This window comes from Euphorbia lathyris, chromosome 10 (genome assembly GCF_963576675.1).
Source record: "Euphorbia lathyris chromosome 10, ddEupLath1.1, whole genome shotgun sequence".
Taxonomy (NCBI): Eukaryota; Viridiplantae; Streptophyta; class Magnoliopsida; order Malpighiales; family Euphorbiaceae; genus Euphorbia; species Euphorbia lathyris.
In genome coordinates this window covers 17,723,507-17,795,595 of record NC_088919.1, presented here as the reverse complement: position 1 = coordinate 17,795,595, position 72,089 = coordinate 17,723,507, and the positions used below count along the sequence as shown (strand labels likewise).

The following is a 72,089-nucleotide window of genomic DNA, read 5'->3' as shown; positions in this document are numbered from 1 at the left end:
ATTCTTGCTCTTCGTTTAGAGAGTTCTGGGAGAAGTTTGGATTATTGTTTCCATCAGAAACTGGTACGACGGCAGTCTGCTGCTGGTTCTTATGGCTTAACCGGAACAATAGAGTATGGTCAAAACAAGTCATGACACCTACCATACTCTTCTCCACTGCCATGCAATTTATCTCAAGTTGGAAAGCTGCCCAGAGCCAGGGAAGTGGTGCGGTGGTGATGACTGCTGAAGTAACTCAGAAATGGTGCAAACCCCCGCCAGGTATGTTAAAACTTAATATTGATGGGGCCATATTTTCTGCATCGAGTACTGCTGGTTATGGATTCATCCTGCGGGATAGTGATGGCGGGTTTCAAGCTGCAGGTAACGGTACTGTTTACTGTTGTCTTGACCCTTTTCTTGTTGAGGCGATCTCGTGTCGCGAGGCGTTGAGCTGGCTGAAGGATTCTGGTAGGCAGAACGTGTTAGTAGAATCGGATTCACAATTGCTAGTGTATGCTATTCAGCGAGAAACTAGTGGCAATTCGGCTCTGGATCTAGTTATTGAAGACTGCAAAATTCTTATTAAGGATATAGGTAATGTGTCAATCTCATTTATTCGTAGGTCAGCGAATTCCGCTGCTCACTCTTTAGCCCGTGAAGCTACATCTGCTCTTGAGAGGAAGGTCTGGATCTCAGTACCTCCTTCTTGTGTCTGTACTGCTCTTGCTGCTGATTATTAATAAAATGACCTTTGTTATAAAAAAAAATTAACTTTTATCTATTTCTAAAATAAAAAATAGGATATATTTGGTAAAACATCAAGTACTCGACCATTATGAAACAAAAAAAATCTCTAAAAAGACAAATATTACGAAACAGAGTAATATTAATATATGTCCATCGCATTAAATAAATGCACAACAACAACTAATGTGTATAAACATAATTAATTTAACATTAGGTTATTATTTAATATTTAGTTAATGTTTTGAAATTATTAATGAGCATTGAAAACCAAAGTAATTAATATTGGAAAAATGATTAGCCATTATTTTATTTTTTTTGTTACAATGGAGGGGCTAACCCCGAGAAAACACCAAAAACAGACCGATCCAAAAAAACGGGTCATTCGGGAAAGCTCAGATCCATAAAAATCAGAAAAAAGAATTTCCTAGATGCCTGCAGGAGGCGCATCACACTCGTGAAGACTTAAGCTGAAATTCCCTGCGTAGTTTGCTATCCAATCAGCTGCCCTGTTCCCTTTCCGTAGGATATGAAGTCACACCTCCCAATCGCTGTCATATAGATCACGACGCGTCATAATAAGCCAAGAAAAACGATGTCGTTGAACCACCTCATGACTAACAAGCCGAATTACTACCAAAGAGTCCATTTCGAATATTACCTTGCGGTAATGCCTAACACATGCGTACTTGAGGCTAAAATACAAACCTCATAGTTCTGTCAGTACTGCAGTGCAAAAACCAAGATTCACCGCCACACCTCCTAATCGCTGACCATGTTCATCACGTAGGATCTCTCCAGCCGAAGTGAGCCCTGGGTTGCCCTTGAAAATGAAAAAAAAAGATTAGCCATTAATTAAACAATAAAGAAAATAAAAATGAAAAAAGATTTTAAAATTCCATTGAAATTTTAAACACCCTTTTTGGACAGAAAAAAAATAATTTTTTGAAATGACTTATAAAATAGAATAAATGGAATATTAATTATGCATGTGTGATTATTAAAAACAAGTGTAATTAGAATTATTTATTTTGTAAATCTACTAGTGTAAATAAGGTTTATCTCATCGTTCATAAGATACACCAATTAAATTATAGTCTGTTATTTTATAATACGTTATAAGTAGGGATATCAACAGATGCGGGTAGTGTCAATCTCAAACTCTTACCCATGAATAGTGTCAATCGTGGCCGTATTTGTGGATATGGTCATGAATATAACTATGATGGTTATAATAATAAAAATGTAAATTCTCACTAGAAGTGCAAATATCAAAGGCCTAATATAAAAATATCTTAGTCCTAAAGATCTAATGTTCTTTGGAAAATTAAAAACAAAGATATATATGTTCTTTGGAAAATTAAAAAATATATATGATTACCAGAAGTTGGTTATATTACTAAAAGCTGGTTATGACATGGTGTAATTAAGATTACAAGATTTTGAATCGGTAACAAAATATAATTCAACTTTTTTTAAGATTACATCTCAATTGAAATTAGGTGGAGATTATGTTACCAATGAAATTATATTTGAGAAAATTTTCTCTACTTTTCATGTATTTAATATACTCCCGCACCAAGAACATGGAGAGAAAAACTTCGAAAAGCATTTAATTAATTCCTTGTATACTTGTAGAAGAATAAAATAATGAGCTTTTAATAAAACATCACGAATCTCGTCCTACTAGTTCGACTACATTTCCAGAAATGAATGCAACATCATATAATAATGAAAACAATAGCTATGGACGTGATCACGGTTGGGGCGTAATCGTGGTCGTGTTCGTGGATATGATCGTGGATATAACTATGGTGGTTATAATAATAAAGATGCAAATTCTCACTAGAAGTGAAAACATCGAAGGACTAAAATAAAAAATATCTTAGCCCTAAGGATCTATATGTTCTTTGGAAAATTAAAAAAAATAAATATGACTACCAAAAATTGGTTCTATTACTAAAAGCTCGTTATGACATGATGCAATTAAGATTGCAAGATTTTGAATCGGTATAGAATATAATTCAACTTTATTTTAAGATTACATCTCAATTAAAATTAGGTGGAGGTTATGTTTTTTTATAGAAAATGCTTATAATTTCATTAGATCAATATACAACAAGTACAACAAGAAAACAACACTAAGGAACCAAACCTTACAAGATCTACAAAGAGAATAAAATGACTACATAGAGCAAAAAGGGCCATAAAGACATAAAAAAATACAAAACAACAATGAAACATATATTTCTCGTAAATCGGAATCTGCAGAAAAGTAGATGCAATCCAAAGTTCACCATTTAGGCCACTCCGAAATTATATTTGAGAAAATTTTCTCTACTTTTCATGCATCTAATATACTCTTGCACTAAGAATATAGAGAGAAAGACTTCAAAAAGTATTCTGAATTAATTTCTTGTATGCTTGTAGAAGAATAAACTAATGAACTTTTAATGAAAGATCGTGAGTTTCGTCCTACTAGTTCGACTACATTCCTAGAAATGAATGCAACATCATACAATAATGAAAATAATAGATATGGACATGATCATTATTGGGACGTAATTGTGGTCGTGTTCGTGGATATAACTATGGTGGTTATAATAATGAAAATGCAAATTCTCACTAGAAGTGAAAAAATCAAATTGATAAAAAGAATAATTAGAGTGAGAGTTCAAAAGGAACTAAAACTTCATAATATCATTATGGTATTACGGGTTATTATGTACATATAAAACATCTGGTTTTACTTTACCAAGTATCAATGAAGAAGAAAGATACAAATGTTAAAACTAATTGTGTCTTTAATATTAATGAACCAGTTGATATATCTCATTTGGACATGGCTCTTAGTAAGACGAGAAAGATACAATCTTTAGATGGGCAAAAGGTAAAGAGAATGAGAAAAAAGAAGACTGATGTTGTGTTAGGTCAAATGAGAACGAAGTTGGATAAAAGAAGAAGTTGCAAGACAATAAGAGGAGAGTTGTCATATCTGTAGGTGAAACAAAGGTGTAGAGGGAGAAAGAAGGTTAATTTAGAGAGAGAAAGGAAGAGTGAATGTGCGGAAAGAGGTGGTGTCTTTTGGGTCGCATTTATTTCACGAAACAACAAGACTGCCTCTCTTTTTTCCTTTACTCTCTTATTCTGGAGTTCTTATATTAAGTACCATATCTTTCATGTCACTCGAAGGATCCACAATTCACATTTGGATACGTGTATTGTGGCTCCACATAATAATTAAAATAGTTAGACCTCTTATAATATGTGTGGGTCCATGTTACACGTATAAAAATATGTATGAGATGTCTTCCATTTGACATGAAAAATTGGATGCTTCCAATAACCTGCCCTTATTCTGAGGTGCCTATGATGCACTTGTTCCCTTCTTTTTTTTTTACTAATTAAGTAAATAAATTGCATGATGTTATAAAAATGTCATTAATAAGCGTTAAAACCAAAGTATTAATATTGGAAGAACCATTAGCCATTAATGAAGTAATAAAGAGAAGAGTAAGAATGGAAAAAATACTTTAAAATTCCATTGAACTTCTAAATGATCCTTATTTTGGAAAAAAAAAACTAACTTCTTAAAATGACTTGATGAAGTAAATGAAAAACCAACTTAAGAAATAGGACGTCGACTCCAAGCATCGACCTCAGGTGTCCATCGGGCCTGGACTGATAGCCCGGCCATGACGCGAAGGCACTAATCTCTACCCACGGGGGAAACCTATAAATACCCACAACGCAACCACGCAAGGATAAATTTTTCTCTCTCTAAGCACTTAGACTTTCTTTCTCTAGATTATCATCACTAATTAACTTGATCGTCAGAGTGCCTCTAGGGGACCGCTCCCAGCACATGCACATAATCATATCGACTCCTCAACATGACTTATAAAGTGGAATAGATGAAGTACTAATTATGCACATGTGAATGCAACTGGAACCATTTATTTTATAAGTCTACTAGTATAAATACGACTTATCTCATCCTTTATAAGATACACTGGATTAAAGACATTTTATACTTTTATTATTTTCTCTCAATCCAAGTTCTTCATTATATTGTATTCCCTCCGTTCTTTTTTATAAGTTGTTTAAGGGTTTTCATCAAGATCAACGCACCATTAATTATACTATTAAAATGACTAATTTACCCTTAATATATCTCTCCTAAATTTCTATTTTTTATGCAAAAATTCTATCTCTTCTTAAATTTTATAGTTTAATTAGGATTATTTGCATTAATACTAAACTTTTCTCTCTTATCATAAACATATCTACACATGTATATAAGTGTGATTCTAATCAAATTATAGTCTATTATTTTATAACACGTTATCAACACGAGTTTGCTCGTTCGATTAAGTTCAGCACAAATTTGTTCATCCAAATTAATCTCAAGTAAGTTCTAAATTAATTTTTATTGTTACATATTATAATTTTATTTCTAATACAATTACTTGTATTATATTATAATTTGGTTGAAGATAGTTCAACAAACAAAAAGTGATTACAATAAAAAAATATACAAATTGAGAGAGGGAAGAGAAAGCTTAAACACTGAAATGTGAATGCTTAAACTCGATTCTAAATATATATTTATCGGGTAAGTGGAGTGGGAGAAGAATGGAAAGCAATGAGTACAATAAAAGGGGCATTCAAAGTGCTCAAAATTGTCCAAAATGGCTAGAAATAAGGCATTGTTTGATAAGCCACTTAATAACTTAAATTAAAATATTAAGCACTTATTTAATTTAAGTGCGTTTGATAATAATTATTTCTCCATCACTTAAATTAATAAATTAAGTTAAAAAGCACTTATTTTGGTAAGTTAAAATATTTAACTTAACATTTTAAGTTAAACATTATCAACTAATATTTTTACAATAATTATATCACTCAATATTTTCAGCACTTATAATATTCCGCGCTTAAAATTCAGTACTTATTTTTTTAGCACTTAATTTTCAGTTTTATCAAACATCACCTAAGTCTAAAACTCGTTGAGCTCCCTTTGCTAGCTCCCTGAGCTAGTGCAAACATGTAAAACAATCTATTCTGGTGTGCGAGCTCCACTCTCAGTTTATTTTTTTTATTTTTTAGTTATTTTTATATTTTTATAAATTAAATTATTTGAGTTTCAAGAATAAGAAAACTTTATAAAAAAAACAAGGTTAGTGGCATTCAAATTCATGACCTCTTGAATTAATTTTTTTTTTTATCTCAAATCATCTAATCTATTTTAAAATATTGAAATAATACTACATAAGATGTATATACACTAATATTAGATAGGTTACAAAGGGCGGAATCACCGCTATTTAAGGGTGGAGCTGATGGTCGGGGGACTTCGCCCCTGCAGTTAGAACTGAAACCCTATTCTAATTTCCTAAGAAATACATATTCGATACGAATCCTACTTGTTATGCATAGGACAAGAGAGAATACAAAACATTTAGAAACAATAATAGATTTAGAATTCATGTGTGTATATTGTGATTTGTGAGTGTTAAATTGATATCTTGAATATTTTTAAGTAAAAAAATTAAAGTTTTATTTATAATTTTCATTTTCAACAATTTTTTTTGATGACGAGTGGATGCTAAAGCCTTCCAAAACCTCCTCGAATTAAGGTTAATCTAAATCGTTTTCCTTATCAAGTAGCAAGCGAGAAATCTACTATTTTATTTGCATAAAAAAAAAAAGTCTACTATTTTATAAAAAAAGAAAAGTGAAAGATGCTTAAATTGATAATCTCCAGGAATTAATGGTTTTTAATATTTGTATATCCTTAATTTGGAAGCCAAGAAAAGCGTAGAATTAGAGAAAATAGGAATGCAATTAGTATTTAATGGAGGCACTTTACTTGCGTTTACATTTGTTCAACAATTCGTTAAGAATTAAGTTGCTTCCAAAGATAAATTACTCATCTCCTTTTTTATATCTTTTCTTTTTCTAATGATTAAATCTATCAAAAATAAATATTTACAAACAAAACGTTTTATAGACAAATATTTCTTTTTCTAATGATTATTGATATAGTTGTATTTGAATAGTGTTCTTGAACCTTTTTATTTGGTCTGAGATAAGAATAGCAGGGGTTGAGTTCCGGCGAACCTGCTTCGATACTTAGGATCTGTTTGGTTCAGCTGTTAGCGAATAGCTGTTGCTGTTAGCTATTTGCAGTTGCAGTAAACTGTTTGATGTTTCTGTTAGCTGTTTGTTATTAGCTGATTAATTATTAGTGTTTGGTAAAATTATATTATATTATACTGTTGTTGTTCGTATTTAAAATGTCTAATATGGACATATTTTTAATTAATCAACAAATAAATTATAAAAGGGATAAGGTGCAAAAATGTTCCTAACGTTTACAACCATGAGCAATTTTACTCTTAACGTCTAAAATTGTGCAATTTTACCCCTAACGTTGGCAGTCAATATCAATTTTTCCCACAACATTAACAAGTTTAGTCAATTTCAGGCATTATTATAAAACACATGTATTTTATTTCTTATTCTACACCAATTGCATATCAGTTAGTTCTAAAACAATATTTCATATTAGTAATAAAATTGAAAATTCATATTTATAAATTTGTAGAAATATTTAATTTTTTTTGTCCAACTCATACAAAAGACAATATATTTTTTTTTAAAAAAATTCACGTCTAATCATATGTTTCTGATTTGTTACTAATGATGATAAAATGACGCAAATGTGAAGTGTAGATAACAAGATTCAAGACCGAGAAGACAGTTTGGTGAATTATTTTTCAAATTGAACCAACTTGTCAATTTTAGGGGTGAAATTGCTATTGGCTTCCAAAGTTAGGGGGCATAAATTGCATAATTTTAGACGTTAAAGGTAAAATTGCTCCTACATATAAGTATTATGGGTATTTTTGCATCTTATCTCATTATAAAATAAAAAATGTATTACACAAATTAATAATCTAAATAAAAAATTTATTAAACACAACGAAACTTTATTATTCCAGTAATTATTTTATAGAAATATAAATAGTGTTAAAGAAGATACATATAAGAAAGATAATTCTGTCTATAACAAATAACTACAAACAACTGTTCATGAAAAGCTTCAAAATGTTGCAGTTTTTAGCAAAACTGATAAACGCTGCGGTTACATAATCCTAACCAAACGTTATATTTCCTGCGATTTGGAGTGGAACGCTAAATGCTCATCCAAAAAGCTGAAACAAACACCCCCGTAAATTAGTAAAGGTGGAAGGAAAGTTGAAGATAATCAAAGTATTAATACTTGCTATATTTACGTATCTCATATGGATCATATACATTTTCTATTTACAATGGCCACCATGGATAATCTTCGTCATTCTAGGAAAATACGTCATCGGATACATGTCAGCCTTCAGTTGGTTTTGCTAAACTCAGATTGTGAAGTCGTCGGGTGGTGCAACCTATCATATAGCAAGCGTATTGTTAGGTGTTCTGGTTTCATTGGGCATGCGGCCTTCGGCCCTCTGAAGTGTCAAGGCAGCGGGCTCTATCCTTTCCGCAACCGTCTATCTCGATCTAATGGTCACTCCTTCCTAACCGTATGATTATTGGAACGGACGGTGAAAATTCTTTTACATGACTAAAAAATACCGTTTTCATCTTTAGAAAATATTTATTTCTCCACTTCAAAGTGCTACTATAAATCTTCCAAATCACGTGTAAAAGATGTTTTTGCCTAATATTTCTTAAGATTATATTATTTTATAAACCATTTAGCAGTTTAGTTATGACTCAGAATAGAGAGTCGATTTAGAATTAAATCTCTGTTTAGGGAAAAATTGAGAGATTATTACGGGGTGTATATGGTTGAAAAATAAATTCAAACAAGGGTACCACTGCACAAGTCAGACTTGCGCAGTGGCGCGGCATTGTGAATAGTAACCATTCCGGCGCCATGCACGTCGGAATGGTCACTGTTCACCTGCCCATATCAGAAAGAAGAATAGTTGGAAATTTTTTTTTTTTCTTTTTGAGAAAATTGTAATTATAGTGTTTATTTTTGCTTTTTAGAAATGTTTTTAATCTTTTACTGCAAACATCGATCATATTATAGGAATAAAACAAATAAGGCATATTATATGGCTAGATTTATAACAGTTTCTTTTTACCTTTTCCTAAAAAATTGCATTTATTAATTTAATAAAATTATAATTTTCATTTCTATAAAACTCATTTCTTATTTAACATTATTTTAATCTGTTGATAATATTTTAGGATTATGCCTATTTTAATATTGACCTATTTTAATATTGATTCGTGTGGATTTAATACGGGTGTACAAACTATGGTTATTTTGTTTTTGACAAAGTAACTATTACTTTGTTTTTTTCACTTTTCCACCATTGAATTAATTTTCTATTTCATCATTCAATGGTGAAAAAAACAAAGTAATGGTTACTTTGTCAAAAACAAAGTAACTATATCGTCTACCATTTTTGGGTTGTAAAATGCATGTTAAACTCAATTTCTAGAAAACGAAGTGATTGGACGAAGGGTTCATAGATTGAAAAATAAAAACCTTTTTAGATTCCTAGTTCCAGTATAAAAGGCTTTACTACAAAAATAATTAAATCAACACAAGGATTTGGAAACTTTTTCCTTTTTATTGATTTTATAAATATTGTTTTGATTACAAATTGTGAAACGAAAAAGAAAACGATAATTACAACTGAAAAACTACGTTAATTTCGTAGAGAAATTACATTTAATAATAGCAATTAGTCGAAATTGAATTGAGTATGAATGAAATTATTGACAAAGTTGAAATTGAAAATAACAAACTTGGAGCTGGAAATGAATTAACAATTCGTTAGCGTTTGGAACTGGAGTTGAATTCATATTTGCGAATGACAATTGTTGTGGATGATCAAACATGAATTTGAGCGAATATATTCTGATGGTTTTAACAAAAACGAGCTATAACTTGCCACGAAGATGTCGAATAAAATTGGAATGAAGAATAGAGCAATTCAAATGTGAAAATTCGAGAAAAGCAAAAATGGAGAATTGATGTGAAACAAAGATTATAATATTCTAATAGCCTTGAAAATGGAATTGAAAAAACTCGTCTCAGCTCTAATTCAGATTTGATGGCAGCCACTCCTCAAATCAATCTTGGAAACTGTTGGTCCCTTATAACGTAACAAGTTAGTTCCAAGGGGGGGATAGGAACTACTTTAAATTTTAATACGTTAAGGCTGACTTCTTTTTTTTTTTTGAAAAAGGATTACACAGCGCGCTGAGTAAATTAAGACACTAGCTTAGTCAACTGGTGATTAAGTCAGCTTCTTTCTTTGAGTCAGGAGATAGCACTTAAGTCTATTCCTGAACTCAGATACTCAATTCAACACAACTCAGCGCGACCTCTTTACTTGGTCAGTTTTGTTTAAGCAAGCAATATATATATATTAGGGAGTTTAAGGTTAGAAAGATGTTACTCAGGAGATTTATCCAGGTTCGGCCTCCAAGCCTACGTCCTGTCCCCGGAACACGTACCGAGCTTTCGAATTCTCTACTGAGCTCTTTAACGGTAGAGCATCAAACCTTTTACAACTTAGAAGCTGAGTATAACAAGAGTACCTTCCTCTATACCTCTACTCACTCCTAATCTCTCGCTGAGTACTATAACCGAGTACTCAGCCTCTCCTTTCTAATCTCTAGAAATGATAAAGATTTGTCCTAAACAACAATTGCTAAGACACCTTAGATGATTGAATAATCACTCTAGACTTTTACACGAAAGATATAGAATTTGGTGTAAGTATTTGCTTTACTTTTTCTCACAGAACTTTGAGTAGAATTTTGGTCAGCGTAATGGCTTGATAATGTTCTGTGTTTTTAATGAAGCAACTGAAGGGCACTATTTATAGAGACGTCTGAGGCATCAGTCATTTCTAATTTTGAAATAACCGTTGGAGGGAAACGGCTTCCTGTCGTTGTCACTCAGTCTTGCTCAGAGCTCTCGGCCAATCAGATTTGAGTATCTTCTGTCCTCGGTCAGCTTTTAGTAAGTTCGGCAGAATGTCTCTCCATTTATGGTAATGTCAACTAGACAGCGTCCTGTGTCTTCTGAACTTTACCCAAAGTGGAAACACTTTGTCTGGAAGTTGTTCTTGCTCAGCTGCTGTCTTGTACTCTTTGTCGATTCAACTCAGCAGCTTCATTCCGAAGTTGTTCAATGAAGGTCTTCTAGATCCTTCTTCCGCTGAGCTGCGTTTTGTACATAACGACAGCGTTTTGCACACGCGGGCCGAGTTGTCTTGATCAGTTTGACTTGGGCTTTGACTTCCGTATTGGGCTTTAAGCCTTTTAGTCTTTATGTCTTATAAACAATTTAACTCGACATTGAACAAACATATTAGTGTAATAAATCAAAGCATTTAAACTTAGTGTGTTTAGAATATATTTAATTTTACTTAAATAATTTTGTCAAATCAAAATCATGTGGAAAGGTGTTTCAACAGAAACGACCTTAGAACCACTGAGTTGGTCTAACATATCATTAAGCCTTGGTATGGGAAATTTGTACCGAATGATGATCTTGTCAATGACCCTACTATCCATACACATCCGACACGAACCTCTCAACCTCCGATAGCCAATCAAGAAACCCTTCTATATCTAGCTCACCTCCAAATGACGACAAGGCAATTGTTAGTTTAAACGCATAATCTCTATCAAAATTATCGGCATATCTGCCTCTCACATTCACATTCCTCCCATACGGATCTTCCCTAATATGATTCATAGGCCTGTGGCCACCAATACCCACATCATTAATAATACCCATGTTTCTAGGAATTCTATGAGGTTCAAAATCATCAAACGCATCCCCATCGCTATCACTATCGGCATTGTGAAAATAACGGGATTGGGACGTCTTACCTCGTGTGCCCTAGAGCCTATATGTGGTTGAACAATAGGTCGCCTTTGAGGTGGAGATTGTGGTGGGCTCGGTTGATGTTGGGCTTGAGGTTGAATGTATCTTCTTGTCTCCAATTAAGGCCTCTAGCGGGTTATGGACGGTTATTTCACATTTCTATCTTGAGCTCCTCAAGAGACGCATTCATCATCCTCATGCTTTTATCATGCCTTTCATTTTGCACTGTGAGGGCTTCTCTAAACCCTATCATACAACTCCCCATATCTTCAAACTTCTTTTCCACGGATTCAAATCTATTGTCAATGGACTCCATGTTTCTTATGATAGACGAGGTTGGACCATTTCTGAGAAGAAGTATCCGGAAGGAAAACGACTCGGCTCTAATACCAACTGATACAAATCGAAATCGGTCTTGAAGGTTTTAATTATAAACATACAAAGATGTTCTTCTCAAACCTATGCTTGAAGGAGTGAATCCTAAATGAACAAGATATAGATCCAATGGAGGCTAAAATTGATTGATATGATAAAAAGTTGTGTTTCATTACAAATAAAGAGGCTTATATAACTTCTCTTAGGATAAGTAAAAATATTAAAATACCCACACCAGGGTTACAAGTCAACAAAAGATAATATGGGTAGGATGGGGGATAGGTAGTAAATATGGTAAAAAGTAAAATAAGTTTAATGCCAAAACAGTAAATAGGTTAGAGGCAAAATAGTAATTCAAGAGATGTCAGCCCTTGTCTCCTCTATTTCAGCTTGGCGATTAAGGCAACCCACACGCCGAGTAAGGGTGCCACACAGTGTGTGGATGCCTTGCTGCCCATGATGGTGATTTCGTGCAAATTCCACGCGTCGCGTTGCTAGTGACTCGCCGAGTGAAATCTCCCACATGCCAAGTGGGATGTGACTCGGTGCGTCGCTGCATTTCTGAACTTGACTCATGTTGGATTGACCTCACACAACGTGTGGCTTGAAGCACACGTCGTGTGAGGAAGTTTTGGCTCCTCCCATTGGACCCGTGTTGAAAATGTCCGCATCATTCGACAAAAGAAAAAAATTAAATTTTCTATCATGCTTATTTAAACTCTTTGCCTAATCTTTTCTTAACACCACTTTGATTGTAGAAGGAACACAAATGGGTTCCCATAGTGGTGATGAATCCGACTACTATAGAATTAAAACACATGTTGAACTCGTGATATTTTGTCAACTAACCTCACAAATGATAAAGTTATGAAATTTTTACCCGATTGGACCGGATGATACAACCACAACTTATCATGCATACAAGAAAGAGGTTGTTGACCGGTTTGAGACGCTCTAATATTTAAATTAGTACTCATCTAAGGAAATAGTTCTCAATAGTAAATAGCAATATATTGTGTAATATCAATTGTATCTTGAAGACTTTGTAACCTTTATATAGGGAATAAATAACCGTATTAAAAAGATGAAACATATTTATGTTTTCTAAATGAGAAATTTTAATATACTCCTAGTGTAATACACTTATTCAATCAATAATACTACTTATACATGTTTATTTTTAACACCAAACATCTTTCTTGAATTAATGTCCATCTCTCTTTTGATTGATTGAATGTATTATACCCGATGTATAATAGAAATTCTCTGCATAGACTTCTGGTCTTAAAACAAATCCAATCAAGTATATAATTTGAACTAGACCAATATTTCTGGATGTAATTAATCATTATTTTTTTCTTTTAACTAAATGTCATTTACAACAAAAAATAATAATCAATAAAATTTGAGAAATTTATTTAAACTCCATTGGAAAGCGTTTCCACATGATTATACTCCCTCTGTTTTATTTTAATTATCTTTTAAGGTTTCTACACATATTAAGAAACCTATTAATTAGTTTAAAAAGTAGTTAAACATTACCTTATTACCCTTTTGCAATTAATGCTTAAATTTCTCTGCAAATTTCTTTCCTTTTATTATATGAGGACAAAGTTGAAAAAAACACATTTAATGCTCATTGAAAAGTGTAAACATCGAATAATTTGAAACAAAATTTTTTCTTCAAAACGACAATTATTATAAAACGGATAGAGTAATTTTTAAGATAATAGTGTTTATTTAGATCCCGAATAAGCACAATTAGACTTAAATTTATTAAATTTAAGTTTTAAAATGTTATGGATTTCCATTTTGAAATTTAAATATACCTAAATCTAAATGAGAAATAACCAAATTATTTGATGATTCGGGACACCGAAAGTGTGTTGTTTGCATAGAAAGAAAGTGAATAGGTAGGTTTGACTAGAAAGTTAGTTTTATTTGCACTTGTTCAGTAGCTATTGGACCTTTGACTATACCCTTACATGTCCTTTCTAGATGATCGTCAAAATACAAAAGAAGAAATGAAATAAAGAAAAAATCTGTTTTGGAGAATTATTTTAACTCGCAAAATGATAAACTTCTTTTTAATGTTTTCAATTTCGATGTTTGTTTCAGTTTTTTGGAGAAATATTTATCATTTCACTTTAAACCGTAAGAAATATAGTATTTTGTTAGATTTATATAACCATATCGTTTAGTATTTTTTTTAGAAACTGTAACTTTTTAGAGTTTTTTTACGAAAAGCTTCTATTTGGAGCTTTTCATAAATAATTATTTATAATCATTTGTTATTGATAAAATTATTCTTTTTATTTCCATAAAATATGTTTCTTCTTTAATATTATATATATTTCTATAACATAATTATCAGAAGAACAAAGTTTCGTGTTCAATAAATTTCTTATTTTTATTTTTTATATATATTATTTTTATTAATTTGTGTAACACATTTTTTTATTTTATAATAGGATAAGGTGTAAAAATATCTCTAACATTTATAGTTAGGAGCAATTTTACCATTAACGTCTAAAATGATACAATTATACCCTTAATGTCTAAAATGATGCAATTATACTCTTAATGTCTAAAATGATGCAATTATACCCCTAACGTTGGCAGTCAAGAGCAATTTTACCTCATAACATTGACAAGTTAAGTTAATTTAAGGAATAATTCATTAAACTGTCTTCTTGGTTATGAATATTGTTATCTACACTTCACATGTGCATCATTTTATCATCATTAGTAACAGATCAAAAACATATGATTAGACATGAATTTTTTTAAAGAAATATATTGTCTTTTGTACGAGTTGGACAAAAAAAATTCAAATATTTCACCGAGTTTATAAATATTAATTTTGAATTTTATTATTAAATCACAAAAAATACGAAATCTCTTTTTTAGAACTAACTGATATGTGTAATTGGTATAGAATAAGAAATAAAATATATGTGTTTTATAATAATGTCTGAAATTGACTCAATGTTAGGGGTAAAATAGCTCTTAGCTACTAACATTGTGAGTAAAATTGTACCATTTTAAACGTTATGAGTAAAATTGCTCATAGTTGTAAACGTCATGAACATTTTTTCACCTTATCCTTTTTTATAATTTATTTGTTGATTAATTTAAAAAATGTCCATATTAAACATTTTAAATTCAGACAACAATTGTTCAATATAATTTTACCAAATACTAGTAATTAAACAACTAATAACAAACAACTAACAGTTTATTGCAACTATAAACAGATATAGCTCAACTAAACAGGTCCTTAATTTTTTTTTTCTTTGTGTATATGTTAGGGGTGTACAAAAATTAACCAACCCATCCAATATAACCAATCCAACCAAACTCAATCCATGTATTTGCAAGCTAATGGTTTTATCTATGGGTTGGATTGAAAACCAACCCATGTAAGGAATTGATTGATTGGGTTGGGTTGAATATTTATTCAAATATTTGCATGTAATTTTTTATTCTCTTATTTTCCATTTAAAAACAAGTTTATTACAAAACATTATTATAAATTTATATTAAATTAATAGTGTTAAATAACAAATTGCAATTTAAAGTATGTACAAACGGAAACTTTATTTATTTTAAAAACACAAAAAATGAGAAAAACTAAAAAGTTAGAAAAAGGTGAAACAAAATGTGAAAGTCGGGAAAAACGAAAAAAATGGAAAAACAAGAAAAATAGAAAAACATTAAAACAAAAAAACAAGAAAAATGGTAAAACGAAAAAAACATGAAAACATGCAAAATTGAAAATTAGAATCAATTGATATGTAATTGAAATTGAAAATTAAAAACAAAATATCTATGTTTTTAATAATATATGAAATTGATTAAACCAATCAACATAATAAATAAAATTGGTTGTACCTATGCCTTGGGAGGTCATGGGTTCGAATCACATCCGGGTCTGGTGGAGATTTTTCTTTCTTCTTTAGTGTAAGCGCATTGCGCAAATTTATAAAAAAAAAATTGGTTGTACCTATCAACTTTATGGATAAAATTAGCCATAACTATCAATTTTATAGAATTTCAGATTTCTGAAATTTCAAAAACTTTAGAATTTCAAAAATTCCAGATTTCTAGAATTTTAAAAATTCTGAAATTTCAGAAATTATAAAATTTTAGAAATTCTGGAATTCTAATTTCAGAAATTCTAGAATTCCAGAAATTCTGAGAATTCTAGAAATTTTGGAATTTTGAAAATTCTGGAATTTTAGAAATTCTTAAATTTCAGCAATTTGAAATTTGAAATTTTAAATTCATTCTCGAAATACTGGAATTCTGAAATTTCGATAATTCTGGAATTCTAAAAATCAGGAAGTCAAAAACAAAAAAAGAAGGGGGTCATAATAATAATATTCTCAAAGTTATAGTTTTTTTATATATATAGTTGTCATTTTGAATTATTTGAATTAATATTCAACCCAATCCAACCCAACCCAACTCTTTTAATTTGAATATTTGATGGGTTGAATTTGTTTTAACAACCAATTCATAAACTATTTGTTTTAATGAGTTGGGTTGGGTTCTAAACATAAAAAAAAAAAAATTATTCATTATACACCCCTAGCCTAGGTAATGATAATATTAGTTGATTGGTGGGATCCAATCCAAGCATAGTAGAATGAGAATCTCTGTTTGAAGGGGAACCCTCAATAGTCCGTACTGATTATTCACTTTGTAATTATCCATCATTAATACCAACAGCATCATTATTCACTTTGTACTGATTATTCACTTTTTAATTGATGGGGTTTTATTATAGAATTTTTGGTTAGAGAAGATTATAAGAATGTTGATTGTCTTATCTTAATATTAAATAAAAATAAGATATTGGAGTTGTACAGCATCTAACTAGTACAAGTTGTAGAAATGGCAGCCTTTTTGTATGATCATGTGAATTTTGGAGTCCACTTGCATTTGCATGCATCACATCATATCAATTTTTTTTTTTTGAAAAGTTTAGATAAGGATAGGTCTACCCACTCCCAAGGTCAGGACAAACCATAAACCTCGATGAGAGTTTACAGTAGAATTTACAAATCACCTACCAATGAGGGCTAAATTTTAACAGAGTGGGAAAACATCATATTAATTTCTGATACTGCTCCACGACCCTAATTTTCTAATTTTACACCTTTTATTTATATATATATCTAACTACATGTTTTTTGAGCTAATTTTTTTAATACCTTTCTGAATAAAAAATTTCTCCGTAAATAAATTTAGGCCATTGATTAGAGACTTTCTATATTTACCTTTTTATATTGGAAAATAACTTATTAAAAAATTTTAACAGTAAATAACAGATAAACTAAACTGTTTTAATTCTCAATTTCTCGAAAATATGAAAGGGGACAGACCCCATTGCTTTTCTTCCTATACTAATAACAATTATAGTTGTTAAATCGAGATTTGATTCGTGTGAATCAGAACTCATGGATCGAACTGAATCATACCATAAATATGACTCAAAATCAGACACAATCAGATCAAATCGTACGATCAACTCCTACAATTCTAACAAATGTGATAGCAACAATGTCACATCTGAATTAGAATCGATTTCATTATCAAACAATTAATGTCAGATTGTATTACACAATTTGCATTGGAACACTTTAAAGTGAGCATGAGATGCATGTACAAAGAATTCAACTGTTGTAACTTGAAATTTCATGTCCTTTTCTTTCAAATACATTATTTCAACTCTATTATTACTCTTCTTTATTCATTTTTTTATTTATTTAAATCGTCACATTTTCTTTAATGGATTTACAATTAAATTCAACCCACATGTCGTATAAAACGAAACAGACATGTAATATTATACGTGCCCTCAGATCAACTGCCACGTATTGCAATTGAGATATTTAGATCAATCATAAAGCTTCCATGGAACATTTCTTATTTGAGAGAAACTCCCATGCGGCTAGGTTAGAGCTTCCGCATTACGGAAGATTTCTCCTAAAAACCAGACTCCTAACAGGAGAAAAAATCCTAATAAAAAAAATCTCATAGAAGAAGAAAAGTTTAGCCTAACCTTATAAATAGGCAGATATAATCACACTTAATGGTACATTAACACTACCATCTCACAACTAGTCCTTACTTTTCAACCCTTCCAAAACACCTACTGACTTAGGCATCAGAGCGGGTTCGCCGGACTCCGGCCCCTCTCTAACATTTGGTTCTATTTTACAGAAAGACTCAGTAGGATATTCAGACTCAATCACTAATTCAAATACACAGTTATCATTTAACTAGTATACCAATGCTTTTTGCTCCGTTGGGACAATATATATATATATATATATATATATATATATATATAGAGGAGGGCTCTTGTGAGAACCCTTTCTTAGATGAGAACCCTTTCTTAGGTGAGAACCACTAAAACTACGTAGTTTTGAGTCTAAAAATAACAAAAAAAATGCTACTGCCAAGGGGGTTCGAATCTAAGACCCTTAATTTACACTCCATGCTACTTACCACTAAGCTAATTATTTTGCTTGTGTAATGTATGCTGCGCGGATTAATATACCACACTGTAGCTTTCATTGTTTAATATTTTACACATGCACTTATTAATATTGATTAAATATGCATAATAATGAATTATTAATAGAAAAAAAAATGTACATTATAATGAATGATTAATAGAAAAAAAAGAAACGTGCATAATAATTAATTATTAATAGAAAAAAATCCAAGAACATGCTCTAATTTCTTATTTATTTAATTCCTCCATATTTTTTTAATTTATGTTTTAAAATGTTAAGGACGATGTTCTAAATATTGTTTAATATTTGACGCATGCACTTATTAATATCGATTAAATATGCATAATAATGAATTATTAATAGAAAAAAAAAGAAATATGCATAATAATGAATTATTAATAGAAAAAAAAAGAAATATGCATAATAATGAATTATTAATAGAAAAAAATACAAGAACATGCTCTAATTTTTTATTTAATTTCTCTATATTTTGTAATTTATGTTATATAAGAAAATATACGTTATGTTTTTTCGAACATGAGTTATAAATTATATTATAGAACAAACACGAACTATAAAGTTTAGAACGTACGATATATTTTTTAGAACATACGTCATGCTTTTTTAGAACATGTGTTATGTTTTTTCGAACATGAGCTAAAAATTATATTATAGAACAAATGAAAAAACGATCCAGATATCTACTGATTTTTTTAAAACATTATACTGAATTTTTGGAACATAAACTATAAACTTTAGAACATGTGTTATGCTTTTAGAACATGTGTTACGTTTTTTTAAACATTATACTTAATTTGGAGAACATAAATTATAAAGTTTAGAATTATGTAACATTATTTAGAACATTGTCCTTAACATTTAAAAACATAAATTACAAAAAATATAGAGGAATTAAATAAATAAAAAATTGGAGCATGTTTTTGGATTTTTTTGTTCTATTAATAATTCGTTATTATGCACATTTCTTTTTTTTTTCTATTATTATGCACATTTAATCGATATTTAATAAGTGCATATGTCTAATATTAAACAATAAAAGCTACATGGATAATGGTATATTAATCAGCGCGCTCCATAATGGATAAGGAAAACAATTGTTGTTTAAAAAAATAGTAAATATATGGACCATTTTTGCATTTGTTCTATAATATAATTTATAACTCATATTCTAAATAACATAACGTATGTTCTAAAGTTTATAGTTTGTGCTCCAAAAATTAAGTATAATGTTTAAAAAAATCAGTAGATATCTGGATTGTTTTTTCATTTGTTCCAAAAATATAATTTATAACTCATGTTCGAAAAAACATAACACATGTTATAAAAAACATAACGTATGTTCTAAAGTTTGTAGTTTGTGTTCCAAAAATTAAGTATAATGTTCTAAAAAAATCAGTAGATATTTGGATCGTTTTTTCATTTTTTCCAAAAATATAATTTATAACTCATGTTCGAAAAAACATAACACATGTTCTAAAAAACATAACGTATGTTCTAAAAAATATGTCGTACGTTCTAAACTTCATAGTTCGCGTTTTAAAAGTTAAAATATATGTTGTTTCAAAAAAAAAAGTTAAATTATATGTTATAACGTATGTTTAAAAAAATATATTTTCTTATATAACATAAATTACAAAATATAAAGGAATTAAATAAATAAGAAATTAGAGCATGTTCTTGAATTTTTTCTATTAATAATTCATTATTATGCACATTTTTTTTCTATTAATAATTTATTATTATACATATTTCTTTTTTTTCTATTAATAATTCATTATTATGCATATTTAATCAATATTAATAAGTGCATGTGTCAAATATTAAACAATGAAAGCTACAGTGCGATGGTATATTAATCAGCGCGACACATATTACATAAGGAAATGAATTAAATAAATAAGAAATTGGAGCATGTTTTTGAATTTTTTTTTAATAATTCATTATTATGCATATTTCTTTTTTTTTCTATTAATAATTCATTATTATGCATATTTAATCAATATTAATAAGTGCATGCGTCAAATATTAACAATGAAAGCTATAGTGCGATAGTATATTAATCAGCGCGGCACATATTAGACAAGAAAAGTAGTTAGCTCAGTGGTAAGTAAGATGGAGTGTAAATTAAGGGTCCAAGGTTTTTTTCTATTAGTAATTCATTATTATATGCATTTTTTTTCTATTAATAATTCATATTATGCGAATTTATTTTTTTCCTATTAATAATTCATTATTTTGCATATTTAATCGATATTAATAAGTGCATGCATCAAATATTAAACAATAGAAGCTAAAAGGCACTAGTATATTAAACAGCGCGTGACAATATACACAAGGAAGGTAAATGGCTTAGTGGTAAGCCATGTGAAGTGTAGTTGAAGGGTGCCAGGTTCAAATCCCCCTAGGTAACAGCATTTTTTTAAATTTCTCCACTCAAAACTACGTAGTTTTGAGTGGTTCTCACCAAGGGGAGGGTTCTCACTTGATCCCTCCCCTATATATATATATATATATGGTGCTGGCTACAGTCACTTTGTTGCAAAACAAAGTGAAAATTACTTTCCATGTTTTACCATTCATTTTAATTAAAAGTAATCTAAACGGTTCATTCTTTAAAGCGTTAATTTAACCGGCTACCTTTTCTTCCAGTCTCTCCCGTTTTCGACGCCACTCCTTTCTGTCTCTCTCATCGACTTTCTCTCTCTCTCCAACTGAGTTTCACTTTCTTGGTCTCCTCTCTACACCTCTATCTCCAACATTCAGTACCTCCCTATTTTACACTCCACTCCAGCGCCAAGTCCAGTCACTACCAAGTTATGCAAAAACGTTGAAATGCAGTTCCAATCTGGATATAAAAAAAATGCAGTCCAATCATAACTGATGTCTCTTCTCAGTCTTCTTTTCATTTTTGAATCAGGTTCTTAAGATAGGAGCTTTTTCTAAAGAATTTCTCTTCCGGTCCGAAAGTAAGTTAATTTCAGATTGAAACTGGATATGAAAGAGACTTGATCAGTTAAGGAGAGATGCTTACATCAGTGGTTATGAGCTCTTCCTTGTTTCGGTTCAGAAGCGATTCCTTCACCTAATTTATTTTAGAGTCTGATTAAGTTCGTAAATTTAGCTGCACTGCATTTGCAAGGGGCAAATATCTGATTTTATTTTAGAGTTTGATGGTGTTCTCTGTGTAATTATTCATTTGGGATCAAGTTGTGGAAGCTGCATTTTTTTTTCATACTTTTACAATCATTCTACCAATAGAAATCGTTTACTTTATATCATATCTTCAACCTTGCATTTCTTGAATACTTTACTAATAGACATAATAATTTTTGACAAGTTTGGAATGAGTTATTTTATTTTTGACAAGTTTTAATATGATAGAGTTTTTATGCTGTTGTTGGGTATGAATTGTTTGAGAGCCTAAATGCATACCCTTATATTTATATTTGTGGTTCAAAATGCCAAATTAAATTATATGGTTGGAACCAGACAAATGATTTAAAGGTTTCTTCATTTGAGTTATGTGGCAAATACAAGATACAAATCTCTGATGTGTGTTTTGGGCTTCAACTTTTTTGGCATACAAAACTATGGTGCACCAATTATACTATTTTTTTTTTAGTTCCAAGTCATCATATTGTTGTTTAAGATTTGATTTTGTGGAAGCATGCCAATTGAACTGATATATTTTGTATGCTTTCATTTTTTAACAGAAAAAGAATCCAGAATCATTAGTCAAAAGCTTAATACATAAATAACCCCTTGAACTTGTCCAAATGTTGCAACTGCCCCCTCAAACTTTCAATTGTAACAACTTACCTCTCGAACTTGTCTAATTGTAACAATTTACCCCTTAAACTTGTCCAATTGTAAAATATAGCCCCAAATTGCTGACATGGACTGCAATTGAAGAAACACGTGAAATGCAAAATCTGCAACGCTCGTGGAGTGTGATAATCAGATCTTTGGCGTGATACAAATCCGGGAAAACGCTTTTACTGTTGCTTCAAGTACGGGGTAAAAAAATTTCCAATTTGGGGTTATGTTTTACAATTGAACAAGTTTAAGGGGTAAGTTGTTACAATTGAAAGTTGAGGGGGGAAGTTGCAACATTTGGACAAGTTTAGGGGGTTATTTGTGTATTAGGCCTTAGTCAAATGGATATATAGAATTTCTCTCGTTTATATATGATGATGAAACCGATCTAAATTACTAACTTACCCAAACATTTCGTAAACTGAGACTTAATTACGTAAAGTTGTTATTTTATAAAAAAACATTTCTATAACCTTTGAACTTTACGTAAATATTTTATTTTTAGATATAATTTACGTATAGTTTGACTAAATTTACGTAACCTTTTTATTTTAGGAGAAAAAATTTCAAAAACATTGTGAAAATAGAGTTTTACGTAAAACCTATGAATTTTACGCAAATCTTTTATTTTTAGACATAATTTACATAAGGTTTGACTAAATTTACGTAACCCTTTTTACTTTAGGAGAAAAATCTACAAACATTGTGAAAATTAGAGTGTTACGTAAAACCTTTAAACTTTACGTAAATATTTTATTTTTAGATATAATTTACGTATAGTTTGACTAAATTTACGTAACCTTTTTATTTTAGGACAAAAAAATTCAAAAATCTTGTGAAAATAGAGTTTTACGTAAAACGAATTTTACGCAAATCTTTTATTTTTAGACATATTTTACGTAAGGTTTGACTAAATTTACGTAACCCTTTTTACTTTAGGAGAAAAATCTACAAACATTGTGAAAATTAGAGTGTTACGTAAAACCTTTAAACTTTACGTAAATATTTTATTTTTACATATAATTTACGTATAGTTTGACTAAATTTACGTAACCTTTTTATTTTAGGAGAAAAAAATTCAAAAATTTATGAAAATAGGGTTTTACGTAAAACCTATGAATTTTACGTAAATCTTTTATTTTTAGACATAATTTACATAAGGTTTGACTAAATTTACGTAACCCTTTTTACTTTAGGAGAAAAATCCACAAACATTGTGAAAATTAGAGTGTTACGTAAAACCTTTAAACTTTACGTAAATATTTTATTTTTAGATATAATTTACGTATAGTTTGACTAAATTTACGTAACCTTTTTATTTTAGGAGAAAAAAATTCAAAAATCTTGTGAAAATAGAGTTTTACGTAAAACCTATGAATTTTACGCAAATCTTTTATTTTTAGACATAATTTAAGTAAGGTTTGACTAAATTTACGTAACCATTTTTACTTTAGGAGAAAAATCTACAAACATTGTGAAAATTAGAGTGTTACGTAAAACCTTTAAACTTTACGTAAATATTTTATTTTTACATATAATTTACGTATAGTTTGACTAAATTTACGTAACCTTTTTATTTTAGGAGAAAAAAATTCAAAAACATTGTGAAAATAGAGTTTTACGTAAAACCTATGAATTTTACGCAAATCTTTTATTTTTAGACATAATTTACATAAGGTTTGACTAAATTTACGTAACCCTTTTTACTTTAGGAGAAAAATCCACAAACATTGTGAAAATTAGAGTGTTACGTAAAACCTTTAAACTTTACGTAAATATTTTATTTTTAGATATAATTTACGTATAGTTTGACTAAATTTACGTAACCTTTTTATTTTAGGAGAAAAAAATTCAAAAATCTTGTGAAAATAGAGTTTTATGTAAAACCTATGAATTTTACGCAAATCTTTTATTTTTAGACATAATTTACGTAAGGTTTGACTAAATTTACGTAACCCTTTTTACTTTAGGAGAAAAATCTCCAAACATTGTGAAAATTAGAGTGTTACGTAAAACCTTTAAACTTTACGTAAATATTTTATTTTTACATATAATTTACGTATAGTTTGACTAAATTTACGTAACCTTTTTATTTTAGGAGAAAAAAATTCAAAACTCTTGTGAAAATAGAGTTTTACGTAAAACCTATGAATTTTACGCAAATCTTTTATTTTTAGACATAATTTACGTAAGGTTTGACTAAATTTACGTAACCCTTTTTACTTTAGGAGAAAAATCTACAAACATTGTGAAAATTAGAGTGTTACGTAAAACCTTTAAACATTACGTAAATATTTTATTTTTAGATATAATTTACGTATAGTTTGACTAAATTTACGTAACCTTTTTATTTTAGGAGAAAAAAATTCAAAATTCTTGTGAAAATAGAGTTTTACGTAAAACCTATGAATTTTATGCAAATCTTTTATTTTTAGACATAATTTACGTAAGGTTTGACTAAATTTACGTAACCCTTTTTAATTTAGGAGAAAAATCTACAAACATTGTGAAAATTAGAGTGTTACGTAAAACCTTTAAACTTTACGTAAATATTTTATTTTTAGATATAATTTACGTATAGTTTGACTAAATTTACGTAACCTTTTTATTTTAGGAGAAAAAAATTAAAAACTCTTGTGAAAAATAGAGTTTTACGTAAAACCTATGAATTTTACGAAAATCTTTTATTTTTAGACATAATTTAGGTAAGGTTTGACTAAATTTACGTAACCCTAAACATTGTGAAAATTAGAGTGTTACGTAAAACCTTTAAACTTTACGTAAATATTTTATTTTTAGATATAATTTACTTATAGTTTGACTAAATTTACGTAACCTTTTTATTTTTGGAGAAAAAAATTCAAAAATCTTGTGAAAATAGAGTTTTACGTAAAACCTATGAATTTTACTCAAATCTTTTATTTTTAGACATAATTTACATAAGGTTTGACTAAATTTACGTAACCCTTTTTACTTTATGAGAAAAATCTACAAACATTGTGAAAATTAGAGTGTTACGTAAAAGCTTTAAACTTTACGTAAATATTTTATTTTTAGATATAATTTACGTATAGTTTGACTAAATTTACGTAACCTTTTTATTTTAGGAGAAAAAAATTCAAAAACCTTGTGAAAATAGAGTTTTACGTAAAACCTATGAATTTTACGTAAACCTTTTATTTTTAGACATAATTTACGTAAGGTTTGACTAAATTTACGTAACCCTTTTTACTTTAGGAGAAACATCCACAAACATTGTGAAAATTAGAGTGTTACGTAAAACCTTTGAACTTTACGTAAATATTTTATTTTTAGATATAATTTACGCATAGTTTGACTAAATTTACGTAACCTTTTTATTTTAGGAGAAAAAAATTCAAAAATCTTGTAACAATAGAGTTTTACGCAAAACCTAAGAATTTTACGTAAATCTTTTATTTTTAGACATAATTTATGTAAGGTTTGACTAAATTTACGTAACCTTGTTATTTTAGGAGAAAAAATCCACAAACCTTGTGAAAATTAGAGTTTTGCGTAAAATCTTTTAACTTTACGTAAATATTTTATTTTTAGATATAATTTATGTATAGCTTGACTAAATTTACGTAACCTTTTTATTTTAGGAGAAAAAAATTCACAAACCTTGTGAAAATAGAGTTTTACGTAAAACCTATGAATTTTACGTAAATCTTTAATTTTAGACAGAATTTACGTAAGGTTTGACTAAATTTACGTAACCTTGTTATTTTAGGACAAAAAATCCACAAACCTTGTGAAAATTAGAGTTTTACGTAAAACCTTTGTACTTTACGTAAATATTTTATTTTTAGACATAATTTACGTATATTTTGACTAAATTTAGGTAACCTTTTTATTTTAGGAGAAAAAATTCACAAACCTTATGAAAATAGAGTTTTACGTAAAACCTATGAATTTTACGTAAATCTTTTATTTTTAGACATAATTTACGTAAGGTTTGACTAAATTTATGTAACCCTTTTACTTTTGGAGAAAAATCCACAAACATTGTGAAAATTAGAGTTTTACGTAAAACCTTTGAACTTTACGTAAATATTTTATTTTTAGATATAATTTATGTATAGTTTGACTAAACTTACGTAACCTTTTTATTTTAGGAGAAAAAAAATTCAAAAACCTTGTGAAAATAGAGTTTTACGTAAAAACTATGAATTTTATGTAAATCTTTTATTTTTAGACATAATTTACGTAAAGTTTGACTAAATTTACATAACCTTTTTATTTTAAGAGAAAAATCCACAAACCTTGTGAAAATTAGAGTTTTTTTTTGTAAAATCTTTGAACTTTACATAAATATTTTATTATTAGACATAATTTACGTATAGTTTGACTAAATTTAGGTAACCTTTTTAGTTTAGGAGAAAAAAATTCACAAACCTTGTGAAAATAGAGTTTTACGTAAAACCTATGAATTTTATGTAAATCTTTTATTTTTAGACATAATTTACGTAAGGTTTGATTAAATTTACGTAACCCTTTTACTTTAGGAGAAAAATCCACAAACAATGTGAAAATTATAGTGTTACGTAAAACCTTTGAACTTTACGTAAGTATTTTATTTTTTGATATAATTTACGTAAGGGTTGATTAAATTTACATAACCTTTTTATTCTAGGGGAAAAAAATTCACAAAATTTGTGAAAATAGAATTTTACATAAATCTTTTATTTTATCAGTCCCTACGTTAAATATCTAACATATCGTTTAGTTTTCGTATTTTAATAATATATTGTTTAGTTCTTATTTTTTATTTTGATCAACAGTTTTGTCACTTAATTTTTAAATTATTGAATAGATTAATCCCTCTATAAGGGAGTAAACTGTTGAATTGAGCTAAATCTAAGAACTAAATAGTATAATATTAACATATAATGACTAAATAGTGATTAGATTAAAATATAGGGACTCATATATTATTTACCTTGTAATTAATAATCTTTAAATTTTCCATAATTAAATATGACCTGCTATATCAGGTTACATTTTTATTAATTTTAATTAACCTTATTTTTATTAATACATGTCCAATTACTATTGGATACTAAAACAAAGTATGATTACTTTGTTTTCCAACAAAGTAGCCATAGAATTTACCATATATATATATATATATATATATATATATATATATATATATATATATATATATATATAACCTTATATTATTACAAATTTTTTTAAAGTATTGGATCCATTAAATTATTATATTCAACTTACTACCTTTTTTTTTAATTTTAACTTTTGTAAATAGGAGTACGTGGTATATTTTTGTACATAACAAAATATTTAAAATTACATTGTTAAGTTCTGATGACAATTAAAAAATATTTTTAATTTTTTACAATTACATTTATATATTGACAAAGCATAGACCCAACATAAAATTGCAACTGTCTAAAATGAAAATACCTATTTAGTTTATGAACTGTCAAATCAGTAAAAAACGTAAAATATCCACATATGATTTATTATTTCAATTTAGAGAGTTGTTCTTTTGGGGTTGTGTTTTGTTGATATATAAGAATAATTTTTTTAAAACAAAAATGTATTTGATTGTAATCAGAACTTATATGTGTAATTATAATATTTTGTTTTGTAAATAAAACATATCAAGTAACTCTATTTGTAAACTTTAAAACTACATGTCTATAAGCAAACCACGAACATTTTGTTCGTAGTTCCCCCTTTCTTGTATATATGCCAAAAATTATTCTTTTAACTTTCTGAATTCGATTAGAAGATAAGGGTTCTAAAAAACTCTTAGTATAAGAACAAAGATATATATGAATATTGGGCACAATTGAAAACATCGAATATACATGACATCATAAAAAGAAAAAACTCTCAATTTGTACAGTTTTACGGTTTCACACAATTGCTGATAATCACTGCATTATTCACTACATGCAAATCTTAATTTCTACATGCTAATTTCTTACTTTCGATGCTTTCTCGTATGCATAATATTATAAGTGTCTGAAATTGGATGAAACTCAACCAAAACTAATAGGAAGTAAATAATATATATCATATGAAAGTGGCTAAAAGTTGATGAGAGTGACTGAAAGTGGTCGAAATAAATTAAAAATAAAAAAGAAGGCAACGTAAGATATTGGATGAAATTGAATGGAACTGACTGAAAATGTTTGAAATTTACTGAAACCGGATGAAATTGACTGAAATTGGTAGAAGCAAAAAAAAAACGGAAAAATAGGTTAACGTACAAGAAAATTTGATATAATTTAAATGAAGAAAAACAAAAAAAAAATGAAGATAAATGGTAGAAAATGTTGAAAAAATTTAAACCGGCTGAAATTATTTTAAAATATTAACTATAAAGTTTTATAAAATTACATTTAAACGTATTTAAATGCAGTTTGACACTAATTTCACCTCATGTAAAAGTTTGAAAATTGTTAAAATTTGGTGAAATTAGCTGAAATTGGAATAAAATGATTGAATATAGAATTTCAATTACTTATTTGTTTCTTGGGCTTTTTTTTTCCTTAATAAAGTGATGTCTTATTTGTTTGTTGTGCATTTTATTTCTAAATAAAGTGCGAATTTTGTAATATTAAATTTATAAAACATTTATTTTATAATATATTCCGAAAAATAAAATTTTAATAAAAATTAAATGAATAGAGCATAACTCTTTTTTTAAGAGAATGAATTCCAATCCATAACTTCCCAACATTTGATGATAAAATGCAACTTTTAACAACATTGATGAATGCTCTTATAATGATATTTATTTAACATAACTATATAAAGATAAAGTTGGTAAATGCAAAATCATTAGTGAATCAGAAATTTGAAGATTTGACTAATGATATCGTATAAAACAAAACAAGATATGTGGTGCTTTGTGGGCCTTCAAATATGATACCATGTGTAACACCATAGGGCCTTAGATCTATCAAAACTTCCATGGAATGTAAACCCCCATGCGGCTACAATAAAAACCTCTTCTAATGACTTCTCCTAAAAGAAGACTTCAGTAAGAGGAAGAAGTCCTAATAAAGGTAGGACTCCTAGCAGAAGAGAGACTTGACATAAACCCTATAAATAAAATAGGTATGCCCATGCTAAAGGTATGTTAACATCATTATCTCACAAGTAATTTAGATTCTTCAACCCTTCCAACACCTATTAACTTAGATATTGGAGTGGGTTCGTCGGACTCCGGTCTCTCTCTAACCTATCGTTTTGTCTTATAGGTTTTTCACTGGAGAGTTCGGCAAGAGCTGCTGATACAAAAATAACAACTAAATAGTAAAATAATTAACTAAATAAAACCTAACGATATTCATGTTCGAAATCGCTAAGATTTCTTCAATTTTGATGGATTGATTTCTTATGCTAACTTCCAGGGTAACTTGTTTTTTTCTTTTTTCTGGTCACAATTTTTCAAACTCTTTAGACGGTGACCATGTTTTCTTACCTAGCATTTTGGAAGATTTATAACTTTGTTATTAATATCTAAATATTTTAAATATAATTGATATTTAAAGATCCAACAAAATACTTCAAATTGATATTATTTAGAAATGTTAGCAATAAAATTGTAATAGTTTGTATATTAAGAATAAATATGTCTTTTCTAACAAATGATACGAATAAATTTCGACCTTATCCATTTTCTTATCTTATACCAGTAGATCTTTTAAAAAAAAAAATTATGTACGCTTAGGATTTTCCACAATTAATTTTTAAAACTATAAAACATTTGTTTCAAAAAAAACATTTTATAGAATATGCACCACCAAACAATAAAATATCAAAATTAAATTTTAATATTTATACTTTATAATCACTAATTAGTTTTAGTATCACGGTGCGGTGCTGTTTGATTTATGAAATGGAATAAAATAGATATTAGGAAAAATTACAAAACTGGAAGCTCATTTACATATTTAGACCAATTACCCAATTCATTACGTATATAGACTATTTATTTGTGACTTTCTTAAAATACCGTTCATATATATATATATATAACACTTAAAAATTTCTTACTCTTGCTTCTTTCCCTCTTTGCATTTTTCGCAGTTTGTGAAGCCTGCGAAAATAATACTACTTAAGGACATGAAATTTACTTTGGGTACGTTTGGTAAAACGTAATGGACTTCGTAATGGAATGCCCATTACATCAAAAGCCCATTACTATGTTTGGATGCACTCTATAGTTTTATTGGAATGTAATGGGAATTACATGACTTTAATTTTCTTCAATAAGTTTTGTAATGAGGATTACCAAAGAAATCAATAGGAATTCCCATTACATTCCAATATGTATTCCTAATTCCTTCAATCTAACATTTTCATTTCCTCCATTTTTTACATCACATTATTATTAATTTTTTATTATTACTATTGTTATATATATTTATAAGAGTAAATAGAAATTTATGATTATACATAGCAAAACAAACATGATAATTAGGGGTATGCATCGGTTCGGTTTAAACCGCATACCGAACTGAGTGAATTCGGTTTTTCGGTTCGGTTTTTTTAACAATTCGGTTCTGCATCGATTTTAATTTTAAATTTATTTCGGTATTCGATTCGGTTCGTTTAGGTTTGACAGAAAATGTAAAAAAACTGAACCGCACCGAATTACACATATTTTACATTTATATATATATATATATATATATATATATATATATATATATACACACATATAGTTGATTATACAAGTTTAATTTTTTTATTATTATTGTTGAGATAATAACCAATATAGATATATTTTGGAAATATTTCAATTTTTGTTGTTGTTGAGGTAAATTTAATGAGAAAATATAGTGATTTTTATTTGTTATTTTTAACTTAATTCGGTTTGTTCGGTTTAAACCGAACCGGACCGCATATTTCGATTCGGTTTTAATTCGGTTTTACCTATTACTCGGTTCAGTGTCGGTATGAATTACTTTGATCATTTTGGTATTCGGTTTTTTCGGTTCGGTTCGGTTTTGCACCGATGCACACCCCTCCTAATGATAATGTAATGGTAATTACATTACATCAATTGTAAAATTTTACTAACCAAACATGGTAATGTAATGGTTATTCCATTCCATTACATTACAACTTTGATTACATTACAATCTTGATTACATTACATTGCATTACAGCGTACCAAACGCACCCTTTGTATTTTTCGCAATTTGTGAAACCTACGAAGGTAATACTACTTAAGAACATGAAATTTATTTCGCATTTTTCGCAATTTGCGAAGCCTGCGAAGGTAATACTAATTCGCGAAGTGGTATATAACATTCAAATCATAACAATAAAAGTGCAACAATAATTCTCACATTAAAATCATAACATTATCAAAATTTACAACAAGATTGCAACAATAATTCTAACATTAAAACCATAACATTATCAAAATTTAGGCTTAATACATACGTAGCCCTCTGAACTTGTCTATTTTTTTCATTTTACCCCCTAAACTTAAGGGACAACCTATTGACCCTTTAAACTTCCAAAAAACCACCCAATTTATCCCTCCTCTGCGACGTGGCGCTGACCTGGCAAAATACAAAGCTACAATAATCCAAGCACCACGTCGGAGAGGAGGGGTGAATTGGATGGTTTTTTAGAAGTTTAGGGGGTCAATAGGTTGTCCCTTAAGTTTAGGGGGTAAAATGAAAAAAAGGACAAGTTCAGGGGGCTGCGTATATATTAAGCCCAAAATTTATAACAAGATTGCAACAATAATTCAAACCCTTAACCCTAAACCCTAGGAATTTGCTAAGAAGTTCAAAAGCAAGAAAAATCGACAGTGTCATACAGAATCAATGACCTTTGAGATGATAATGGTGGTTTTTTTTCCTTTCAAGAAAGAATCGAAGAAAAATCGGTAGGTTCACCATCTTCATCACATCTCAATCACCCTTCATTATGATTGATGCCTTTGTATTCAAGATAAACAAATCATTTTGATTGATGCTTTTGTATTCAGCCTTCACAAAAATTAAGTCATTTTAGGGAAAAATAAAACAAACGCTTCGCAAAGAGAGAATATGCGGAGTCTGCGAAGAAAAGGACACGGGAAAAATGAAAGAAACACTTTGCAAAATTAGTTCATGTCACATTTTGCAAAGTCTGTGAACAGAAAATCACCTGGAAAATGATGACTTTGCTTCGCAAAAAACGATTTTGTGAAGCCTGCGAAAAGAAAAATCATAATTTTCTAGATGATTTTTTTTGTTCGCAGACTTCACAAAACGTGACGCAAGCTCACTTTACGAAGCAATTTTTGAAAAAAAAAGATGAAGATGAATCGGTAGATACTTACTTTATTTTCGTCTTTTGCTATTGAAATCGACAATAAATATATGATAAACGCAGAAGAACGTCGAATAACCATGCCTTTGATTCACACGAGAAGAAAGAAACCAAGAGACAAACATGAAATAGGAAGATGAAGAACCATCCTTCACAAAAATAGAGAGACAAAGAAAGGAAGAAAACACATGATGATGAAGAAAATGGAGGTGATTCGCAAAATATAAAGGAAGGGGGAAGATGACCCGATATACAGGAAGGAGGAGATGGAAGGTTGAAACCGATAGAAAAGAAGGGGGGAAGATGAAAGATTTGTGGTATTTTGAGAAAGTCACAAATAAATAATCTAGATACATAGTAGTTAGGTAATTGATCTAAATATGTAAATGAGTCTCCCGTTTGATCCAATTTTATAATTTTTCCTAGATATTATCAAGAAATAAAATAAGAGACTAGAGAGAATAGAATATATATACTTTAGAAATAATTGCTTCTATATTTGATTGATGAAACTGATTAAGATAGAATAGCTACTTTTATAGTTCAGAACTAACTTTATCCTAATGTAATTTCTTATTTGTTTTAAAATTATAACTATTAAAATCAATTATTTAAATATATAATGCATATTATTTAAAGAAAATGTGAAAAATGTTAAAACGTAAAAATAAAGAAAAACATGAAAAATGGAAGAAATGAAAAGAAAATATGAAAAATGTTAAAACGTAAAAATAAAGAAAAACATGAAAAATGGAAGAAATGAAAAAAAAACGAAAAGGATAAAACCAGTAAAAATAGGCTTAAAGTACTTTTTGGCCCCTGACCTATCCAGAATTTATGCATTTGGCCCCTGACCTATTATTTGGTCATATTTGACCCCTAACCTATCAAATTAGATAAAATTCAACCCATATTGAATGAAAAATTTACTCTGTTGGAAAATTAACGGCAATAACCAATACAAAAATGACACATGACATATAAATAAAATTAATTTTCACTCTATCGGAACACTAGAAAAAGTTTTTAGGATTTTTTTACTGTGTAAAATAGTTACTGTTGCCATCTCCAGTTAAAAATTAATTTTATTTATGTGTCATGTGTCGTTTTTGTATTGGTGACTACTGTTAATTTTCCAATAAAGTTAATTTTTCATTCAATATGGGTTGAATTTTATCTAATTTCATAGGTTATGGGCCAAATATGACCAAATAATAGGTCAGAGGCCAAATGCATAAATTTTGGATAGGTCATGGACCAAAAAGTGCTTTAAGCCGTAAAAATATGAAAAATGATGAAAATGAAAAAAAAAGTGAAAATAGAAAAAATGATAAAAACATAAAAAAAAATATGAAAATGATAAAAACATGTAAAACATAAAAAATAGAAAAGGATAAAAAAAAAGGTTTGAAACCGGTTTCACATTATAAAAATAGGGTTAGGTTATGCTTACTTTATAAAAAACGAAGTAAAACTTACTTTGTTTAAGCATAGAAGACACTTATAAAAAATAATGTGAAAAATAGAAAAATAGAAAAATTGCAATTGAAGTAGGAATAAAGCTATATTATAAAATTGAAACCAGCATGTAACAATTAATAGAAATTCCTAATTATAGTAGAAAGTAATTACAAAGCAGATTGAAGACTCAGTAGAATTGTTCATAGCCCGCTCAACCCGTCTAGCCCACCCGTTATAGATTTGGCTTAGATATTTATATTTGATATTTGGCTTAATATGGTCCAAGCCCACTCAAACTTGCACATAAAATGAATTGGGTTTGAGATTAATTTCAAAATCCCAAGTGAGTCTGGTCCGGCCCGATTTTATATTATATAATATTTTTGATTAAATAAATATATATATATATTAATTATGTGTAGTATATTAGGTTAATGGATAAAAATTAAGAAATTAATAATAATATATCTAGTTAATAATCTTCTATTTAGACCTAAAACTAACATTTTTTTTAGTGTAAAACTAATTGAATCCAGGAACACTACACTACATTCGCAGGAAGACCTGCTGGGATACGTCCATCCTACCACAACACCTCCAGCAAGCACCCAACTTTTGCCATATCATGCGAATGGAAAAAAACTTATAATAATTACAATAGAAAAAAAAAATATTTTTTTAAAAATATTTTTCTTCAAGTATTACTATAGGGAAAATTACACAGAAATTTATCTTTTAAAAACTATTTACAACAACTATGTCAAATCATAATTTTGAATTATGTCAAACTAGTAAGGTCAGTACTTTTGATATATTTTAAGGATTAGAATTTATAAATTAGAAGTCTAGAATATATTTTATAAGGTTTATAATTTATGAATTGGAGTCTAGAATTTTTAAATTATGGTATAACATCATAATATATAAAGAATAATGACATAGTAAGAATTAAGTTTGGTGATATGACTTAGTTGTAATTTTGTACTTAATTATGATATTCATGTATTTAACCCATTATTATATTAGATGGACGGGCCGGACCGGGCTTGAAAATTACTTTTTATAGTCTAGTCCAGCCCGACCGAGCCCGATATAAATTAAATATAGGTGGATTGGGTTGGGCTTGGACAAAATAATTATATATAAAACATGATTAGGCCTGACCCAAACCGACCCAATCCATAAACAGGTCTACTCACCAGCAAGCATAAAATCGAAAACCCAAAAAATGGAATGGATTATGGAAGAAAGATGTTTTTTTCTACTTTATATTGAGAAGAAATATAGAAAAGTTTTGTGGAGAGTAGTGTTAAAAGTGATTATCAAAAAATGAAAACCGATACAGAAATATGCGATAATAATAAAACTGGACTGACAGAAATTAAATGAAAGAATACGAAAATGTATGAAATACTTATAAACCATTCGGAAGAACATGAGTAGAGAAAATTGAGCCTTGTACTAACAGCCACCTTAAGACAGATTTCGTTGCTCTTAACGATCATCTACCAAGATGCAACAGATTACGTAAGTGAACTCTTACATTACGTAAACAACGGAGCAAAAAACAAGAACGGTATGAACGGAACTCATTTTTCCCCATTTTTTCTGTTTTTCACGTCTTTCATTTTATCATTTTTCGTGTTTTCACTTTTTTTTTTCATTTTTCGTGTTTTAACTATTTTTTTGTCTTTCCGTTTTAACCGTTTTTACATTTTTCTTTAAATAATATGTATTAAATATTTGGAATAATTAATGTTAAAGATTTCAAAATAAATAAAAAATTACACTTGAAAGTATTTTATCTTTTAAATATAAAATTGTCTTTTAAACTATAAAACTAATCATTCCATCTCATCCAATTTCATATTTATTCTATTATCTTTTATTCTATTCCTTCTATTTCATTTATTTGAACTACAAGTAGAGGATGAATGTAAGGTGTGGCAATTGATCACGCCATTACAAAACACACCAGTAAAATGTAACAAAACTCCAGTTTATACGACAGGAAATAAAAGAAAACTCCACTTTGTCCTGTGGTTAATTAAGGTTAATTAATGTAAGGATTTCTAGATGGATAGATGCGACTTTAATATTTTCTGCATTTATCTATTTCTTTTTACATATTTTATTGGTTTTCACATTTTTCATGTTTTTACTGTTTTCATTTTTTTTTTTTACCATTTTCTACATTTTTACCACATTTTAAGTTTTTTGCATTTTTAATATGAAATGTGAAATAGATATGAGAAAAGTAATTTTAGAATCAAAGAAAATATCAGAAGGAATCCATATTCCACTAATCCTGCAATACAAATTCTAACTAATCCTGCAATACAAATTCTATGAAATAGTTATTCATGGATAAATAAAACAGTACTTTTTCAAAAACAACTATTCTATTGCTAGTCTATTTCATGAATCTATATAGACCATTCACAGGGAGTAGGAATGTAAATGGAGCGGAACGGAACGAGATGAGAATTACATTTCCATCCACGTTTATTGGTCTATCGAGGATTCTCCATTCCTGAATCTTAAACGGAGATAGTTTTATCCCCATCCACGCAGGGATTCCCGTTACCCGTTGCATTATCTTTTTTTTTTTTTTTAAAGAATAGCAGGAAAACTCTCCTTTTTGGCAAGGTCACCAGAGGCACCAAGCATAATAATGGAAAGGCACCCAGTTTCCAGAATCTCTAGCAAATGAGTCGTTTCTGAAACTAGATCTCTTTTCTATACGCCATTGACCCGAGCCCATTTTTTAACTTCAAAAACTCAATATTAGAACTGTTTACCAAAAATCAGGAGATAGATATAGTTCAATAAGCAAAAGACTTCAAATAGTTTAACAGAAATTCCATGATGCATACAGATTCAAGATAATTAATTAAAATAAAACACAAAAACAATAATCATCCCGAATCAAAATCCCAGAGAAGGCCTGCATAGGAAGTTTAAGTGTCTGTTTGTTTCTATTTTTCGGAATTGTTTTTTTTTTTTTTTTTTAATTCTAAACAGAAGACAAAAAGTGGTTGGTCAAAATTCGAAACGACGACTTTTAATTGAAAAACCAACTAATATAAGTTAACTATCAGTAACAAAAACAGCAAACAAGTAAAACAAACGTACCCTAACAGAGTGAATAATTTCTTTAGCCACGAAACCTAGTAACCTTCATAGGCCAGGCTGGAACGCGGTGAATTGGTGGCTGCAAGTGGATGATCAGAAATTTGGAATGGAAGGACTAAAAGAAGAAAGACAGAACTGAAGCAGAGAAAGTGAGGAACGGGCAGCGGAAAAGAAATAAAAGGATCAAGGAATAAGATTTTTCAGTCCTGACCTACCTCTTAAAAAAAACTCAGAAAGTGTATAAAAAAACATAAATATTAATTGGGGAATTACTTGGGGAATCTGCGAGAATCCCCGTGGGGGCATATTGGGGATGGGTAATGGGATACCCTGCGGTTCGCCGTCCCTGACTATCGGAGAGAAAAAAAAAATCCCCCATCCCCTTCCTGCAGGGATTCTCCGTCCCCGATAGGGCAGATCCCTGATGTAGATGCTCCATTTGCAACCCTAACAGGGAGCTGGCTGGTCTTAAATGGAGCAGTAAAATGAAGGAAATGCCTCCTCCTCATTAGCAGCACATTTAGTTCACAAGCAAATCACTAAATAGTTCACCAGACAGGAAAATCTTGCCATCCTCATTATTAGTTACACTTGTTCAACCTTCATTTGTAACCTAAATCAGGAAAGAAAAAAAACTTTATGATCATCAATACACAATGAAGGTTGGTGCAATAAATAATAGGTGCAGCTAAAAAGAAATTACAGAATGCGAGGAAAATGTCCCTGCAAAATTGATTAATTTAACTCTGTCAATTGTCGATTAATTGAGGTTCCTGGATATCACGGGGATAGAGCGATGCGTCTATAGACTGCTTGAAAAGTTTGTCCGCCATTCCTAGCAACCTTTTGTCCTTCTTCAGTAGCTGTACTCAGGAGCCCTACAACAGGATCTGCTCCAAGTTCATCCTCCGTCAGGGCTTCAAACATGGGGTGATTCTCTAAACAGGCTTTCATCCACTCACCGAGTTCTTCCACATCTGTAATTGTGTAGATAATCCCTCCAACCTCAACAACATAAGCATATTCGTCTAGCAAATGTGGACTAATCACCCTTCTTCGATGATTTTTCTCCTTAAAGTGGGGATCCGGGAACAAGAAAAACATCTTTGAAAGTTGTCCTTTCCCAAAATAATTTGGTATGTACTTCATGGAATTGGTCCGAACAACCGAGACATTTTGATATTGACCTGGATTGGCTACCCTCAGACCTAAAATCCGTTCCTTCACATACTCCGACACCTTATCTCTAAGTTCCATACCAATCATTAGGGTGTCAGGAAAAAGTGTTGAAAGACTAATAAGCAGCCCTCCAAAACCACAACCAACATCAGCAAACTGGATCTTCTTGGAGTTATTAGACAAGAGAAAATCTTGAGGGTAATGGAGGGAGTAGTCAACATGAGAAGGGGAGATAGGAACAGGGAAGTGTGAGTCACTAAGTGGGTTGCTATGTGCTCGTGCTCGATAGAATCGTTTCCTAGGCAGTCCAGTGACCTTATTAACAGTTGGGTTCCCTTCATTTTCTAACATGTTTCTCTCTGCGCTGCATAAAAACCATTGAAGAATCACTCACTAGTCACACTGAGAGCTAGAATTAAAGATGAAGAAAAGCACAAGAAGAAAAATACTAGTAAATATTAAGAATCAAATCAATCAATAACCATTCAGTGGCTCCCAGAATTAAAAAGCAACAACAGGAAAAATAATGATCACAGGTGAAAAGAACTCCATCTATAGGGATGGCAATGTTTGCATTATCCCTGCAAATTCCCCTACCCGTCTCAAACCCGCTTACAAGGTAAGGCACCCGTCCCATTCCAAACCCATTTAAAAATACACCTAAAATTTCCATACCTATCTCAAATCAATTTAGAATTACCTTTGTTTAGCAGTACCAGTATAATTATCCGTTTAACAGCAAGAAAACAAATCAACATTAATATTAACAAATTACTGCTTGAATTAAAATTTTCATTTCGGGTCAAACAAGTTCAGCGGCCAATTTGAACTATAATTCAAACAAATCATGTGAGAAACCTATAATTATGCTGCAAATAGCTACATGTTTTTAACTGAAAGGAAATCTTCCTCGATGGTCAATGGTGAATATGGGCTTGGAGTTTACAGAACAGGGAATACGAGTTCATGTAAATATCAATATTTAAATTCGAATTCTCTCTTCACCTCCAAGTGACCAAAAATAACATCATCTACTCAATTTCATGTATAAAAATCCAACGAACTGCAACAATAAATTACAGAAAACTATACAACTACATAAATCCGAACAGTAAACAGTAAAAAAACCATTTGAAAGGAATAGTATCTTACATGTTTCGCTGATGAGGAAGAAATTAAAATCTTTGTCGGCAGACACGAACGGTTATGAGCACAGAGCCACAGACGAACGGTAGAGATTAGAAGGACTAATGTCTTATTCCACTGATCACAATTGATATTAAAATCGAAGACGAACAGCGGCGGGTCGAAATGACTATCAGAGACGACGGCGATCGACGATAAAGCAAGGAAGGACCGGGAACGGCAGCGATTTGCTGGTGTAGGGGGCAGCGGCGGCGGCTGCTGAGTTTTAGAGATAAATGTGTTAGTTTTGAAGTAGGAAACCTGAATGTGTTTTTTTTGAAATGAGGAGACCTGAATGTTAATTAACAAAAAAAAGAAACGAAAAAGGCAATACGTAAATAATTGATTTCTGTTTCAAAAAAAATAAAAAAAAAATAATTGATTTCTCCTCACATTTTCAATAACTAGATTTAGGCTCGTGCAATGCACGGATTGCATGATTTTACAATATTAGATAAATATAATTTTGATATTAAATATTAACCAAATTTATAATTAAATAGATGTTACTTTTTTTTTTTTTGAAACAAACCAGATGGATATATTAATATGAATCAGCAAACAACAAGTGCAAAATAAAATCCGGAGGGACAATACCCCACTCCGTCAATTCTGACAAAGAATGATGTGCATGAGCAAGAGCATTAGCAACCTCATTCGCAGAACGCGCAACAAACCTGACAGCTACGTCATTAAAAGAAACTAATAACCTCTTACAATCCTCAATTAGAGTGCCATATGCAGACCGATAACGCGGTATATAAATATCTTCAACCACAGTCAGCGCATCAGACTCAACATCAGCCTATCGATTCCGCGATTCTTCGCCCAACTGAGTGCCTCCTTAATTCCTACCGCCTCAGCTTCCCGTGGGAGAAAATTTCCAAACACTCTCATCACCATCCCCCCCACAAAACACCCCTGCACTATCCCTCAACACAGCTCCAATTCCCATAACTCCCGAACCAGCTACGACCAAAGCATCTACGTTCAATTTTGAATATCCCATAGGCGGGCGCCTCCAACGATCAATACCAGCCAGTGCAGCAGGTACCCGACAATTATTCGACAACAGCAGTTGTGCCGTCCGCCAGGCCTGCAAACTCGAGCATGCCATCTGGAAAACCGCCTCAGCCCGCGGCCTCTCTCCATGCCAGATCAACCGATTTCGACAGTACCAGATACTTGAAATAACTGATGCCCATAAACATGACCTATCCTTTGGCAATAAATTCAGCAGTTCGCCCATCCATTCTAAAAACGTTTCATGGCCATGGCGAAATCCTCTTCCAAAATCAGCATAACTCCATACAGCATGTGCAAAACGGCAATTCTTAAAAATATGCAGACTCGTTTCCTGCTCCTCACTGCAGAATCGGCATAAACCAGATAATACAACAGCTCGCCGAGCAAGATTCGCCGCCGTAGGTATAACTTCATGACACGCTCTCCAAACCAGATTCTTTATTTTTGCAGGCACCCGCAAATTCCATAACTTCCGCCAAGCCCCTATATTCCCATTCACAACATCATTAACAGCCAATTTATAACAACTTTTGACAGTATATTCGCCATTCTGTTCATAACACCAATACCAATCATGGGAGTTATCATTTATAGATAAGGGAATACTAAGGATATTGTTAGCATCATGATGGTTGAAAATATCCAAAATAACCTCAGAATCCCACGCTCGCCTTTCAGTGCAAAATAATGACGAGACCGGTGCTTGCAGAATATGATCAGGAAGCTCAGTGGTTGGACGACCTGTAACATTCTTTGGAATCCATGCATCCTCCCCAATCTTCAAATCAAATCCATTGCCTACACGTCTTCTGCATCCCCGCAGCAAAATCTGACTCGCCTCCCATATACTGCTCCACACATAACTTGGATTTCGACCCTTAAGCGAATGGGTAAAATCCGTATGAGGAAAATAGCGAGCCTTTAACAGTCGCGACACTAAGGCATGCGGCTTCGTCAAAATTCGCCATCCCTGCTTCCCAAGCATCGCCATATTAAATTCCCGGAGTTTCTTAAAACCCATGCCGCCCTCCTCTTTATCCACACACATCCTCTCCCAACTCATCCATCTTATCCCAGAATTTCCATTGCACCACCAGAATGTATTAAACATCCGTTCCAACTCACGACAAACCCCAAAAGGAAAAAGAAACACATTCATGGCATAATTAGGTAAAGCTTGTAATACAGTTTTGAGGAGAATTGCTTTACCAGCTCTAGACAGTAGCCGATTATGCCAAGCTTGAATACGATCCCACGCACGGCTCTTTACAAAACGCAGAACCGCGGATTTATTTCGCCCCACCATCGACGGAAGACCAAGGTATCTCCCCTGATCAGTTGTTTCTCGCACTCCCAGGACATTACACATTGCAATCCGAACATCCCTCGCCACCTTTCGACTAAACATGATAGCCGACTTATTGAAATTCACAACTTGTCCCGATGCAAGTTCATACTCATTCAATACCTCCTGCACCGCCTCACATTCATCCACAGCAGCCCTGAAAAACAGATAACAGTCATCCGTAAAAAATAGATGGCTAATCACTGGGGCATTTCGCGCGATCCGACAACCATGCCAAAGCCCATCTCGTTCTTTTTGACGAATCAGCCCACTCAATCCTTCAGCACAAATGATAAAAAGATACGGGGAAAGAGGATCACCCTGTCGTACACCTCTAAAGGGTACAATCAGACCAATTTCTTGACCTTCCGCAACAACATGATACTTCACAGTAGTAATACACTTCAGAACACGATTTACCCATACCTCATAAAAGCCAAACTTCATCAACATGGCCCGAACAAAGCTCCACTCGAGCCGATCATTCTTCAACTTGTGAGGGTTGTCTATAATCGAATAATCTTTATTGTATTTTTCAGTTACGTTTTGTAGCACTAATTTCTTCAATGTAGTTATATGTTAAAGACATGTTTTACTAACTTTTTGAGTGGTGCACGGTTATATAAGATTCTACTTGTATTTGAGTTTAACTCAAACCAAAAAGGTAGATTGGAATTGACAACTTAATATGCTTACTTATTGTAATTATAGTTGAATTGAAAGTAAATTTGGCTCCTACAGTTAGTCCTAAAGTTAGTAATATTTAACAAAAGGGTTAAGGTGCAAAAATACCCCTAACGTTTTGGGTTAGGAGCAAGTTTACTCCTAACGTTTGTAACCAAGAGCAATTTTACCCCTGACGATAAATTGGGTCAATTTCAGAAATAATTCATCAAACTGTCTTTTTAGCCATGAATTTTGTCATCTACACTTCACACGCATGTCATTTTATCAGTAACAAATCATAAACATATGTTGGGATGTGAAAAAAATATAAAAAAATATAATGTCTTTTGTACGAATTAGACAAAAAAAAATTAAAAAATTCACCGAATTTATAAATATTAATCTCCAATTCTATTATTAAATTACAAAAAACATGAAATCCTTTTTTATATAATGATTGATATGCAATTGGTGCGAAATAAAGAACAAAAATATATGTGTTTTATAATAATTTCTGAAATTGACCCAAATTATCAACGTTAGGGGTAAAATTGCTCTTGGTTACAAACGTTAGGGGTAAAATTATACCATTTTAGACATTAGGGGTAAAATTGCTCCTAACCCAAAACGTTAGGAGTATTTTTGCACCTTAACCCTTAATAAATTAATTCAAATTTAATAAGTTTTTAGATTTAAAATTGATTATATTTAGAATAATTTATCAAATATTACTAACTTTAAAACTTAATTAGTCTAAATTAATTCGGACTAAATTGAACATTTAAAAGCAAAATGGACTCTTAATTCAATTATATAATATTTAAACATTTAAATTAAAAGTATTTTTTTATCCTTTAATTTATAAAATGCGAGGAATTTACAACTCTGCATTTAATATATTCAATATGACCAGAAAATGAAAAGAGCTGCTATGGAAATCTTGCTCCAAAGAAAATATGATATCATAAAATTAAATATATTTAACAATTTATCCTAAATACAATAATTTTAAATAATAAAAATAGAAGCATAGTAGAAAATTAATGATTAATTATTTATAACTACAAAAAGAGTTGTGTTTATTACATGAAACGTTAAATTAAAATAAATAAATTAGTATATGAATTTGGGATGAAAGAGTAAAATGAAAACAGCTGCTACGGAGATCTGGCTGAGCGAATGACATGGAATTAATTGGGGTCACAATACATGTGTCCAAATGTGAATTGAGATCTTCCGAGTGACATGGAAAACCCGGTGCTTAATATAAGAATTCATTGCTCCACTGCTCTAAAGAAACATTGCTAATTTTGACAGTTCAAACCTGCTAGTAGTTGCTTTATCTATCAATATCTCAAACTCCTGAGATTTCATAACAAAATGAGAAAATAATAACACAATGCCTCTTCAACCTAATACTATATGGCACTATAATCCCACTCCATAAATTATTTACATATATTAGTTTAGATAAGTCAATAACAAAATTCTAAAGAAATACAACGAACAGATGAAAAGAAAATCAGATAAGATGGGAAAGGATTACTATCCAAATACCCTAAAGCTTCACTTAGAAAATCTTGTGTGCCGTCAAACCAAATTTTGGAATCTTGAATCCTTGTAGCAACTAACCAGTATTAACTGTATTTGCATAATCTACAGCTGATTTGGTCAATAATATCATCTGAATGAATTGATTATAAACTACAATGAGCATCTAACAAATCTAGCATTTGATATATTATTAATATGTGAGGCAACATCATTAAGCATAAATATTCAGCAAAATAACATTAAATCTTCTCTGTCCAATGTAAACAGATCTATGACTACTGATAAAATCTAATACCAAACTTGCTCAATAGAGAAATCCCAGTTAATACAGATGTAACAAAATTATAAGCAGTCAAAAGTCAGAATTCTATGTATCATTTAGATTTTAATTTAAAGGCTAAATTGACCCTTAATTCAGAAAAATTCCAGCATCACTTAAACATCACTTTGGTAGATTGTGGAAACAACTCCCTCACCTCATCACATTGTAATATTGATGCAAGACCTCCTGCTGAGCATCCAGAGAGAAAATCCTGAAATACAATAATTCTTAGTTAAGTTACTTCACATTACAGATGAATTGTCCTCAAAAATAAAGTTGTGCAGCTTGAAAGAGAGAGATTACTTCACATAATCTTTTCAATTGTCAATCTTAAAAAAAACAGAAACTTACTTGAGACCCTACGGTAAACATTTGCATCAGATTCTCCTTCATGAAAGGGATAAAAGAATCTCCCAAACCTTTCTCTAGTCTCCTTAATCGCTTTCATTCTCTCCTCCACTTGAAAATTCCCTAAATCTTGGTCTCAAACCTTTCTCTGGAGTTGGGACCATCGTTTGAGAAAAAGAAGTAGATCGAGTGCATGCTGATTTGAATTCCCACCATGTTTATCTATATAAATTGTATAAGAAGTTGTCTTTGTAACTACTACCGGTTAGAGATTGTTGGATTTTGAATTTCAAATTAATTTTGTCAATTTTTTTGGTATAAGTTGGGTTTAGCTAGGACTAAAGTGTTTAAGTTTATTATGTCAACCTCTTCTCTTTTCTACGTTTATCATTGATAAAAACAATTTAAAAAAAATTAGAAAACTTAAAAATTGACACATCAGCCAAACTCCCAAGGTTTTGACAAGTGTTACTTTTGTTCCACACTTTATATAGATAATAGATAGATACCTATACCTTTGAATTTAGTTTTATTCCACAATTTAATCATTCGGTTTACTCATATTGTATCAACCGGTGTGCATCAGTTCAGTTTAAACAGCTTACCGAACCGATTAAATTTAGTTTTTCAGTTTGTTTTATTGACATTTCGGTTCAGCATCGGTTTTATTTTTTAATGCATTTCGGTATTCGGTTCGATTTGATAAAAAATGTGAAAAAACAAACTGCAACGAATTATATATATGGACATATATTTGAATTTACAAGTTTTTTTTATTATTATTATTGAGATAATAAGTTAATATAATTCATAAAAAGCCGAAAATCTAAATTTTAGTTAGAGTTAACAATCAAAACGATAACACCTAGGAACATATACTTAAAAAGAATGCAAATATACAAAATCTTTATTTTAGTCATTTTGAAAAATAAATAAATAAAAAAGAAAATATGGATAACGTAGCGAGAGGTATGGAATCTGGATAACGACAGAAATGGAATTTCATCTCTGAAAGATGAAACTATAACAACAATTGTTTAATAAAAATAAAACAACAACATAATTGAGAAAGCCAAAAATTGAGTTCATATAAAGTCGAAAATCTAAATTTTAGTTAAGAGTTAGTAATCAAAACGATAACACCTAGCAACATATATTAAAAAAGAATACAAATTTACAAAATCTTTATTTTAGTCATTTTGAAAAAAAAGACAAATAAAAAAGAAAACATGGATAAGGTAGCGAGAGGTATGGAACCTGGGTAACGATAGAAATGGAATTTCATCTCTGAAAAATGAAACTATAACAACTATTGTTTAATAAAAAGAAAACAACAACACAATTGAGAACAAAAATAACTACAAAAACAACAACATAATTGAGAACAAAAATAACTACAACATATGAAAAAAAATCGAATAATTACCTTGAGAAACATAAGAATTTCTTGTAATTTTTGACACTTTTGTGTTTCCGGTTTTAGTTGTTCATGCATCTTCTATTTCTGTCGGATTTCTTCAATTGAAGATATGAGTTTGAAAAAAAAAAGACAAATAAAAAAGAAAACATGGATAAGATAGCGAGATGTATAGAACCTGGGTAACAACAGAAATGAATCTGAAAGATGAAACTATAACAACTATTGTTTAATAAAAATAAAACAACAACATAATTGAGAACAAAATAACTACAACATATGAAAAAAAATCGAATATTTACCTTCAGAAATATAATACTATCTATCGTGACCAATGAATATAATGGTGGAATACTATCTATCATGCTTTATATAGAAGTTTATTTGTGACTTTTGGATTTCCTTTGCTTTGTGTTTTTTCATCTTCTCGTAACTCTTGCTTTCTTTTATTATTTTAATTAATAGGCTAGTAATTATTTAATATATTATAAATATAAATTTGTTATTTTTAATTAATTAAATATTTATTTTTAATTAATTAAATATTTTTAATCTGATTTTTTACTACGTTGACAACTCATCAAAAAGACCTCTAAAACACTTCTTCTCATTTCTCTTTGCTTCCGTAATTATATATAGTATAAAATCAAAACGATAACACCTAGGAACATATACTAAAAAAGAATGCAAATATACAAAATCTTTATTTTAGTCATTTTGAAAAATAAATAAATAAATAAGAAAATATGGATAAGGTAGCGAGAGGTATGGAATCTGGATAACGACAGAAATGGAATTTCATCTCTGAAAGATGAAACTATAACAACAATTGTTTAATAAAAATAAAACAACAACACAATTGAGAAAACCAAAAATTAAGTTCATATAAAGCTGAAAATCTAAATTTTAGTTAAGAGTTAGCAATCGAAACGATAACACCTACCAACATATATTAAAAAAGAATACAAATTTACAAAATCTTTATTTTAGTCATTTTGAAAAGAAAAAAAGACAAATAAAAAAGAAAACATGGATAAGGTAGTGATAGGTATGGAACCTGGGTAACGATAGAAATGGAATTTCATCTCTGAAAAATGAAACTATAACAACTATTGTTTAATAAAAAGAAAACAACAACATAATTGACGACAAAAATAACTACAACATATGAAAAAAATCGAATAATTGCCTTGAGAAACATAAGAATTTCTTGGAATTTTTGACACTTTTGTGTTTGCCGGTTTTAGTTGTTCATGCATCTTCTATTTCTGTCGGATTTCTTCAATTGAAGCTATGAGTTTGAAAAAAAAGACAAATAAAAAAGAAAACATGGATAAGATAGCGAGAGGTATAGAACCTGGGTAACAACAGAAATGAATCTGAAAGATGAAACTATAACAACTATTGTTTAATAAAAATAAAACAACAAAATAATTGAGAACAAAATAACTACAACATATGAAAAAAATCGAATATTTACCTTCAGAAATATAATACTATCCATCGTGACCAATGAATATAATGGTGGAATACTATCTATCATGCTTTATATAGAAGTTTATTTGTGACTTTTGGATTTCATTTGCTTTGTGTTTTTTCATCTTCCCGTAACTCTTGCTTTCTTTTATTATTTTAATTAATAGGCTAATAATTATTTAATATATTATAAATATAAATTTGTTATTTTTAATTAATTAAATATTTATTTTTAATTAATTATATATTTTTAATCTGATTTTTTACTACGTTGACAACTCATCAAAAAGACCTCTAAAACACTTCTTCTCATTTCTCTCTGCTTCCGTAATTATATATAGTATAGATAGGCTTGCACAAGAGTAAGTAAAGGTCGAACCTAAAGGAATATTACTGACTCAAACCAATTATGACTTGATAAATAAACAAAGTAAATAAACAGGGGGTTTTGATTTGTAAGATTTAACCAATTGCAAAGAGAACTGTGAATTAAATAAAATGAGCAAGAGTAAATAGGATTTTGTAAACAATGTTTGGAGAAATCCGATCAAGGGGGTTCACAGGTAGGTAATTCACTTAGTATCGATCATAGACAGATAAAATACAATCTTATACACATACCGGATCGGTTTGGAGTATTCTTCCTTAATATTAAACTAGTCAAGCACGGCAAATAACCAGTTCCTAATCAATAAATAATCCTGCCTCATGGTCAAGATTTAATCTATTGATAGCCGGATGAATTAGAACAACTCGACCTTAGCCAATCGACATTTACCGTCGATGATTTAGAAACTAAATTACTTGTTCATTCGACTCAAATAAACCTAATTACTTTTGTATTAATGTCACATGAAAGACAATCTCAGGTTGTCAAATCTGAATCTATTCTTTCAAATACAAAGCTAACTTAATTTATATTATCGATTGCCACTATGATTGGTTCATTTAGGTAAAACTCTAACTTTACCAATTCAGCCGTATGACAATCCAATTCAAATAACGATCTGCAGTTAGCATTCGAAGATTGAATAATCAATTGAGAATAAATCCTTTAATACAATGAACAAATAAACGGTAGATTAATAAGAATAATTAAAGCACAACATGTTGAAACACCTTTCCACATGATTTTGATTTGACAAAATTATTTAAGTAAATTGATAAAAAATATTCTAACACATTAAATTTAAATGCTTTGATTTATTTATACTAATGTGTTTGTTCAATGTTGAGTTTATTTATCTATAAGACATTAAGATTTAAAGTCTAAAAGCTCATGAGTGGAAGTCAAGCCCAAGTCAACATAATCAAGACCTCACGGCCCAAGAAGATGAAGCGAAGTCGTTTTAAGCGAAACGACGACTCAGCATGAAGAAGGATCGAGAAGCCTTCTAGCAAAAGCTTCAAGAGGAAGCTGCTGAGTCAAGCGACAAGCAGTCAGGACAGCGGCAGACAAGAATCAACTTCTAGACAAAGTATTTCTACTTTGGGTAAAGTTCAGAAGGCGCAGGAAGCTGTCTGGAAGACTTTGCCAAAAATGTCGAAACATTCTGTTTACCGGAAGAAAAGTTGCCGAGAACTGCCGCGGACAGAAGATGCAAGAATTCCATTGGCCAACGACACTGTGCACGTACTGAGTGACAACAACAGGAAGTCGTTTCCCTCCAATGGTTATTTCGAAATTCGAAATGACCGGTGCCTCAAGTGTCACTATAAATAGGCCTCTCATTTGCTTCATTCGATGCAGATATTCAATTAGCCGAAACGCTATCCAAATTCATACTTGAAGTTCTGTGAGAAAAGCAAAGCAAAAACCTTACACCAATTTCCATATTATTGTGTAAAAGTCTAGAGTGATTTTCAATCATCTAAAGTGTCTTAGCAATTGTTGTTTAGGACAAAAACTTTATCATTTCTAGAAGAATAGAAAGGAGAGGCTGAGTACTCGGTTATATTACTCAGCGGTAGATATAGGCGTGAGTAGAGGTATAGAGGAAGGTACTCTTGTATACTCAGCTTCTATTGTAAAAGGTTTCGTGCTCTACCTTTAAAGAGCTCAGTAGAGAATTCGAAAAGCTCGGAACGAGTTCTAGGGACTGGACGTAGGCGGAGAGGCCGAACCAGGATAAGTCTGCTAAGTAATATCTTTCTAACCCTTAAACTCCTTTACATATTGCTTGCTATAAAACTGACTAAGTAACGAGCTCACGCTGAATTAAGTATACTAAGAAGCTGAGTTCAGGAATAGACTCTAAGTGCTATTTCCTGACTCAAGGAAAGAAACAGACTTAGTCACAAGTTGACTAAGCTTGTGTCTTCAAACTGCTTAGTCACGCTGTGTAAACCTTTTCACAAGAAAAGAAGTCATCCTTAACGGACAAATTTTTTAAATAGTTCCTATCCCCCCCTTGGAACCAACTTGTCACGTTATAAGGGACCAACAAGTGGTATCAGAGCTTAAAAGCTCACTGTGAAAGGTTTAACTACCTTGAGCTGATCCCCACAATGGCTGAAAACAGCAGTCGGTTCCTCCCAGGAAATCAGACAACTCAGATTTTACCTGAGGGGCTGTCCATTACTCGGCCTCCTCTATTCTTCGGGTCTAACTATACCTTTTGGAAGAATAGAATGAAAAATTTCATTCAGGCAACAAATATGAGTGCATGGCTATCTATAGTCCAAGGCCCATTTGTTCCTGTTGAAACTATTGACGACCAAACGGTTGTTAAAGCTGAGACTAGATGGACAGAAGATGATCTCAAGAAGCTACAAAATCATGCTTCGGCTATAAACATGCTTCACTGTGCGTTAGATGCTGCAGAGTACAACAAAATTTCAGGTTGTGAGTCAGCGCAGGAGATCTAGAAGAAGCTGGAGGTTACCTATGAAGGAACCAACAAGGTGAAGGAATCCAAGGTCAACCAGTACATGAGGTTGTACGAGCTGTTTGAAATGAATGATGATGAAGGAATCTCTGACATGAACGCAAGGTTCACAAACATAATCAACGAGCTCAAGAGACTTGGAAAGATCTTCACTGAGGAAGAGCAAGTCAAGAAGATTCTTAGGAGTCTTCCTAAAAGCTGGCAAGCAAAGAAAACTGCTATTGAGGAAACTCAAGACTTAACCACCTATAAGTATGATGAACTCATTGGCTCGCTGCTGACCCACGAGATATCAATGAAGAACTTTGAGGTGAAGGAAAAGTCTGAAGATAAGAAGCAAAAGTCTCTTGTCATGAAAGCTGACTCCACTGATGGGAGCTCAACAGACGATGAAGAAATGGCTATGTTCACTAGAAAGATGAAAAGGTTATTCAGAAAGAATGACAAATATTCTAAGAAGCCTTACAAGAAGTTTGATAAGTACAAAGCTGAGTCCAGCGACAACAAGTACAAGAAGGACAACTCAAAGCCCATTACATGCTTTGAATGTCATCAAACTGGCCATATCAAGTCAAGCCGTCCCACGCCGAGGAAAGAAAGAAAGAACAGCAAGAAGGCAATGGTGTCAACTTGGAGCGACAGTGATGAGTCTTCATCATCAGAAGCTGATGCCACTGAGTCAGCAAAGATTTGTTTCATGGCTGACGAACTTGCTGAGCCATGTGTTTCTGAGCATGCTGACCCCACCATTGCATCTGACAATGAGATCCACTCAACTGAGGTAATATCACTACCCTTGCTCAGAAATGAAATGGTAAATGCCCTGAGTGACCTCTACACACTCATCAAAAAGTGTAACAAGAAGGTTAGAGCACTCAGCAGGCGATGTGACGAGATTGAGGAGGTCAAACTGAGTGACCTTCGATATCTTCTCCAGGACAACTCAACTTTGCATAGTAATGTAGAAATTATGCAAAAGTTTGTCACTGAGGTCCAATCAGATTCTAAGAAAATGAAAAAGGATGTCACATCTATTCAGAACCAACTTAAGGTTCCAAATAAAAGAAATATCCCTCTGAAAACTCAGTACCGAAGTACTAGTCATCAGAGATGGAATCCTCAGCGGAATGTCCAGTGTGACTTCTGTGGGAAGAAAGGACACACCACTAAGGTGTGCTGGCACGCTCAGCACTGGGGTGCTGACCAGTCAGTGAGACATCCTAAACGGAAGGTCAACTATGACTTCTATGGAAAGAATGGACACACTGTCCAAGTATGTCGTCATAAAATGAAATATGATGCTTTACCTGTTGAACCTAACAAGCAAGGACCCAAAAAGAATTGGGTACCTAAAAGCAACTAGCTATATTGCAGGTAAACCTGAGGTGTGCTGAGAAGTCAAAGATGTGGTACATTGACAGCGCATGCTCAAGGCATATGACTGGTGATGAAACTCAGTTCATCACATTTGTGCGTAAATAAGGAGGAAGTGTAAGTTTTGAAGACAACAAAAAGGGTAAGATAGTAGGGTCAGGAACCATTGGTGGTAATCCTACTATTGAGACAGTCTCCCTAGTCAGCGGACTCAAATATAACTTACTCAGCGTAGCTCAGCTATGTGACAATGGGAGAAAATTTATATTTGATGACACTGGATGTAAAATATTCGAGGGTAAAACAAATGAGTTAATTTTAACTGCCCCTCGTATTGATAATGTCTTTATGCTGAACTTAGAAAAGAAGTTTTCAAAAACTGTATGCTTAGTGTCAAAGGAAGAAAATTCCTGGCTATGACACAGGAGACTTGGTCATGTAAGCATGGACCTCCTAGCCAAATTAGCAAGAAAACAATTGGTTGAGGGACTGCCAGAACTTAAGTTTGAAAAAGATCAATTATGCCACGTTTGTCAAGCTGGAAAACAGACCAAACAATCTTTTTATAGTAAAAACATTGTCTCAACTAAGCGTCCATTAGAGTTGCAACACTTGGATCTCTTCGGTCCAGTCCAGCCGATGAGCTTGGGTGGAAGAAGATTTTCCTTGGTCATTGTAGATGACTTTTCTCGATACACTTGGATCATCTTGCTGAGTAGCAAGGATGAAACCTTTGAGACGTTTTCAAATTTAGTAAGGAAACTTGAAAATGATAAAGACCTTAAGTTAGCTCACATCCGAAGTGATAATGGTGGAGAATTCAAGAACCAACAGTTTGTTGAATTCTGTGAAGCCAACGGCATTGATCATAATTTTTCTGCTCCTAGAACGCCTCAACAAAATGGGGTTGTTGAAAGGAAAAACAGAACCTTGGTTGAAATAGCCAGGACAATGCTGAGTGAGCATAGGCTTCCAAAGTACTTTTGGGGAGAAGCTGTTAACACAGCGTGCTACATTCTTAATAGGGCTCTAGTTAGACCTATATTAAAGAAGACTCCCTATGAACTTTGGAAAGGATGAAAGCCCAACATTGGATACTTTCGTGCCTTTGGTTGTAACTGTTTTATCTTAAATACCAAAGACAGCCTAGCTAAGTTTGACTCAAAAGCTGATGAAGCTATCTTTTTAGGCTACTCAACAAACAGCAAAGCATACAATGTTTTCAATAAACGAACTCAGGTCTTAGAAGAGTCAGTACACGTTGAGTTCGATGAAACTAACCCAGCAGGAAGAGACATGCAGCTGACTGAGGATGATCCACATGCAGCTCCCGCTGACCAAGAAACAGCCGCTACGTCATTGCCTCAAGGGCTGACCAAAGGTAAAAGTGAAACTCAAATTATTTTCACTGACCAATCTACACCTGCAGAGATTGTTGAAACACAGCCAGCACAAGACATCAATCTACCAAAAGAGATCAGAATACCAAGAGGTCACTCAGAGAGTGCCATTCTTGATGCTGCTGAAAACACCCTGATGACGAGGAATCAACTCAGGAGATACCTCAGCAACGTAACATTCGTCTCAATCTAGGAACCAAAGAATTTCACTGAAGCTGAGTATGATGAATTCTGGATGAATGCAATGCAAGAAGAACTTGATCAGTTCAGAAGAAATGAAGTATGGGACTTAGTGCCAAAACCAAGAAGCCAGAAGACCATAGGAACAAGATGGGTCTTCCGCAACAAGCTGGATGAATAAGGGAACGTGGTCAGAAACAAAGCAAGACTTGTAGCTCAGGGCTACAGTCAGCAAGAAGGTATTGACTACGGTGAGACCTTTGCCCCAGTGGCAAGGCTAGAGGCTATTAGAATTTTATGTGCATATGCAAGCTATATGAACTTTAAATTGTTTCAAATGGATGTTAAGAGTGCATTCCTTAATGGAGTTATAAACGATGAAGTTTATGTTAATCAGCCTCCAGGGTTTGAGGATCCTAAATTCCCAAACCACGTTTATAAGCTCAAAAAGGCTCTGTATGGTCTCAAGCAAGCACCACGTGCTTGGTATGAGAGGCTGACCAGTTTCCTGCTGACTAGAAATTATGTCAGAGGTAAAGCTGATACAACCTTATTCATTAAGAGGAAGGGTAAAGATACCCTGTTGGCTCAAATATATGTTGATGACATTATTTTTGGTGCCACTAACGAGTCAAATGTGCAAGGAATTTAGTAAGCAGATGCAAACTGAGTTTGAAATGTCAATGATGGGAGAACTCAACTTCTTCCTTGAACTTCAAATCAAACAAAGTAAAAATGGCATATTCATCAGTCAAACTAAGTATGCGAAGGAAATATTGAAGAAGTATGAACTTGAGAATTGCAAGTCAATATCTACCCCAATGGGCACTGACACTGTCCTCTGCGCTGACAAAAGTGGTAAGTCAGTAGACAACAGATTGTACCGAGGTATGATTGGTTCTTTTTACTTAACTGCTAGTAGGCCGGACATTCAGTTCTCGGTATGTTATTGTGCTAGATATCAATCTAACCCTAAGGAATCTCATTACATAGCTATAAAAAGAATCCTTAGATACTTGTAAGGCTCGGTGAATGCAGGTTTGTGGTATCCGAACACTCATGATTTCACACTCATTGGATACACTGACGCTGACTACGGACGAGACAAGCTTGAACGAAAAAGCACCTCAGGAGGATGTCACTTCTTTGGGAGCTGTCTTGTGTCCTGGTTCAGTAAGAAGCAGGCGTCAGTAGCCCTGTCAACCACTGAAGCTGAGTACGTTGCTGTTGGAAGCTGTGTTGCTCAAGTCCTATGGATTAAGCAACAGCTTGAAGATTATGGCGTTCGGACTAAAACAATTGAAGTCAAATATGACAACAAGAGTGCCATTGACTTATCAAAGAACCCAATCCAGCACAGCAGGATGAAGCATGTCAGCATAAGACATCACTTCATTAGAGATCATGTACTCAAGGGAGAGATCAAGCTGACCTATGTCCCAACGGATGAGCAGCTTGCTGATATCTTCACAAAGCCACTGGCTCGTGAGCAATTCAACATACTTAGAGAAGCCATTGGTATGTTTAATCCTCTTCAATAAATTCCAAGTATAGAATGTATGCATGCTGAGTGAATTACTATGCTGAATGATTTATGCTAAATCAATAACTTTCATATGCTGAGTGTTTATCTTAAGCTGAGCAACTAAGCATGAGAATTATTCCTTTGCGTAACAATTGACTACTCAGAATTTCAAACGTTTGAGATCCTTAACACTGAGTAAAGATCCATTGCAAAACTTAATGCAAAACACACAAATTGAATAGCCACCTAGGATGACGTAAGCGCAATAATTAGAAAATACACGCGCCGAATGTGTCATAAATGCCAGAATATTTGTCGATTGAGTATCTCGAGGTCAAACAGCCACCTCAACGCGTAGGATCAAATTCGAGACCTCTATAAATAGAGGACGATTTCCCACTCTTACCTCTTTACGCTTAAAAATCTCTGGCATTCCTATCTTCTCTCTAAAAAATTCCCGATCTTCCCAAACTTCTCTGAGAAACATGACAAAAGTTTCTATGAATATCTCCGGTGCCGGTAACTCTAATAACCGCTCCGATGAAAATCCTTCATCTACTGCCCAGCGTGATCACTCTAAGGTCACTACGCCAAGCAAGCAAACCAAAGCTGACCAAGCTGTCTCCTCAAAGGGAAAACAACAGAAGGATAAGGCAAAGAAGCCTGTGGAACGCACCTACACTCAAGTCTACGAGAGTGTGAGGGGGTATAAGGTTGACCACTCTTGATGGTTTTCAAGGGGTTTTGTGGACGATGAGCAACCCTTTTGTGAGTGGATCAAAAAGAACGGCTGGATCGAGTTGTTCTCAGTACGCGAGGCTACTTATCCCGAGCTAGTTAAAGAATTTTACGCCAACCTAAAAGCCGCGGATGATAACCGGGACTATATGGTCACCAAGGTCTCGGGGAAGGATATCTTCATCAACCCCGCTTACCTTGCCTCACTACTCAAGCTGAAAAACGAAGGAGCCATACTTCGTAAATCTGGTGACCAAGATAAGACTAAATACAAAGCTGAATTCTGTAAACCTCCAGGTCATGTAGGAGAAATCTCAAGTACCTCCATAGGTCGTAATCAGAAGATGGCCCATTACATACTGACCAATTCCCTTTTCCCCAAAATCAACCAACTCAGTGACAAACTTCGAGCAGTGTTTCATATGGCATATGCTGACCTACACGCCGATCAACATGCTCGTCTTTATAATCGGTGGATCTCAAAGAAGCACTGGAACCCTGAGGCTAGGCTCCATTATCACCAAAATCCTCAAAGATCAAGGGGTGAGCCTGGTTGAGGAAATCCACACTCGAGGAACCGAGATTACGGCTGCTGCCCTGTTCGGCCTGGCATATGACCAACCAATTGTGCCCAAGAAAGGGAAAGGGGCCGCTGACCAAGAAGCTGAGGGGATGGTGACTAGAAAGGGAAGGACACAAAGAAAGAGGAAAGCTGTGCAAAGCACCTCTAAAGAAGTTGTCCCTGCACCAAAGAAGTTTAAATTTGTATCTAGAGGAACTAAGCCTCAACCTCAACAAGGTCAGGATGGACCTAGGTCAGCTAAAAAAAGACCAAGGCAAGCTGAGCTTGAGGTAGAAGAAAGAGAGGATGTTGATGAGCAACCTCTAAGGAAGAAAAAGAAACTCTCTTTTGAGTTAAGACCCATCGATGCCCTTCCAACTGATGTAGTTGTTCCTCCTAACTCACATTATGTACAGAGTCAAGACATTGACACTGAACAACAGTCAGAAGAAGAGGAAGAACAAGACCAATTGGGTGGTCAGTTTGAAGAAGAGGAAGAACAAGACCAATTGGGTGGTCAGTTCGAAGAAGAAGAAGAACTGGGTGGTCAGTTCAATGAGGAGGAAACAGTGGAGGATGAGGATGATGAGCCATCAGACGTTGACCAACATGGCACAATCTACACTGAGGAGATTGAAGAAGATGACGCTGAGCAAATGGCAAATCATCCCCCTGGTCAAAGGGAAGCTTCACCCACTGACTCCATTGAGTCCATTCGTGCTGACCCTACTCCTCCAAAGCTAAAGAGACTGAGAAAGAAGAAGGCACATCGAGTTCTAGTCATTGACCTTATGGGTGACTCACCACTGAGGGATGAGATCACTGACTTAACAGAAGTACACCTTAAGTTCTTCTCCAATCCTCCTGAATCTCAACCAGAGTAACAAGAAAATCAAGCCTCTGTTTCTCAGCCGAAGGAACATGCCGACTTAACTGCTTCCCCCAGCCAAAATGATGTCGAGCAAATGCTCGAAGATTCCACTCCTCAACACGTTGAGCAAGCTAAGGAATTACCTGCTCAGGTGAACACTAAACTTCCTCAACTTCCAACACCTAGTCAGCTTCAGCCTGACCCTGAGCAAGTAACACATTCTGCCGATTCTCCTCTTCCACAACTCCAAGTGCAGAATCCAATCCAGTCAGTTTCTACTAGAAATCCTAATTCAAGACCAAGTGCTGATAATGCTGGCACTTCAAATGTTGAGTAGAACCAAACACCGCCTCTATTCGGTTCTACTCCTCCTCCGGCATCTGGGCCAATAAATGATGGATCCTTTAGCTATCTAAATGCCTCTGAGTCTAGTAGAAGAATCGTTGACTCAGCTCAAGCTCTTATCCAGGACATCCATCAAACAAGTACCAATGTCGCTGGGTCAGTTACTATTGAGCCAACTCAGCTTTCGTCTGTCACTCAGCTTCTTACTGAGATCAAAGGTCTGAAGGATCTTCTGAGTGTCATGACTTCATTACAATCTCAACAGCCCAGGCAGGACTCTATAACGAAGCTGGCCGAACTCCAGCTGACCATGGTAAAACACATAAACTCTCTACAGGGTGAAATTCATCAATTGTCAGCTGTGAACTCAATGTATGCAACTTCTGTCGAAGTTCATCATCTATTCAACCAGCTTCATACTGAGCAAGAGAAAACCAATCACCAACTCTCTTCCTCCTCCCAATGCTCCATTGAGCAAATTAGTGAGGCTGTACGTCTGCTAAACTTAAGCAAGGAAGAGATGGAAACTGACCAGCTCAAAACAAACGAAATCCTCAAGTACTCTCGAGTTACTTTCAACCATGTGCGACACACCAATGCTCAGCGTCAGTATTTTGATTCGTCTTTGCTGAAGATGTTTCATCAAGCATTTGCAATGCTCATTGACAGTATACACTGGGTTGGAAAGGCTCAAGCATATGTTCTGAGTATGCTGAGTGCTGCAGATGTCAGGATTCCACGAGCTATTTTGGATGATGGTGTTCCCATATTTGATGGCATAAATACCATCACACGAAAGCTAAAGGCATTCTCTAAACGCCTAACTCTAGCTGCCATTGAAGACACTTTCATTCCTCCTCCTACTGATGGTGGCAAAAAGGGGGAGAAAGAACAAGTACAAAGAACTCAGCATTCAGTGGAAGCTTCAGGTAGTCAGCAAAAATACAAGGGAAAGGGTAAAGCTAAAGAGCATGAAGCCCAACTCAACTACAAGAAGAAATAGCTTGATTAGGATTGACTAGATTCAATTTTCTTTGTTAAACTTGTAGTCCTTCCCTTATGTATTATTTTTGTTATGCTGACCTGAATACAAAACTATGCATGCATCTATCTTTTCAACAACTGACTTATCTTATGTGATGCTTATGTTTTGTATTGAATAGTTAATCACATCTTCACTAAATCAACTGTGTTATTTGTCTACATTGCTTTATGTATGTATGTTGTGTTGATCAATATGTTGACCTCTTTTACATGTCTTCTTAAACACATTGAACAAAGAATACTCAGCGCTCTCTGATATCTAAACCTTCCGCATAAACTGAGTTAAAAAGAATATGACTTATAAGCTGACCTATTTCTGAAAACTGACCTTAGACTTACTTGATTAAACCTTGAAATGTTTAAAGTAAAACTAAATCAGTGGCTCAACCCTTACGGGGGAGTATACTGAGTAATATAAGGTCAACTATCATGGGGGAGCTCAACACTGAGTTCTTCAACTGAATATTTTTGCCAACATCAAAATGGGGGAGTTTGTTGAAACACCTTTCCACATGATTTTGATTTGACAAAATTATTTAAGTAAATTGATAAAAAATATTCTCACACATTAAATTTAAATGCTTTGATTTATTTATACTAATGTGTTTATTCAATGTTGAGTTTATTTATCTATAAGACATTAAGATTTAAAGTCTAAAAGCTCATGAGTGGAAGTCAAGCCCAAGTCAACATAATCAAGACCTCACGGCCCAAGAAGATGAAGCGAAGTCGTTTTAAGCGAAACGACGACTCAGCATGAAGAAGGATTGAGAAGCCTTCTAGCAAAAGCTTCAAGAGGAAGCTGCTGAGTCAAGCGACAAGCAGTCAGGACAGCGGCAGACAAGAATCAACTTCTAGACAAAGTATTTCTACTTTGGGTAAAGTTCAGAAGGCGTAGGAAGCTGTCTGGAAATTTAGTCACGCTGTGTAAACCTTTTCACAAGAAAAGAAGTCAGCCTTAACGGATAAATTTTTTAAATAGTTCCTATCCCCCCTTTGGAACTAACTTGTCACGTTATAAGGGACCAACACAACAGTCTCACGATAACGAAGAAAAACCTCCTTTGAATTAACCCTTAACTGAATATAGAAGTTTAGCTACGAATAGCCATGGAAGAACAATCTGTATCTCCTTTCAAGAAAAGAACCAAATGATTGCTGAAAAATAAAACCTAAAGAGAACTTATTTTTTTCCAAAGTGTAAGTTCTGATATTTTTATAGAGAAAACCCCCTCTTAAAAGTTAGGTAACCAAATAATATTTATCTAAATCAACAATCTTTTCTATAATCTCAAATCCCTCCCCTGATTTTCTGCCTTCTTTTTCGAGTTGGAAAAGGTCCTGGTCAATTTGAACATAAGCAGATTCGGAGGTCCTTAGTCTTGGGCAAGACTAACTCCATTTTCGTTTCAGCTTCTTTAATTCAGCTCAAAATTCCTTTCTAGTCCATTGTTTCTTCAAATTAAGTCCAATTCCGCTCTTTTTAATCATTTGAGTCATGTGGAGGCAAATCATACCAAAACAAACAATAACATCCAAAATAACACCAAATTAATTAAATAACCTAGCACTAAAGTGGACATTTGAATGTTGAATTGGACACTTATCAGTGTACCTCTGAATGTTTTATTAGTACCACTAAATGTTTCAAGATTTATTCTTCATGAAACATATCAACTTACGACTAAAAAACATTGGAGCAATTGCTTCTGTTTTTTCAACTAAAATTTGATGTTTTAGTTTTCAATGACATGTTGGGTATATTTCTTTAAGTGCTCACTTTATAGATAAAGATTGGAAAATGCAGAAAAGAAATTTGAATTTTTGTTTCATGCCACCACCACATATTGGTGTTTGTTTGTTTGAAAAGATTGACTCTTTTTTGTCTAATTGGGGGGTAGATAATAACATCTTTTTAATTACATTGGATAATGCAAGTGCCAATGATGTTTGTGTTGACATGTTAAGAACTCAATTGACTTTAAGGGATGCCCTTTTGTGTGGTGGTGATTTTTTTCACATTCGTTGTTGTGCCCATATTCTGAATTTGATTGTACAAGATGGGTTAAAAGAAATTGATTCTGCAATTCAGAAAGTTCGGGATAGTGTCAAGTATGTGAAAGGTTCACAAGTTAGGAAGCAAAAGTTTTTTGAGTGTATTGCTAATTGTAATCTTGTTTCTAAGAAGGGTTTGAGACAAGATGTTCCTACTAGATGGAACTCGACTTTTATTATGCTTGATAGTGCCTTTTATTTCGTCGTGCATTTATGCTTCTGACTGCTAGTGATGTGAGCTATAAAAGCTGTCCGGGTAGGGATGATTGGGATAAGTTGGAGAAAATAAGTGAGTTTTTGTCACATTTTTATGACCTTACTTTTGTATTTTCACAGACCAAATATCCAACTGCAAACTTGTACTTTCCTGGAGTCTTTACCATTTATGTGATTTTGATTCAAGAATTGAAGAGTGATGATAGTTACAAAAAAGAAATGGCTAATCGAATGTTTCAAAAGTTCAACAAGTATTGGAAAGATTTTAGTGATATATTAGCAATTGCGGTTATCCTAGATCCATGTTACAAGTCCACTTTTGTTGAGTGGTGTTACAAAGAAGTGTATGATAATTATGGGGCTTATGAGACAATGCGTTTGAAAAACAAGTTGTACACTCTCTTTAATTGCTATTCAAAAGCAAATGTGACATCAAGGAGCAACTCACAAGCATCATTACTGCCAGAGAGAAATCATAATCAAGAAGCACGCCATAAGCTTCTTTCTATCAAGCAGAAAAATGTTTTGAAGGTAATTTTTACTAGCCTTGTATTCCTTTATATGTTGCTAAATTTTTTATTAGCCTTGTATTCTTTAATTTATGTTGCTGACATTTTTGTTCTTTTTCATAGAATTTTTTGACAATAAGGAGGTTGTTGAACAAAGGTCACAATTAGATCAATATTTGGATGAGCCAAGACTGGAAATCAATGATTTGGATATGTTGTCCTATTGGAAGGCCAGTTCGTTTCACTATCCTGACATTGCAGCAATGGCTCGTGATGTGTTAGTTATTCCGGTCTCGACTGTTGCATTAGAGAGTGCTTTTATTGTAGGAAGAGGAGTGTTAGATCAATATCGGAGTTCACTAAAACATGACACAGTTGAGGCCTTGATTTGTACACGAAATTGGTTATTCGGTGACCAAGGTAATATTTTGTATTATGTCTTTATCCATTTTCAGTTTGATATGTAATTTTCTGATATTTTTCACTTATGATAATAATTTTCAGAACTGAGCAAGATGAACTTCTTGAAGATATTATGGAAAAGGATGATGCAATTGATAGGGTTTTTACTGCAGTGGCTTCTGGTTCAAGTGCAATTCAATTAGATTGAAAATATTTTATTTAGTTTTCTATTTAATGGATGTTAAAACTTTAATATTCTACTTCGAATTTGATAGAATGTTTTGAATTTGATGTTAAAACTTCAATATTCTACTTTTGTATGGATTGTTATATGAGTTGTTTGGATTTAATTTAGGTGTTGATTATGTTGGTTGAGTTTTTTTATTACCTTTTGGAATCTTTAGCAGATTGAATTGTGTTAGCAGGTCGGGTCGTGTCGTGTCAAACAGGTCGAGTCATGTCAAATTAACATGTTTATCTATTTTCATATAAAATCTGTGTCGTGTCGTATCGTGTCGTGTTGTTCATGTCAAGAGTGGGTCGTGTTTGGGTTTTAGATTTTGACACGAAAGCATTTTTGAGTCGTGTTTGTGTTTGGGTTTTTGATACTAACCCGAACTTAGACACGACACGAACACGACACTAACACGGAAATTGATACCTCTATTTGAAGGTCCATCAGACGGCAGCGAGCCCCATGACAGTTTTTTCTCTTGCGGGACGACGGTTTTTAACCGTCATCTGAGAAGCTCTTTAGCATAGTGACATGTTGTTAATAGACTTTTATTGTTTTTTTATTTTTTTTTTCGTCTATGTCTTTTGTCATTTCATTTTTTACACTTCCAATTTTTTTAAATGAATGCTTTAATTAATCCTAAGCATGCTAAAAATATCAATGATACTAATTAACGGCTTAAAAGAAAAACTAAAATGTAAAATGACATAAAAACGAAACAGAACAAAAATAAAAGCCACCTCGTACCTTGTCGCATCTTTTGTTTTTCTATAGCGGCCGATGCCACTGCTTTGTTTTTCGGGTGTGACAAAATCATTGAACCTCTTCGATGAGAGGCTCATTGCCAATCGGCTTATGGTAAGGCACACTGGCGCATGACTTTTTCTTGCCTTTGGTCTCGGTCTTGATTGGACCAATCGAGACTCCACCATATCCGAATGTCTCAAATGTTTTTTCATTTGCCCGAATCACCTCGATGTTATTCCTTTTCCAGAGCAGTAAAATTTGGTAAAAGGATGATGGAATGTCTAATCTTGACCAAGCAAAGCTTTATAACGCGTCGTAGAGTTCACCATAAAAAATACTGATGTAGCGGTTTGGGTACCGATGGTAAGTTGCAAGTAAAACCCCATAGGTTTTAGCAATTTCACTGGTAAAAGCTGAAATAGAAATCTATGATGACATTATGTCGCTTACGGATTTCCTGGGAGTTAGTGCCATCTTTAATGGCATAATATTCACGCTTGATCCATTATCAACTAGAACTCTCGATAAAGGTTTGTCATCAATGTGTGCTTTGACGTATAATGGCTTAATGTATCGTGTCATCTTCGAAGTGGGTTTGTCAAAATAAACCTGCTTCATCCGATCTTCCGATGAAGCTTTTATTGTAACACCGTTTCGTCGTTCTTCTTGGACTTCACTTCTTTCTTCCTTTGGATCTTCACTTCTTAAATTTATTGGTAAAATCAAAAGTAATATCATATCCAACTTGGATCACAAAGTCTCCGACATGAATTTCCACTTTTTTCTATTCTTTTATCTTTTCTTTCAAAACGTTGCTAGAATCGACACTAAACAAATCCATTTCATTTTCCTTCTTTTTCCGCATCTCTCTTTCTTATTCTTCTTTTTTCATTTTTTGAGAGAGGTTGTGGAAATTTTTATGTCAGTTGACGAACCATTTTCCAAGGGGAACTTACACTGGTGGAGTAACGAAGCGTGATAGTCCTTGGTTTGTGCCACTTTTATCTTTATTTATCGGCTTTCGTTTTCTCTGTGGCTTTTCTTTCGCCTTAGCGGTTGGCAAAGTGCCCTTTAGTACCCAAATTGTGTTTTGTCTTTGGGTGGTCAGGGCGCCCTTTTCTCTAACTCGAGGTGTTGTTATGGACATTACGCTTAGGAGGTGGCATCTCGATGGAAGTTGCATTTATCATGGTGGAAGCTGGAAATGGATCTTCATCAATCAACATGCTCTCTTTCTTTTCGGGAAATTTAAGCAGCCTTTGCTTATTATATCCTGAACGACATTCTTAAAAACAAAACAACATTGCATATTGTGGCTCCAACTATCATGATATTTACAATAAGTCTTTCCACGAGTTTCATCTTTAGACGGAATAATATGTCCATGAGGTAAGGTGATAAAACCTTCCTTTAGCAAATAATCAAAAAGTTCCTCTGTTTTAGAAACATCAAATGTATATTGCACATTCATATTTCGCTTAACCACTTCGGGAGCTTTCAGACTTCTCGCTGACATTAGACAAACGCATGAAAGTATTCTGGTTAGTTCGGATATAGCTACCTCATGTGTTTCGTTGGTTTCTATGTCCTAATGGCAACTACCTACAGAATTTTTCTTTCTATGATTATCCTCACACATTAATTCTTATATTCCGACACTTTAGCTACAAGTTCGTAATAATTACAAAAATCAATGCCTTGGAATTTCTTCCTATTTTCAAACTCTAAGCCACATTGAGCAATTTTAACAAATTCTATTTCAGGAATATTAACTTGACATCTATGCCTCATTTTCTTGAAACGATTAATAAAAATTTCAATAGACTCACATGGGCGCTGAACCATATGAGATAGTTCGGTGACACATACCTCAAGCTTAGTTGGATAGAACTAAGCATGAAATAATTGTTCCATTTGACCCCAACTGCTAACAAATTCAAGTTGTAATGATGTATACCATGTGAAAACCGGTCCAGTTAATAAATGCAATGAAGCATATCGAAGTCTTGCTCCGCACTAATCCCGCTGCATTGGAAAGAAAATCGAGCAATGTGCTCGATGGTGGATTGTCCATTTTCACCTGAAAATAAAGAAAAATATGGAATCCTAAAATTGTGAGGAAATGGATAACATTGGTCATATTCCCTAGGATAGGTTTTCTGAAACTCCGGGCGATATACTTCATGGACCGTAGGTCCATAAATTTCTTACACAATGTTTCGAATACGTTGTATATCCTCCGCTTCATTACATATTTTGCTTCTCACACCTGAAACACGAGATATGTTATTATTATCACGAGAATTCTCACGAATATTTTCACGAGTATATTCGCGGGTATGATCACGGTCTTGACTTCTCCATGTGCCACCCAAACCCCGGACGTTGTTGTGACTATAGTGCTCCGAGTGGGTATTAGGTCCAGTGTTAGACCTAAAATGAGACGCATTTAGGGGTATTGAAAATTTCTCAAGGTCTCGGCAACATAGCCTTCGGGTACATTTGTGTCGACATTTTCGTCCTGGTTCCTATTCTGATTTTCATCAGACTCCGGAACGGGTAATCCTTGACCTGTATTTTTCTTTGGTGGCATCTTAAACAACAAATAATATTATAAAAGTTTGGAAATAAATTACCAAAATAGAATATCGCAGCAAAAAAATACCACACAAACACCCTACGAAATAATTAACTTTCAGTTAAAAATTTAGTAATGGCAAAATTTGGAACTAAAAAAATATAATTTGTGAAAAAATCGTACAAAAAAATATTTTTGGCAAACCTTTAAGAAAATGTTTTTTGTTCCATTGGGCGTGCCAAAAATTGTTGGCGAGATTTTCAAAATATCCCAATTTTCAACCTTGATACGCGAGTGTGGGGATTACAAATGGTAAAAATAATGCAGGCGTGCCAAAGAAGCTAATTCTCAAAGGGTAAAATGGTATTTTAATAAAATAAATAAATAAAATGCGCATAAATGACTTGAATTCTAAACGAATAGAGATTGACAACCGTTACAAGGACTGAAAATATAAACAACGGTCTTGGGCCCTGACGTTACTTGACAGGTCGGTCGGAAAACAATTCTTTAAGATAAGTACCAAAAATAAAAACAATAAAAAACGACACAAAGATATAAATTTTTTAATTTTCTTTTATGTTTTTATTGATTTTGTAGATCTTTTTTCAATGTTTTTGTATTAAAAATAAGCATAAAGTATGAAAATTACAACTTAAAAATAATAACTTTAAAGCTAGAAATATAAATTACTCATAAAAAAATCTGTACGGGTTAAATAAAATTAACCGATCTTGTTGATGTGGTTGGGATGCGTGAAAATGAGGCTTGTAACATCGAAAACTCGTCTTGGGGGCTGTTGCATTGTCTGGGTAATTCTGAGCGGATTTAGAGCGATTCAAAGAGTTCAGGGACTTGAATAGCAATTTTCCATTCACAAGCTCGATTTTGGAGGCTGTAGAGGTTGGACTTGAGCGAAACAAAAGCTAATATCTAAAGTCCGTGTGTAAGGGAAGGGTCTGGAACTGGAATTTTAGAAAAATATCGAGTAACAGGCTCGAAATAAATTGTGGAAAATGGGTCTGACAGAATAGTTGTTTGATGGTTGTGAAACCAAAAGTTTGATTCTGTTTCGTGAAGTGTATTTTAAGGACGATTTTGAATGCTGTTGATAACCCGCGAAGCCCAAAACGGGTTATATTCATTTCGCAAGCCCAGCCCATATTAAAGCCCCATGGGCTAAGATTGGACGGGACCCGAATGAAGGAAGCGGGCGCAGCGAGTAAACCACCCCGAATTCCTAAACGGAGCGTCAAGACTCCCACTCAGAACCACGTCCGTTGCCATGAAAGCCACGAAAGGAACATGGCCTAAAAAGGGGTAACCGCCCTCAGAACGTGGCCCACTAAGGAGTAACCGCCCTCGGCGGTTACCCAAAAAACACCTATAAAAGGCCTTAAGAATAAGGGGGGAGGTACGTTCACATTTTTTCCCACAAAGCTATTGCTAAATTATAGACTCATTTTTACAAAAACTGACTTGATCGTCGGAGAGTTTTCCCGGAGATCCTGTCTCCGGTTTTGTTTTGCAGGTAACTCCGGCAAAGAATATCAAAGCGGATCCAGCAAGTTATCAGCTGTAGAAATTCGTTTTTTACGAAATAAAAATTGGGAGTATCACAGCTGATGTAACTAAAGAAATTAAAATTAATTTGGGACGAAATGATAAACTAACGAATTCATAATAAATTTTAGAAAACGGCTCTCCAGAAAAGTTATTTGATAAATTCTTCAATAATGAAAAATCCAAAACCTTGTTTATGGGTCTTTTTAATTGACTGGACTCAATAAAAAGTTTCTCAACATGATTTTGAATAGGTGTGTAAACTAAGAATCGAAAAATGGTATTTCAATGATCTCGGTTTCACGGAAATTGCTTAAAACTTTGAGGAAGATAACAATGGTGAAATTTGATCTATACTAAGAGAGTTTAAATTGAGAATTGGGTAATGATCTTACTGACTTAATTAAGAGATTGCAAAAAACGGATTGGGGTTCAGTTGAATAAACTAAGAGAATTTCGGACTTGAAGTGTCTGAAAATTGGAAGCTTTTGTTGAAAAACTTGAGATTGAAAAACTAATTCTGAAAATTAAGAGCTTGTTTAAACTAAGGTGTTAGTTTGATAAAACTGAAAATTAAGTGCTGAAAAAATAAGTAAGAAATTTTAAGTGCTGAATATTATAAGTGCTGAAAATATTAAATGATATAATTGTTGTAAAAATATTAGTTGATAATATTTAACTTAAAATGTTAAATTAAATATTTTGACTTATCAAAATAAGTGCTTTTTAACTTAATTTTACTAATTTTAGTGGTGGATAAATAATTGTTATCAAACACACTTAAACTAAATAAATGCTTAATATTTTAATTTGAGTCATTAAGTGAGTTATCAAACAACGCATAAGTAGATGCTAAAGGATGATTTCTAAGAACCTAAGAAGGATTGATAAAGTGGCTGAAATTGGCAGAATAATTAATAGATAAATTGATTTGTTGGGTGTTTGATTGGGTTGATTGGGGATTGGGAATAAATGAATCAAGCTTCATCTATAGAATTTTGAGCAATAAATTTCTTATAAATGGTCCTTGAAATTCTCCTCCATGATTTTCATTAACTTTCCATCAGTTAAGGAAAGATCATGGGTGAATTAAGGCTGTTTGAATATTTCAATTCGTTTTTCAGCACTAGTGAACTTTTAAAAATTCCACATGCTTCGTTTCAGCTCCGTTTAGCTCCATTTTTTACATTTTGGAACGCTAACATCTCGAATTTTATGAGAAAAATATTGTCCGTCCGAAATTTCATTTTTTTGTGGTCCATTTTCATCATTGAAGTTGTTGGACGGGCTGCTGAAAAAATGGGGGTAAATTACATACGTGGTGTACAACTTTTACCCATAATCACACTTTGGTGTACAACCAAAAATTTGTCACACTAAACTGCACCACCTTCAAGTGATCTCCCACTAAAGTGTATAGCCGGTTTTTGTGACTGGTCAACGTAAGTCAACGTTGCCACATCACCATATTTCATTGTAGAATTAAAAAAATGGGACCCACTCTTTATGGAAGGACTAATATAGCCCTATTTTTTATAAAATTACTAAAATACCATCATCTTCTTCCTTCAACCCCTCCCTCCTATTTCTCTCTTTACCTGTTCTCTCTCACTCCTCTCTTGAAATCTATGATGTTGAAATTACAGTTTTTATATCTCTTAGATTTCGATTTGGGTTTTGCTACTTACCGCCCCTATATTACTTATCATCGCTCCCATTGGACAATTTTTCCCTTGGCATAAATTTTTTTTCAAAATTGGGAAATTTTTTTTTTTAGAGAAAATTCAAAATTTGGCCTAAACGGGGATGCTGCATCCGTTCGGCCCATGGTGAGAACGGATGCCGCATCCCTTCCCGTCATGGGTCGAACGGACGCCGCATCCGTTCCCACCATGGGCCAAACGGATGCCGCATCCGTTTAGGCCAAATTTTGAAATGTGCAAAATCGTAAAAAATTTAGTGACGAAAAATACTAAATCGTTCAATTTTTTGTGACGAAAAATGCAAAATTCTCCAATTTTTTATGATGAAAAAATGCAAAATCGTCATTAAAAATATGTATTACTTTCATGAGTTCTTTGATAAAAAAAAATATAAATTTTCCGACTCGTAATCATCCATTTTCGTGGTTCGGGTTGTAACACCTCAATTATTTTTATAATTTCAATTATTGTTGTTCGGGTTTATGATTTTGGAGAGAGAATTTTTAGTTTTTTAATCAAAATTATGAGAAGGGTAAAAAAGTCCAAATGGAGATGGTGATAAGTAATTTGGGCGCGGTATGTAGCAACTGACTTTCGATTTTGAAACAGAAAAACCCAGAACTTAGTCTTTATATCTTGAAATTGCAGGAAATACCCAGAACTTAGTCTTTATATCTTCTTCTCCAGGAAATCACGTTTGCCGCTTCAAAGCTTTTGGCCTTTACTCTCGCCGCTTCATAGCTCCGTGAAGTCCTCCAATAGCAAAGCGACTGAATCCCTCGGCTTGGCCGGCGAGAGCTCTTGAGCTGGAGTCCACGTGGGCATAAGGTAAACAGAGTGCCATATTTGTAGGCTTGTGAGTGTGCGATGCCAAGGAAGAGGTAAGGATTTGTGGTTGTGGAGGATCTTGCACTTGGTACTTAAAGGGAGGAGAAGCTTCGATTCTGTCGGGCTTATTGTCGTTTCGTTTCTTGCCATGGCCATGGCAGTTTCCCATTCTTATTGGATTAAATTGAATGTTCAGAAATTGAAACCAAAACCAGATCAATTGCTACTTAAAAGAAACTGGCCGACATTTTTAGGCCGTGCAACTTTAACGGATGAGTAGAATTTAGGAGAGAGAAAAGATAGAATTAATATAAAAGAAAAATAATAAAAGAAAATATAATTAAGGGTAAATTAGTCATTTAACATTAGGTGGGATCCACTTTTATTTGTTAGGAGGTTAAAACTGACGAGGTGGCGCGTTGACCAGGTGTTGATCGTCAAAATTACCAGCTGTACACTTTAGTGAGAGGTCACTGAAAGGTTGTACAGTTTAGTGTGATAAAATTTTGGTTGTATACCAAAGTGTGATTATAGGTAAAGGTTATACACCACGTATGTAATTTACCCGAAAAAATGGTGCAAATTTGCCCCTGATTTTTTACTATTTCTTTTTTCTTTTTCTTTTTTATTTCTGTTTTTTGTGATAATAATTTTTGATATTATTTCTTATTTTTTATCGTTTTTTATAAGAAACACAATTTCATTAAATAGAAGAAAGATTACATTTATCAACCAAAATGAAATTAGCTAAAAAAACAGGAACTTCATGAGCAACTTGATTGGCACCACGCCGAACATAACGGACACAGTATGATTTGAATAGGGAAAGCCATCTTAGAATATCATCAAACAAAACTGAATTAGCAAAGTTGACACTAGCAGAACCATTCAAGGTGTTGGCAATTTGGAGATTACCAGTTTCAACTTCAATCTGCAGACAACCCCCGTTCCACGCCATTTCGAGGCCCAGAATAATTGTCGTTAATTCTTCCACTTCAACTGAACCTATTGGTGCCACCGGAGAAGCAGCAATAAATTCAACCTCACCAGAATCATCCCGCACAACAATCCCAATACCTCCCAGTGAGTCTTTAACCCATATTGCATCCGAGTTTATCTTATACCAACCTGCCGGGGGTGGAGTCCAATGAACTAAACCATTACTACCAACAAACGTTACAGACAAGGAATGGTCCATAATAGTGCTCCAAGATGACAGCCAATTCTTCGCCTCATCAACAATTCGGCCTGCACACCACGCTTGAGAGCCATGGAAAACTAAATTTCGATGAAACCACACAAACCAACAGGTGATAATTGCTCCTCTAAACTTTGCATCCGGCAATTGAGAATGAAGATAATCGAACCAGTCCCTAACATCAATATCATTGCGCTTCCATCGTCGGTCCTGACCAAAGAAGATTTTCCACACCTGTTTCGCCATTTGACAATCTCGAAGTGCATGAAGAGTATTTTCTGTATAAAAATTTCAGAGTTTACACTGCGTTAGTACCTCCACTCCACGTTGTTGGATATTATCCAAGGTCGGCAATATGTTCTGAACTTCCTTCCAAAGGAAATGTTTGATTTTCAGAGGGATATTAACTTTCCATACCCACAAGCACGACATAAAATTTTCGGATGAAGACGATGTTGAACCTCTCATAGAGCGACGCCTATCTTCTGCCAGGTAGTAAGCAGAGCGAACAGAAAAAATACCATTCCTCATACCTTTCCAGTACTGCACGTCCTGTGGCAGTCTAGGACTCAGTGGGATTTTGAGGATCGCCCTAACTTCATTAGTACTAAACAACATGTTAATCAACCCCGTATTCCAACACCCATTTTCTGCATCAATAAGCTCATACACCAATCGAAGATTTAAATCATGCAGCTTCGTTATTGGTCGTGCCATAGTCAACTCGGGAACCCATTTACTATTCCAGATCTCCACTGACTCCCCATTCTCAATCGTCCACCTCAAACCATCTTCCACAAGTGCTCGACCTTTCAGCAAGCCTCTCCAAATGTAGCTCGGATTCCATCATAATTGTGCCTGCAAAAAATCAGAATTTGAAAAATGCTTTGATTTGTAAACCCGGGCATAGATAGACTGCGGGCTCCGAAAGATCTTCCAAGACTGTTTAGCCACCATAGCCAAGTTAAAGGACTCGAACCATCGGAATCCTAAGCCTCCATCTCTCTTAGCATGACACAAATCATTGTACGAAAGCCAACGAATACATCTCTTATTACGTTTTGTACTCCACCAAAAACGTCTAATTAACCCTTGTAACTTCCTTCTAACCCGAGGCTCGCTCATAATCCTCTAAAATCTCTTTAACAACATTCACTTCCTGCTCGTTGGCCTTCCCGAAGATGATAGAATCATCAGTAAATAGTAGATGAGTAATAATAGGACTTCCTTCCCCAACCGAGACCTCATGTAATCTTCCATTTCGCTCCACCTTCCAGA

At 32.8% G+C, this 72,089-nt stretch overlaps 1 protein-coding gene and 1 long non-coding RNA gene across 4 annotated transcripts; both read right to left on the bottom strand.

Moving 5' to 3' along the window:
- Positions 1-37,886: 37,886 nt before the first annotated feature.
- Positions 37,887-39,993, bottom strand: LOC136209539 (tRNA (guanine-N(7)-)-methyltransferase). 2 transcript variants are annotated; one of them, XM_066001037.1, is made up of 2 exons: positions 39,664-39,993; positions 37,887-38,870 (listed from the first exon to the last, which is right to left on the bottom strand). In XM_066001037.1, the coding sequence occupies exon 2, from the start codon at positions 38,860-38,862 to the stop codon at positions 38,113-38,115; it is 750 nt and encodes a 249-aa protein (XP_065857109.1). In that variant the 5' UTR covers positions 38,863-38,870; positions 39,664-39,993; the 3' UTR covers positions 37,887-38,112. The 2 variants fall into 2 exon arrangements, with proteins under 2 accessions (XP_065857109.1, XP_065857108.1); XM_066001036.1 differs by having other exon boundaries at positions 37,887-38,875; positions 39,664-39,992.
- Positions 39,994-43,813: 3,820 nt separating this feature from the next.
- Positions 43,814-45,139, bottom strand: LOC136208309 (uncharacterized). Of its 2 annotated transcripts, none has more exons than XR_010677079.1 (3): positions 44,961-45,139; positions 44,764-44,820; positions 43,814-44,095 (listed from the first exon to the last, which is right to left on the bottom strand). It is a non-coding gene; the product is annotated as an uncharacterized lncRNA (long non-coding RNA). The 2 variants fall into 2 exon arrangements; XR_010677078.1 differs by having other exon boundaries at positions 43,814-44,057.
- Positions 45,140-72,089: the final 26,950 nt, after the last annotated feature.

Coding starts and splice junctions, on each gene's coding strand:
- LOC136209539 (XM_066001037.1), bottom strand. CDS start 38,862: ATGTTAGAAAATGAAGGGAACCCAACTGTTAATAAGGTCACTGGACTG.